This window comes from Centroberyx affinis, unplaced genomic scaffold, assembly GCF_046629955.1.
Source record: "Centroberyx affinis isolate AG114_WGS23_722 - 3 ecotype Tasmania unplaced genomic scaffold, CSIRO-AGI_Caff_v1 ptg003636l_1, whole genome shotgun sequence".
Classification (NCBI taxonomy): Eukaryota; Metazoa; Chordata; class Actinopteri; order Beryciformes; family Berycidae; genus Centroberyx; species Centroberyx affinis.
Genome location: NW_027281545.1, coordinates 23,600 through 95,688, shown reverse-complemented (window position 1 = coordinate 95,688; position 72,089 = coordinate 23,600). Strand labels below are relative to the sequence as shown.

Genomic DNA, 72,089 nt, shown 5'->3' with positions numbered 1-72,089 from the left:
ATTTGTCTGAATTTAGTTTTATTGTATTTGCATGTGAGTGTCAATAAACTGAGAAGGAATGTGTGGTTTAGGCAGTTATAGTCAAGGGAATAGGTAGATAAGTAGACTTTCAAGAGCTTCACTGACTGTTGTGCTCATGTGACAAGAATTTATGAAAGATGAGAAGTTTATTTTTTGATCTATACCAAATACATTAATAGTGAATCAATTTTCAGATGTCAGAAATGGATGTCAGATTGAGCCAGTACCAGAACTTTTCCCCCTAATGAATGATGGTGCCTACTTATTTTGTCTACGCTTAAGGCTGGCGTGTGTGTGTGTGTGTGTGTGTGTGTGTGTGTGTGTGTGTGTGTGTGTGTGTGTGTGTGTGTGTGTGTGTGTGTGTGTGCGTGTGTGTGTGTGTGTGTACTTGTGTGTGTTGCATCCCCTTCATGGTACAGCGTTTGGGAGACAGATGGAAGACAGTCTCAGCAAAGGGAATACTAAAGATCTGAAAACGTTTTAGAAACAATTAAAATCTTTGATTGTTTAATCTGTTCACATCAAAAGCAACAATCCCTCTGTTTGATTTTCTTTTGATGGCACAGTATAAAAAAAACGATTGAGCCAATTGTTAGCAAACACTGATCCAAACCACAGGATGAGAAGTGCTATACAGTCGTGAAGAGGTGCATAGATAGCAAGCACATAAGACAAAAAATTGACCTAATCCTTCATTTGAAATATAAATGAACACGCACACACATACACACACACATAGAAGAAATAAATATTTGCTGTAGAACCTATGTTGAACACCCTTTTTATATTTTAGTATGAGATTGTTTCGCTTTGTTTCAACTGTTCTTCCATTTTATAATTAGTAAAATTTCACTCCAAATAGCCCCGTCTTTTTTCAGGTAATAGCTCAAGTTAAGAGGCAGATGAGTGATTAAACCAGTTAAGGACAGAAGGCCAAGTGTTTTATTTGCCCTACTGTTTTAGTTAAATGTTTGGCTCTGGGGAGTTGCCAAATATTTTTTTTTAATCTACATAACATCAGAGGACAAAAGTCTATCAAACTGCCTAAGAAGCGTTATTCTGACCTATTTCGCTGCTGTCTTTGTGCATGTTCATTAGAAAGTTAATCACAGGAGGGACTTCTTCATAGGCGAGGGGATTAGTTGAGTCAGGAAGGCTTTTTGACATTCTGACAGTGTTCCACAGGGATCACTCCTCCTCACTTTCCTTCAGAAACTCTGCTTCACTCTGCCCTGGACTCACTCTCTCTCTCTCTCTCTCTCTCTCTCTCCGGGGAAAGAATTCATTTACTTATCTTCAAATTAAAGACACAATTCAAAGGAAAATCTGCAATGCTTCCAAAGCTCACATCAACGTGTTGATGGTCTAATAACGCACGGCTGTTTTATTGTAGCTGTATTGGTATTATCAAATTGGCTTTTTCCCACGTACATATATTTTTTTTTGGATAAAAAAAAAACATTAAACCAATAAAATGTGTTTTCACAGCAATTGTTGAGAATTTATTTTTTTATAAACATATATCTATTCCTTTCTTATTCACACATCCTTTAGTGGAAGTCAAATCACATTCTTGGCTGCTTGCGTTTGATGACCCCACACTACTGAGATTTGCACTTGCTTGTTGCGTGCAGCATGTTTACGTTTGTCTAAAAGCGGTGTAAATTGAATTCTGCTGTATGTTTCCGACAGTGACTGCAAGTGTAAAGTGGCGTGTACAGAGTTGTACATACCGCTCCTTTGGGGCCAAGCCCTCCCTTATTGTTCCATCAAGGCTCAGAATGATGGCTCTAAGAGAGGGAGGAAAATAATCAATAACTCACATGGCATCCTGCATCCAGGAAGATTCTGCTGTAAATTAACTTGACAATGGGGATGAAAAAGGAGAGAAAGCTCCTCTGGATATCTGTTTGTCTGCTCTCTTCTTCAGATGCGGAAAGGAAGAAGTACCAAATGGGGAGCAATTGAATGCAAAGTGCTCGTTTTCTCTCAGACTTTTCTGCAAGCGCAGCCTACCCCCGACCCCTTGAGGCAAGACCAGCAGAAACCCGCATCAGATCAGAAGGTGACATATCAAAAACCGTGTCACAAAAAAGGCAGTAATGGTTGCCAAAGATGTGGCAGCAGTTCTAGTTTTCTACTGGGCTCTTTCTATTGCTCCCTTGTCTATTGGGGTTGTAGGGTATCAGAGGGAAACGCACTCTCAGGCCTGCCATCTAGGAGCGGGATTTGATCTTGATGGCTTTGTGACAGTTGGGATGAGGGATAGCGGTTAGTGCTGAACAAGAGACTCGCTGCTGATCAATGGGACCTTTCAGACAGGCCTATGTGCAGAGAAGTTATGGGATGGTACCTCTGTGCTGTTCAAAAGCTCCCCTTTCCACTTTCTCACTTCTTTTAACCAATCCTCTCTTTTCCCTCCATCTCCAAAAGCGCAGGAAGACAACGTACACACCTGCATCAGAAACTGACCTGCTGTCTACATATTTCACTTTGTTCAAGAACTGACTAAATAGACGTAATATTAACTGTATTTTATGACAACTGGAATGTTGTTCCTTTGGTGGACCATATATACAGATTCATTCATTTGTTGGTTGATAAAAGACTTCATTAAATGACATTTTGATAAATCCTACTGCAGTTATAGTCTTTGTAAAAATGAGAAAAGAGAATCTTTGAATGATAGTAGCTAGGTTAGCTTTCCACATCAAGGCCACAGGCTTATGTCATGAGAGATGTGGTTGTCTTAAAGGTCCATCCTACTCACTGAGCCTAATCAAAGAGCTGCAGAAAAGGCCAGAGATGAATGCGGGAGGACCAAGGCATTCTGACCAGCTACTGTGCCGTGATGGCAGGTCCCAGAGGTGCATGGTGCATGGTCAGAGAAGAAGAAACATGTTAAGGATCAAATGCCAGCGACCAAGTGAAATCAAAGGGAAAGACATACGGTGAGGCACCTTTCACCATTTAGAGGCGGCTGTAGAGGAAGTGAAGGTTTCATTATGGATGTAATGGAGAGCCGACCGAGGTCAGGAAGCAATCATCATTCTGACATCCGGCCCAGCAGGCAGCGCTGCTCCTCAGCGCAGTGCTAGCGCTGGGAGAAGTGTCTTACACACAACAACAACAGAAGATGGGGGCCAAAGGCAATGTCACAGGCCACCCTTCTATCGATAACAGTGCAAAGGACCCGTAAGAGTCTTTCCTCATAGCAGAAAATAGGGCCTGTCAATGCGCCACATTCTAGGGCTCCATGTCAGTCTCCATGTCAGTCACAGTCCAATAAGTGATCTTGGGTGTGTGGATATACTGTATGCCGACTTGAGAAAACCCCAAAATCTGCAGAAGAAACACGATAAGAAAAGATTCAAGAATAAGCCTGTGTTTTAGGAGCGGAGCCAGCCGAGGCTCAGCATATGGCAGGGCCCATGGTGGCGTAAAGTAAAGACAGGAGGCAGAAGAGCGCGAGGCACGATCGAGGCATGAGCTGCCATCCCTGTAGAGGAGCCCTGTAATTAGCAAGGCTAATGAAGAATAGGGCTGAGACTAATGTCCCCACTGACCCCTTAGCCCTGTTGGCAGGGTGAGAGGGTGGACTTCAACAGAGCTGAACATGGTACTATGCTATAGCCATTAACCCTGACCCAGCACTCCCCTCAGGCTTACATCTGGTGCAGGACTGGACCGGTACCAAATCTCAGTGGGCAGCAAGACTGAATACCTGGGTACCTGGCTAATGAATTGTCTGATAGGCCCTATTACCTCTGATGTACTAGAATTTGGTAACACCTTATATTATAAGTTCAGCCGTCTTAGAAGTCAGTATTTTATTACTAGATTGTGTTTATCATGCTGCTCCCATTGACATCCACTGCAATTCAAAAGTGCATCAAAAACATCCTCAAGAGTCTGCATAGATATACCATCATTATAAAAACTGTTGTCGGTATGCACAGCATGGTTCCTCACACTATGATTACATATTTAAGGAAGACACCTGTCATGTGGAGCTGTTATTTGCTGTCAAGGCTTCCTTGAAATTAGTTTCTAGTCATGCGCATATGTAGAAATTACAAACCTGACCCTCCAGTATATCACCATTTAGGAGCTTTTTTTGCTTATGCCCAAATTCCAACTCCAAAAAAATTGTCACAATGATTACATGACATAAACAGGAAAAAAATTACAGACTCTGGAAAGTGATTTGGATTCACTTTGGAGGCTTTGGGAGCTACAAGGTGAGTCATTTTTATTTCAATGTTTCTGACAAAGCAAGAAGGGATGGAGCTGAACTTTTTGGAGGAAGCTGTAAAGTTACTGTGAGGCACTGGAGATGAGAGAGAGGAAAAATTATAAGGAAAAATTCCAAGTAATTTAAAATGCTGCACTTTGGATTTTGTTAGATTCTCAGAATAATAAAAATATGCAAATAGAAAGTAACACATACACTAGGCACCATACAACATAGCCCTGATGGTGATTATCACAATTCATGTATAGTAACAGTATTTAGCGAAATACATTTAAATTCTATTTAAATTATTAAGATACAAATGGAAAAACATGATGCGGAATTAATATAATATATTTTCAAATCATTGTTTGCTTATTATGCTGCTGCAATAATTTATATATAGTTTGGAAGTCTTCATTTCAGATGAGTTAGGTTCTACAAGTCATTTTAGAAAATATATGTATATCAAGATAAAACTGATATCTGGTGAAGCTTTCTGTTTTCTAGTGACATGATGTGATCATGATGAAAAAGCTGAAGTTGTTTCACACACATAAAGTCTATAGTGTCTTCCACACATTGGTATCGTGTGAGAGGAAAAAGTATTTTCATGATAGCCAATTTGAATTTTCCCTTATGAAAGGGATATATACTATTGAGTATTTAAAAAAGGAAAAGGGAAAAAAAATACTAGCCTTGTATGTATGTCTGTTTGATTAGGCCAAGTTGAAAAAAAGGACAGATAAATATTGTATAAATGAATTTATTGTGTAATGTGAGCAATCAAATTAATTAAGGGGTCCACAGCTGTTGGAGGCGAATAAGGCCATGAATTTTTCAGTGCTACCACTTCTCCCTAAGATTTTACAATAAATATTTCTGGAGGTCTTGGATGAATTTTTCATGGCTGAGTGGGGGAGATGAAAGGCGAATGAGGGATCCAGGGGACGGGCGCTCTCTGCTGCTGACACACCACAGAGAGGTGCATCGGCTCCAATCTTTATCAATGAAACCCGCCCGGCACTATTGCTTTAATTACCCTGCTTTGTCAAGCATCCCACTATCAACAGGGCCGTGCAAATGGAAACGGCTGGGCCATGTGGCTGGCCAAAGGGGGAGATCGCGTGCGTTTGGCTTGTTTTCATGCCCTCCCACTTTTAGAGAGGAAATGATGTAATAGTGATCGAACAGGGAAGAAGTCTATAACAATAACAGCACCTCTCCGTGTCACTGAAGCAAACAACTCAGGAGGCTGGCGATGTCATTCTGCATATTATGGTTTGGGAACCAAGGCCTGAGCTTTCCTGATGATCATTCAAATTCCAACTATCTTGTTGGTGTCAGCATCAGCAGCATCCATTTTTTATCAAGGGTTGTATCATATTGTTTATCTATGATCCTATTATCCTTGTAGCAAATAAATCAATAAAACATCCAACTTCTAGATCCACACTACATACCATGAAACGGTGATAAATGCCATTGATTTGCATGCCACTGTCTAAGCTTGCTGCATATAGGCCCGGATGAATAAATCAGAATTGTGCACAACTTCTATATTTCCACCCATTTGGTATTCAGGGAGGATTCTGAGGTAACTAATTCAGGAGAGACATCTGTTCTGTGGGCAATACACCAACAATATTCCACCTGGAATAGCATCCATAAACAGCATCCCAATTTTTTTTAGACTACTACAAAAATATGGGGAGTGGAGAGCAGGGGTGGCGTCAGTGGGTGGTAGGGTGTGTGTGTGTGTGTGTGTGTGTGTGTGTGTGTGTGTGGTGGTGGGGGGGGGGGAGTAAGTAACAATTTGAAATGTACAAGATCTGATGTTGTTAACACCACTTATACCAGGTTCCAAATAACATCATCATCTATCTTTCAGAGTATTTGAAATATGGAAGAATAATGGAAAAAAAGGAAAATATAGAAAGTCTAGTAAGGTGAGGAGAGTGATTGCAAGCAATAACACGTGGAAATAAACCACAGCATTTGTATTACTGAGAAGATTTTGCACCAGCAGTACGGCCGTCTTTGTTGTGCCGGTAGTGATGGTAGTCATGTTGTTTTGCGATCTATTAATTGAATGGAAAGGCAGCTTACTATAACAGACACCTCCACTCAGCACTTAGGAGGACCAATTGTTTAATTCTTTTATATTCTCACCAATCAATGCATTCACTTCAAAGCGATGGGAAACGCTTGCATCCAAAGTAGATTGATCAGTTCTAATACAAGTCATTAACATACAAGTTGTTAACAAGTGAGGCCTCTGTACTGTATCTAGGAATCAAGAGAGTCATCGATAAAGCCAATTTAGGACTTTTAATGTCTTAAAACCTTGAGCACAGACTCCTCCACTCCAGAATGGGATCAACCACTGTTAAACTGCCCTCTTTCTTTCTCTCCTTCTTTCTCTTTTTATCTCCATCTGTTTTTCAGTCTCCCTGCTCCCCTTGCTCGCTCACTCACTCTTTACTCAACATTGCCACTTAGCTTGAAGCCTGTACTAAGACATGAGACCACTGGTATACTTTACTGATGATAAATTTATAAGCCAAACTGAGGGGAAAGTATTAAACAACCTTGCGAATAGCCGGGGTTCACTTTACCAAGGCGGCATATCCTTTTCATCAACAAAAATAACTCTTCAAAGGCAGTAAAAGCATGCTTAGAAAGTAAAAGGCCATTTTAGCAGACGAGGCGAACGGTGGGAGGGGTGAAAACAGAAACAATCCAGCCTTCGACTTTGATAGCCTACAACTCCCCCCCCCCACCCCTCCCCACACTATCCCCTACCCTTGCCACACCACTACCAACACAGCACCACCCCACCCCCTAGAAAAGCTAAATCAAGGCTTTGAAAAACATACAGTGTCTTTAATAATTCAAGCTTTCGTGGGTTTGAATAGCCTCTTTAGCGTAGAAATATGCAGTCTCCTGATATAAGATCAGTCCCTAAGGGGGCTCCCTCACCATCTTCTTTATGGGCTGTACTGCAGTGTGCCCTTTCCTATCTGCAATATGGGGTGCTGCTTAAGATGCAAGTACCTGCCTGATTATATTAAATAGAAAAATGGAATGTATGGCCTATACTACTGCGCTGGGTATACCAGCATTTTTACAGAAATTATTTTCTATTGTCTGTATTAAAAAGAAGAAAAGCGCTCTGAACTTGTGTAGCACACAACGAATCTATGAATCAAGTGCAAAGTTTTGCAGTAAAGCAATTATTGCAGTTGACTAGCATCTTTACTGGGGTTGTAGACTAACACAGGTTTGTAAATATTTAACTATCTTTGCACCCAACGCACATTCATATTTCATCAGGTTTCTTGCAGTTTATTCTCAAAGCAAAGTGTTGGACTGCATAATTATTTCAGTTTAGCATTTTTTTCCCAACCTATTACTTCCATAAATACAGGAATTTGAGTTATAGCTCCTCAGAGGGCTAATTTAAGAAAAGCATGCATTAATTAATACAACCTAGATGGAAAGGAAGAAATCCCTAAGTAAGTAAGCTGTTGGCAGAAATCAAGGATGATTTTCGCCTTCAAAGGAAATGGGGACGGATTTGAGAGGATGCAGCGATTTCAGTCAATACTGTTGACTCTTGGGGCGAACAGGTACAGTTACAGCAGGAGCGTCTCCATCATTCAGGAAGAGAACCTGAACTCGGCCTCACGGAAGGGAAACTACTCTGGAAAACTACTCCCAAGTTGCCGAGGACCTCTGTGGCCATCTGAAAAAGCTTAGTAGAAGTTAACATGGTATTTTGCCATGAAGAAATATGGCAACCGTGCTGAAATATTAATCTGGGCATTTCTTTGTCTACTTCAAACCGTGCGATGCATGTGACTTTAAATCTTTTGTTTGTATTCTTCCATTTGTGGGTATGTCCATTCTCACATCCAATGTCTGGAATAATGAAATAAATATCGAACTGTTTAATATTTTAGTGCCATCTAGGAGTAAAGTGGAAGTGTTTTTCTGACAGACCTTGTTTTTTTTTTTTTGTGTTTTTTTTTTTCTCCTCTCTTCACAAATGCATTGTGTGCACTGGCCGGCCCAATCCATCACTCCACGTCTGGCGGGAGAAAAAGCACTTTCCCAGGGTGGGTGTTTTTTAGTTCTGCCAGCACTGCTGTTTCAGTGGGCACCCGTGAGACCTTGCTGATGGACACTCTGGTCATCACTGGCAGGGTGCTGGGGGACTCTTTTCAACCTCCTATCCCCTCCCCCTATCTCCACCTCAGCCTGTTCCACTCACCTCATGTTTTCACCAGCACCTTCCTTTGTCCCAGCAGTGTTGTGCACTCCTTTTTGACAATGATGACTACCGTACCTGCCTGAATTCTCCCTTGCAAAGTGGCTCGGCCATCAGAGACCAGACACGCTGCGTTCGAGGGCTCTGGCCCCTCCGGGTGTCGTGAGACTCCGACAGCAGATTACTGTGTGAAAACTAATGAGACCGTAATGAGTATAACTGCTATCGCTGACAGGTGGCGATCATGGTGGATCGCAGACTTCAGATCATAATGTTTGTAGCTCATGATCAGACGCTTGGCTATTGTTGTTTTCCCATTCAGTAGACATAAGCTTGAGCTTTCAGTGGATCCTTTTTCCATTCTCAATGGTACAGTTAGGGAGGGGCACTCTGAGAAACATACAGTAGTTCACACAGCGGTTCCCATTCAGTGCTAATTTGCATCACAACTAGGGAAAGTGAAGAAGAAGAGGGTTTTGTTCATGTATGTGCTCAGAACAATTATGTAGAAATAAATCTATTCAAATTGAAGTCTGCTCCAGTTTTACTCCGACAAACTGAGATTTGATTTCCAAAATGCTCACTCGTCTTCTCTACACAAAGAAGCCAGCGGGGAGAGGGTGCAATCGCTGGAGAGAAGTGGGCTGGAAGGCAAATCTAGGTGATGCGTATGTTCTTAGAGTGCCCCTGGGTCTTCCATGGGTAGGTAGGATCTGACAAAGAGATCTGTACAGCAAAAAAATCCTCCACTCTGCTTGAGCATGGGAAATTAAGCCCAGATAAAGATTCTCTCTTAAACATACTCCCTTCTCTCTTTTTTCCCCTCTTTTTTCTCTCTCTGCAGTGGCAGAAGAAATTACCCATTGTACCATTAGATAAACCCAAACAGCCCTCTCCATAAGACCTCCAGTTCCTTGTGCAGTCCCAGCTTGGTGTCCCTCGGGTGTTTGTTCAAAAGGAAAACTCTGTGGTGCCTCCGGGGGATGTTTAACTCATTGCAATGGCAAGTATTTAGAGAAAACTCAACAAGTTTGAGGCTGTCAAAGCTAGAATCCAACTGTCAGGCAGAATTATGTCTCAGAGGCCTCTGATGTGAGGTAATGACCAATTGCATCATTTTGACAAACCCACCATCGATGAGAACTAGGGCAGACGGCAATTGCTTTTACACAAGTGTTTCATTTGAATTTAAAACACTGATGCTAAGTGCATTAAATGATGCTGATTAACTAAGATTATAGCTGCAGCAGGAATGTGATTTCTGTTTTGATACTGAGCATAAATTGAGGCAGAGCAAACAGTTTTTTGAGTGGCTGATGAATAATTGAAAGTCAGCAGAGGATACATCAATAAAGTGGTAATGAACCATATTTGTGTGAAATTTCTAATTCTGAAACTCTGTCACTCTTCAAACAGCCTGGTACATCTGGTGTTGTGATAAAGCTTACTGTATGTCATGCTTCTTATTAGCTGAAAATGATGGCAAAATATAAAGAAAAGCCATTGATTGATGAATCATAAAGGCATCTAATCAAACAAAATAATTCAAAACAAAAAAGAATAAAACTGAATAATAACAGCACTATTAATAATACCACTGTGACTGCTTATAATAATAAAAATGAAAATAATAACACTAATATAAATGTATTATTATCATTATCTTTATCATTATTATTATTATTATTATTATTATTATTATCATTATTATTATTATTGTTATTAAAAGCAATGCATGTCATGTAACTATTCCATGCAAAATAGAATATCAATTTACTGCATTTAAGTCTGGCTACTGTAAAATTACACAAATGTTAAATGCTTCAAATCCTGTGTGTTGATGTTTTAGCAGGAGCCTTTCCAAAACTAAGGTTATGGTGCCCTCTATCTTTTAGTCAGAGTAGCAAAAATCTTTGCTGACCAAATGCAAACTGATAGACTGTTTCCTCACAATTTCAAATAGTCATTTGCTGTTTTATTTTCTGATAATTGTTCATGTCTTTGACACATATTGCCACATAATCAAACTATGATGGACAGCAGAGTAAACATGAGATGTTTCTGCCAACAGAAAAACCCTGACCTAATGCTGTGATTTTAAGTGATGTTGAATAATTCAGTTTGAAAAGTTAAAATTTAAGAAGCAATCCATCACCTTTGATTTTTTATTTACATCAGTGTCTACAGGTCACTTTCTTTTGAGTAAAACTGTTTCTTTGTTCTGCCTTTTTCCAGCACTGTTGTGGCATGTTGTGTCCACCTGGAGTACTGTTGACCTTCAGCAAGGCAGCTACCTAGTTAAAGTAGTCCATTTTCAAGGCCGTTCTTGCTCAAATCAAAACTCCATTATAGATTTTACCTCCAGGGGAACCCAGGGCTCACAAGGTCCTTGGCAATTTTACCTGAGGAAGAAGCTAAAAGGGTTTGAATCTCAGAGGATGGGTGAAGAGGGAGGGTGTGAGGACGAGAGAGGGTGGGATACACACCCCAGGACCCAAGCCCTAATCTTTCTCTGCCAAGCAGGGAGCAAAGCAGAGCAAAAATGGAGATTTAGAGATGGTTCAATGGCACTCAACCCTAAACATCAGGACCTGCAGAACTGGGAGAGGCGGTGGAGAAATCTTGAAAAATATAGATTGTTGTTAAAGGATAAGGCTGGTGTTTTTTAATGCATTGCTTACCGTCAACAAATCCTAAGAATATAACAAAATCAGCAATGATTTTGTTTTGCCAACAAGTCTCGTCCATGTAGCCGGTGCCCAATGAAGCCATGTCCCAGCAGCTATAGAACTCCATTGTATTAAAAAAACGATTAAAAACATGTCAAAGAGCCATGCCGTTGCGATCTCAGGAAAGTAGTTCCATAGCACCAAAAATAGTCCCCAGCATAATGAAGAATTTGTTCCCCTTTGAATTTGATTTGGTAATAACTACAACAGCCTGACTTTTCGTGGTAACAATTAGCGATTTTTAAAATTGAAACTATGTCTGTGAGCTGTATTTCAAGGTTTTTAGCTTACAATTGGAGCCAATGACTTCCGGGTTGACGGCTAAAAACGGTACGTGGGAAGTCAGAAAGTAACGGGAGTAGAGCAAACGCATTGTTGATTTTGTTATTTTCATAGGATTTGTTGACGGCAAGCAATGCATTAAAAAACACCAGCCTTATCCTTTAAGGGAGTGCCAGGGGAGCTAGTTTCAGCCCACATCGCCGAGGAACAGGGTTTCCAATACATTTAACATATATGAAAGAACAACAGTTCTCTCCTCACACCATCCTTAACTATGTGTACTAACAAGACAGATGGAGGCCAAAGATGCAGACAGATCACATCAGGACATCTGTCACTTCATGGCAACAGTCTCCTTAATAAGTGACAAGGCTTCCTCACCCGTGGGCACAGGATGGGGGAGGGGGGGCTAGTATCTTGGAGCAGTGGCTGTGCAAAGCAGCCATCAAAGTCATGTGGTGCCCTTTTTTAAACAACTTGTCCCAATTACAGCCAATCACTTGCGATCTGTGCCCTTGATTATCATCCTGGGCAGTAGACATCAAAGCTGCCTACTATGGGTGCTGACATGAGGCTCTGCAGTAATTAGTGGACTTCATAGAACAGAGTTTCATCACCAAATGTTTTCAAAATACTGAATGTCTTAATTTGCAGGGGGGAGGGGGCAGCGGGTTTCACATTGGGAGAGAATGATGCCCTACAGAAATAATTAAAACATAATTACAGCTCATCAGCTGTGCAAGTGCTCACAAAGTGCTGTCGCTGAGAGATCTGCTGCTTTCCTCCGGGCATCGGAGGAGTAGCAGGCCATACACCCATCCAAACTTCACTTCACAGCCGAGCCTCACACATTTCCACCAAATAACAGCTTATCTCTAATTACCAGAGCTACCAGAAGAAAATAAATGGCCATAACCTCACTCCGTGTATACCTTTCTCTTGCAGTTAACTTTACTTATTACTAGCTGGATATTGCATTAGCACTTATTATCCTCCATAAACACCTACGTGTGTTGAAAACCTGTTGTCTGCCAAGGACAAACAGGTTAGCAACCAGACAGTGCACATCAAACCGGATACCACATAGTGCTGTCTGGAAATTTCCATGCACAGCAGGTCGTTAAAGCAATAACTTGTCTCCTTGGCTGATGTGTCAAATTCTATAGTCTGTAAAATAGAGATCCACAGATTGAGAAGCCAGTCAACCTTCGAAATTGACATCGCGCTGCCTCTGTCCCCGGGTTACAATGTGGGTTGATGGCCATTGGTACTGTGATGACCACTTCATACAAATATGGCTGGCAGTAGTCCTATAAGGGGGAAAGTGCACACTAAGTGTTTGTGACGAGTGCTAAGGCACATTCCTTGATCCCAAGGAAGTAATGATGTTCACCCAACAGAGGGTGGACTCCAGGCGCTGCGTTTTCTTGATCCACCTGATGGCAGAGTTCTAACAACCACAGTGTCAGGCCAGCTTAAAGTCACGCGTCCTCTCTCCGCTGCTCCTCTGAAGTTGTCTGGGGTTTCATGACATGTGTTAAAGGGTAATTCCGGTTATTTTCAACCTGGGCCTTATTTTCAGAGGTTTTGCCATCATGGTGGTTGACGTTGAAAAATGTTGTCACTTAGTTCTCTGTAGAGCTTTGTGTAGCTTCAGTTCAGTTCAGCACTGCTCTTCAACACACACTCAAGGGCCAAGACAAGCTCCAACAGTTGAACACAAAAAGTGATTAAAACACAATAACACTCACACTGCCGTTAAACATGTCTTTAAATAACTGTGATTGAACAATTGTCACAACATTTCAGTTATAATAGCCGATTTGACACTTTTTTAGGTTTGCTCACAGAATGGATTTTTGTTCCTTCATCATTTGTATTTCTGAATTTAAAAACAACCATAAACAAACCACAACAGTTATTTCTCATTTTATGTAAGTATGGTTGATTGTAAATATATGTATATATGTTGATTTTTAATACTTTTGACTACCAACATCGGTAAATGCGCTGCTATATTTATCGCTTGTGTTGACACACTTCGGAAATTTGTGATGCCAGGTGGGAGATAACAGAGTGCACAAGAAATACCACATATGCTACATGTAATTACCACTAGGAGGTTGATGTGAATTGGGTTGATATTAGATATGCTAGTTAAAATAACATATCTAATCTCCTTTAACCTTTAGCCTAGCAGTGAGAAGCCAAATAGCACAGAATCTCTGTGCTGTTGTTCATGGGTTTTGATGATGTATGCCCCATTCATAACTCAGAAAATAACTGGAGAGTGTGTTTGTTTGTGTGTACACATAGCAGAACCTAAGCCCAAAGCATGCCAGGCTAAAAGAACATGCTCTAAATCGGTAAAATCAACAATGTACAGAGCACTGGTGGTGACCATAATCAGATGAGATGGAAACACTGTATACATATCCTTTGACCTAGCCAGTTTCCCTGTTGCAATTAGTGAATGTTAGAGGTGGAAACAAATTAGTTGTTGTTGAAAAGCAATGCAGCTTAAATGCGCTTTAAAGTGACTCCACACTCCAATATATGGGGAGAGAAAAGAGGCTTCCATCCACTTATGGTAAAAATGAAAATAGTGGCTGCAGTGGTTTACTTCAAAGAGCAGAAATGTTACCCTGTATGAAATGATGTGCCTACGTGAAGTTAAAAGCATAAACTAAGTGTAACATTTCTAAACAACTTAATAACAACAAAAAAAGCAACAAAAGAGTTGCCACAGTGGATTGTAGCTATTCTGATTTTTAAAAAATGATTTAACTGAGAATAGGAAGGGCATTAGCCTATTGGTGCATGCAAGGAAGGTCTATTGTTCTATGATTTGAGTAGTTACACCAATTTAGAGGGTGTTTAGTTCATTTTCGTAAATCATCATTAGGACAATGTAAACAAAGGCCACAAACATGCTAAAAGCTGATGTAACTCCTGTATCCCCACCTTTAATTTCAGTGGCCACAGGTTTTGCTGTTGTGCAAGAGTCTGATATTAATATAGGGCAGCACACAAACACAGAGACAGGGTTTAATAATTTAGTGTGTAATGAGGATATTGTACCATTAAGTGACTACTGTCTTGTGCTGTGTCCTTTGTGTCCTGTCCTGTCCGTTTCTGTGTCTTGTCCTGTGTAATGTATAATGTGCCCCGTATCATTAAGTGGCTATTGTCTTGTCATGACAGATCTTTGTATGCATGTAGCACAAGCATTACTTACACATCTGGAAAAAAAACTGCAGCTTTGTAAGATTTTTCCAAGGTTATAAAGGAGAGGTACAAACATAGCCCAGTCTGCAGCAAATATAGCGACATGTAATTTTTCAAAATGTGCATGTGGCCTGACAGAACAATGCACATTTCACAGTCTGAATTTCAATGACTGATCACCATTTATCATATTATTTTGCAGTATTTATTCATAGAATAATCAACTAATCCAATATTGGGTATTTTGAAAATGTCATAAACTTGGATTTATACTGAGAAACACTTGTGTCCTGTCCTGTGCCTCCTGTATCCTGTCCCGTGCCACACTTGTGTCCCATCCTTATCCATAGATAAATAATCAAATGACTATAAGATGTTCCAACTTTTAAAAAAGGTTCTTTGAAGTTTATTTGCTACATTATGTTGACCAAATTACATTACCATAGAGGTGATTATGCAGTTGTTCTCAGTATAAATCCCAGAAAAAAATACTAGCAGTGCTTAAGGTCCCTGCTAAGTCCACCCATACACACAATCACAGATATCTTTCTACAGCCAATTGCTATTGCCATTAATTGTAACAATATTTGCCTGTTACTATGTGATGTGTTTGTTTATAATGAGATCAGTGCCCTCTGCTGGTCACAGCAGAAACGCCTTAAACATTTCTAATGCCTAGAGATGATGCCAAAAATATTTGACAGATTAATTATTTTCACAAATCAATTTTATCAGGAGTATTGTAAAAAAAAAAAAAAAAAAAAAGTCAGCTTGTTTAACTGCACAGCCATATTAACTTCTTATTTTCTTCTGTATGTAACTTCTTTTCAGGTGTATTACTCCTGACAAATCTTAAGTCTTTACAGATTCCCATATATCCTGTTGAGAATTATGCTGTGGACAATATCCTGCTTTATTACTGTAAAACATTATCAAATAGGCCTATACAGTACAGGGTTGGTTGGCTTTCAGTAAACAAGGGTCTGTGGTATCAAATCAGTGTTGTATTCAAGTATCTGTAGCCATGAGCATTTCTAGATACTGCATTTTTTTACTTTTCTTTTTTTTTTTTTTTTACTTTGCATAGATTAAAATACCCACGAAGCTAACTTGTTTCCACCCAGTTAAAGGAATAGTTCACCCAAAAATGGAAATTCTGTCATCATCTACTCACCCTCATGCCAGTTGAAACACAGATGAAGTTTGTCCATATAACACACAGGGAGGTTGCCAGCACAACTCCATAGCAGCCTTCTCCCAAACAACTGAAGTCAGTGGGGACCAGTTCTTCAGAGTTCCAAAAAGACCTACAGTATATTTACACCATAATTTAGTGCAAATCTTAACTACAGCTGATTGATTTGCAACAAATCATGGTGTATAGGTCTTTCTATTCACAGTGTGATTGTTTGGCTGTTTTTGTTTTGGAACTCTAAAGAACAGGTCCCCATTGACTTCAGTTGTTTTGGAGAAGGCTGCTAAGGCTGCTATAAAAAGACGAATTAACTCCAGTCTGTGATACTGTGAAACAAATAAAACAAATCAGTAAGGATCAAAACCTAACAGCACGGTGCAGAGCCTTATTAACACTTACAGAAAATAAGACGGTTAAGTAATAACTGAAGTGTATGAAGCCAAGATTATTATCTGATAAGCAGCTGCAAGACCCTCAACCCAAATGATCTGATTTTCAACATGCTGCACAGCTACAGGAAAAATAATATCTTTAGTGCTGTAATATGTAGTAACAATATACTTCCACATGAGGGCAATACCATCCAAGAAAAATATTCAAGTTGACACCTAGCTGCTCTACTGCCACAGTCTACAGAATGTGTCAAGAAACATAGAAACATGCTGTATTTGTGAATTATCTTCCTTGATGATTTTAAGATGCATGTAGTCCTTTAGATGTTGGGTACCAATTACAGTTTAAACTACAATTATTTTAAGAATTTGCTGTAATTTGGTATCAAGGGTTAATTATTCATGTGGTTTTCAGTACTGGATGTAGCATCTGTCCATATTGTGTCCATATTTCCACAACATCAACCTGGGTAGGCCTTCTTTCACTCTATCTGCCAGTGGAGCATCTCCAGGATTTTTTCCTCATGACATCATCAACAGTTTTGGATCTTGTTTCTAGCTTTGGGAGAGACTACTTCAGAGTCACAAATCTGGACTGAACTGTCCCAGATCATAGGAATAATGTTTTTTGGGGTGCATTTTTACTTGATGCAGAAAATCTTGATGCAGAAAACTTTGTGTCTTTGCAAGATATTAACCACCGAGACACTGTGCTTGTTGCAGCATTATGTGTTTTTAATATAATTAGGACATCCATATATCCATATCCATATCTTATATAATTAAGTATAATTTCAATTTGTTATATTGACTTTTCATTGTCAAGTCACCTGAGTATCCTAGTTGTAACCTGTGTACCATTGTATCATTCAATGAATATATAATAATATAACTAAATAAATTGGTGGTATATCTGATAAAATGTGTGCCATCCATCACAAACATTTCAAATCAAGATGTAAAAACTGTAAAATACTGCAAGTTTAATATTGAGTTTAATCTCCCTCTACAGATACACATAACCAAGCTCATGTTCACATGCACACAGCTCTTTCTCTCATTCTGTCCCTAAAACACACACACAAACACACAGATTGTCACACATTATTGGTCAGAAACTGAATTTTATATAGTTGGTGCAATACAACACAGTACCTGTGCCCTAATCATCATATGCATACTGTTCATAGCTTTCTAAACATTTTATTGAGCATGGGATCCTTTTTTTTTATTCTGGAAAAATGATCAGTCACTCAAAGGCATTCATGTTGAATTAATACTCAGTGCAGTTTTTCATCTGTGGTTTATCACTTCTTGTATTTTTCAAAGACTAAACAGCAAGAGACTATTTTGTGTTTGGCAAGTTAAGCTATACCCAAAATGAGTGAAATGGACTACCTGAAATAAAAAATAAAATAAAAATAGACATAAACTTTTTTTTACTATGGACAAACCATTTTCTGACTACTAGTTTGAATAAAATTACAATTGTGTCAAAAATAATGACACAATGGAAGACCTTAAGAAATACAGAAAAAGATCAGATGGGACCCTTTGTTATTTTGGTGTGTTACAGGAGAATGTGTTGAATGTATATTAAATGGGAATGCATACGGTAATAAGAATGCTTATAAATTATACCTGCACAGTTCTGCAATTTTTTGTGCTCTTTAATGTAGTGATTGTATACATAACGTACGCAATGGACCAGTTGCAAAAAAGATGGTGTTTTTATGTTAGTACCTCTCCCAAAATGTAAAACGTCACAATGCCAACATCCAGTTTGATTTAATCTTGCTAGTTTGCTGCAGGGACCATGGGATTGGCTGGGAGGACACCAAGAGGTTCACAGTTTTTAAGCACATACTCCATTGAGCACAATTATCTATATCTAGTAAACCTGAAGAAAACCAAATGTAACCACAGAGATTAAAAAAAGAGGACTGTTTCGATATAATAAAGATTTCCAACAATCCTTTACAGATATGGCATGAAGATTGCATACAAAAAGTGAAAAAAATGAGGAGTCACTTAGCTAAGTTTGCACTCACAGAATTAACTACTAAAAATAGAATGATTAAAATAAAAAACAGAGACAGATGTTACACAAGCTGTCACATGGATGGCATGTAGCAATGTACCTTGGGCTCATCTAATACTTCACCAGTGGTAACTACCTTCTGTCCACTGTGCGGTGTCAACTCCATGGGTTGCAGAACCATCCTGAAGCATACCAATACTAGCAAAACCTTTCTTTCTAATGGCAGGATTTAAAATGACTTCCTTTATACATGAAATGCTCAACATTTGATGTCATGTAAGATGTGACTACCATTGATCACTTACACCCCATTTGCAAAAGAAACATTGGATTCCTGATTGATGCTCTCTTTGGCCTCCAAGGGGAGTGAGTCAAAGAGGTGGTCCTCCACAATTAGGCAGTTTCTGCGGAGGAGGCAACACTGACCAAGCTGAGCTGGGAGGCGATCCAGACAATTTCCTTTAAGTTCAAGATGTGTCAGCTGCACTAGTTGGCTAATTTTCTCTGGAAGGGAAGAGATGCAGTTGTGGCCAAGACATAATGTCCTCAGTTTGGTGCACTTGAACAATTGCTTGGGCACCACCTCAACTTTGTTACCTGTAATGGCAAAATGTTGGAGGTTCTGCAGAAAACCCACTTCCAGTGGTATTATCACTATTGAGTTATGGCTAACATCAAGGTACCTCAACTTGAGGAGGGTGAACAACGATGAGGGCAAAGACTCAAGCTTGTTGTGCGAGAGATAGAGTGACTCAAGGTTTTTGACGTGGCTTATTGACAGTGGAATGGAGATTATCTTATTGTGCCAAAGTTTGAGGCAGGTCAGTCTCTTGAGATGCTGAAAGCTAATGACCTCCTCAATGGTACGAATGTTATTGGATTTTAGGTCAAGCTCCTGCAAGTTGGTCAAACTGAAGATAGCATGAGGGATTCGCTCCAGTTCACAATTATGAAGCTCCAACTCTGCAAGATTCATCATTTTCTTCAAACTATTCAGTACCAAGAGTTTTGTACCATCGTTATGAACAACCAACTTGATCAGATGTGGAGAGAGATCAGTTATGTTTGTAGGCATTTTTGTTAGGTTGCTTTTGAGATGTAAAATCTTTAGGTGTCTGAGGTCTCTCAGAGACTCCAGTCCAATCATTTTGTTGTTCTCAGAGTTCAGATTACCAACCAAGTAGAGTTCCCTTAAACTTTTCAACAAGTATACCCAGGTAGGGATCTCAGCAACATCAGTGAATTTAACATGAAGGCACCGGAGGTGGTCACGAAGAAAAATGAAAGCAGTCTGCTCAACTTTGGCCGGACAGTGATAGAAGTGCAGCTCCTGGAGGTTTATCATTTGTGAAATCTTAGCTGTTATCCTGGCCTCGGGAATCAATTCTAGTTTAAGGATTTCCAAATCAGTGAGGTCAAACACAGCATCCGGCACTCCAGACAGCATAAAAAGGTGAAGTTCCAACTTGTCTTGAGGATTGCGCGTTACATGCTGCCGCAGCTTCTCAAAGGTCCACTCATGGTTCAGGCTGATCTCCCGTAGTTTGTTTTCACTAACCTCAGAGAGAAAAACACCAAAACGCTTTGAATACAGCTGGTCATACTGATCAACCATATGTAGGAGGAAAGCAAAGTCATTCTTAACATCAGGAATGTCACTGAAGCTACTCTCCTCTCTGACTTTTTCAAAGGAATACTCCTTAAGCGGTCGCCGAAAAAGCCAGAAGAGTGTGTATATACAGACTATGCCATAAACGCATATGATAGCAATATAACTGACGAGGAGTTTCTTTAACATGAATGCCATGTTATGTGTACAATGGAACTTGGCATACCCAGTCAAGTGTTTTATTTCAGGCTCACACACATGGTCAAAATCTATAGCAGCAACAAATGTCATTGTGTAGCACAGGATTAAAATGAATTTCACGGTTTTGATTACTGTTTGAGCGACATAGAGCTTGTAAATCAAGTCACTGTCTTCCACATGGGCACGGAATTTCCTTACTTTTTCAAACAGGGCCTTTGCTTGCTCACCATCTTTCTTGTCCAATATGGTCATGGATGGAACTTCAATCACAAGCTTTTCAGCAGAAAACTTGACCCCAGATTTTGCGAGCATTGGGGCGGACTGGTTTGGACTCCCCTCTTCGCTGCTTGTTGAGAAATGCTTTGGGAGGGAGGAGGCGCCAGTCAGCCTCTGCTTGTTCTCCTCTGAGTCCTCACATGCAGTCTCGGACAATGCCTTTGTTGTCCAAGGTGATTCAAAACACTTTCCAAGTATTGAAACAAAATGTTCTATTTTGGAACTTGTCTTTGGGTATTTGAACCAGAAGTTGCTACTGACCATTAATACAATAGTGTGGATTAGAGCCAGGTATGGAAAATATTTGGAATACCAAGGAAGGGCAACATGGTAGCACATCTGGTTGACAAAAACGTACTGCTGAAAATCCAACTTGGTCCTGACACCTGTTGGGTAAGGCTGCCCATAGGTACCCGACTGCGTGAAGTGAATTTTATGGGCCATACTGTCAGGTAGCCCTTTTGCCATTAGGGGAGCAGCGTCCATCGTGCTTTCACCATTCCATGAGTCAGCAGCTGCCTCTGCTGGTCGGTGTCCCGAGAAGCCCCCTTGCTCCTCTGGAGGCTGTTCCAGGACGGGAAGACAAACCACTTGGTCTTTAGTTAATTGCATTGTTCCAGCAAATATCGCCAACATCAGCATAACAACACCAAGGTAATCCATGAAGACATCCCACCATGGTTTCAGTATTCGATAAGTTGGCTGGATGTCATTCAGGGAGGCTACTTCCGTGAGAGTGAACATTCCTGCAACAGAAAATCAGAAATAAAATGCTTGATATATAATATATATATATAAGGATCTTATCCCAATACTTTTTTTGTTTTGTTAATGAGGACTGCATTGCTTTGACAATGACCAAAGTACTTTATTGATTGATTGATTTTTTTTTTTTCTTCTTTGTGTTGCAGCGATGCAACTTGCCAATCACAGCCCAACCTGAAACAAAATAGCAAAACTATGGGAGATGTGGAAGGTGGAGCTACAATATAGTTATTACAATACGGGCAAGCTCCATAGACTTCTGCTAGCACACCGCTAAAATCAGTCTCTTGCTCTGTTCTCGATCGAAGCGGGAAATCAAATGACAGCTTTGAAGACAACTGTATTGTACCTCCTGCCTCCCACATTTCCCGTAGGTTCGCCAGGTTGGACTGATTGGCATGTCTCATCGCTGCAAGTAGCACAATACAACATGAAGCGGCTGAGCTTCTCTAGGCAAAGTTGTGCGAAAGTAGCCTAAATGATGGTTAACACTTTTAACACGTTTGCGGATACTGCGTGCCGTCCGCCATGAACAGGTGACAACATAGGCTGTAGTGGGCTGTACAACTTCTAGTGACATTTTGCCACTTGATTTTAAGCTAGTTTTCCTTGCCACTGCATCAGTAGCTGAGACAGAAGTTAACAAAATTAAATAGGCAAAGCTACTCAAGTTTTTATATATAGAAAGGATGGATTAAATCGCAAGAGAGTTGGATTCAGGGGGCCCCAAGCTTGCCTTTGCCTAGGGCCCCCAAATCACTAAGTCTGCACCTGCATATCAATCTCCATCATGACTTTTTCTCTCCAATATGCACTGCCATTTCTGTGCATATTATGCTACTGGTGGCCTTTGTTTGAATTGACACATGCAATACCCTATATAATCTCAGTGAATGGAGTTTATTTCCATGGAGTTTACATTAAGGTGCCCCCCCACACACACACACACACAAACACACAAACACACACACTGCCACCACTTGACTAAGGCTGTGAAAACCCTGAAATTTGAACGTTTTAATTAAGGTTTTGTTGACGTTTTCATTGATGCACTCACTCAAAGAGAGCCGAGTATTAAGGTTAAATGGAATGAGAAAAAAATGTCAAATAATATGTGATCCCTCTGCGGCTGTAGCGTGGGCACATTCCTTATCTATGGCATGAGAGGAGGTTAAAAGAATGAAGATAATAGATTTTCACTGAGGCTGCAAAGCAGGTTGAGACCGGCTACAGCAAGACTCATCCACGGACAGACAACAAGAGGTGGATATGTCCGTGCAGCCTTTTAACGCAGCACTGAAACCTGGGCGAAATCATGACCAATTCACATCACACTAGAGCAGTTTATTCACTCTTTTGGTAAATATGACTATGTGTCTGCCCATCCCCACTCTTTGACATTTAAACAACACTTAACGTTTCCGCGACGCTGTGTAGCTTGCTAACGCATATGAACAGTTTTGGGCCAGAGTGTTGCAGGATTTGTAGACCTTGTCTAGCCTAGAAGATGACGACGTGCACAAACCAAACGCACTCATACGCACCTTCTGATGGTTTGATCCAGCTATGTTGATGCCGGTACCGAACAGCGCGTCTTCTTACATCCCATGTCCCGACACTGCAACAAAGCCGTTCATTCTTTGCCTCAGCTCAACCGTAGGCCTAATGGCCGGGCTGGTAAGCAGCTTAGCTGACTTCCCCCACTTCTCTTCAGATGGTCGGGTCCTCTGCCTCTGACTGGCGACACAGCCGGCACGCTGCACCAGCTGTTGTACATTGTATTGTAGAAACGGAGTATAATCTGAGTATATTCATTCAGGTTTCATGGTCTGATTCGAGACAGCATATTGCCTACATAATAGCATTAAAGGCCATGGTTTCATTAGACTATAAAATGAATGAATATAATAACAACAGACCTAACATAATAATATAATATAATAATAATAACAATAATAATAATAATAATAATAATAATACATAATTAAATGATACAGTAACCTATCTCAGACCAAGAGGAATTAAGAATTGTAAGACTGACAAATTATTTAATTAGGCCACTTTTTCAGGGATCAGGCTACAATAACATATTGGATGACGTAATGGATTATTAATATAGGCTACATAGGTTGATATACTGTGATATTATGAATTTTAGTTTATTTGTTCTTACCATTTTTAGTGAATGTAGAATCTCCTTCGTGATACAACGTGGTTGATCACAAAAAACATATGTTTGTCAAAATGTGCCTGTCATTTTTGCCAATACAAGGTTTTGTTAGGAGGCTTTAGGCAATTCCAACCTAAAAACTACCTACTCAAAATGTATATATAAAAAAGTAAGACAACACTGACATAGACATTTTAACTACAAATAAATCAGCTGTTTTTATTGTTCATCAATATGAAAAAACTGCTTATAAAAATACATTTTTGTAATACACACTTTTTATGTACATTTCAAGAACTGATGAATAACAGCAGCATGATATAATCTTTTAATGTACTGCCCCATAAATAGAATCTTTCTATAACGTAGAATTGTTTAACCAACATACTGTATGTATTTATATATATCCTATATAATGTTTTGTGTTCCCCCTGCTGCTATCCATGATGAATATGAACTGCAGGTCTCTAATATCCCTGTTATATCTGAGCAAAACAAAAGGTTCTGGAAGTGCAACACAATATCTGTCCCATACAGCATTGGCATTGGGGTTCTCATTTTAGATTTCCACTCAAAAATCAAATCATCCTATTTATCGGTGAGAGTAAAAGTGTTTCAGAAAAACTTGTGCCCAGATAAAAAAAAGTTAATTACAATCAATGAACAAGAGCACACACCCTTGTAGATGACATTCTTAAGATAAAGCCACACTGGATGTGATAACTATACAAATGAGGAATTTTCTCCTTCATCAAGGAAACATGAACAAACTCACAACTTTCTTAACAGCAGTCCAAAAACAAGAGGGTAGTGTAATACATGATTATGATAATCAGCTAATATAAAGGAAAAGCTATGATTTAGTAGACAAAACGAACAGTTGGCACTTTGGCTACAATAAGGCATCTCACTCAGCCTTCATTTGGTCCCTGATATCTGAAGGCAATGTTTCAAACAGTGCATCTTCCACTATAAGGCCACTGCGCTTCAAGGCCCGACAGCAACCAAGCTCTGGTGGCAGGACCTCAAAATGGTTGCCTTTGAGATCCAGGTGTGTCAGTAGAAGCAGATAGGAAATTTTTGGTGAGAGTAAGGACAGTGTATTCTTGCCAAGCTTTAGCGTTTTGAGCTTTTTGCAAAAGAAGAGCTCATCCGGTAGATATTCAATTTTGTTGCAGGTGACAGAGAAGTACTGCAGACTCTGAAGGACTCCAATTTCTGGAGGGATGAAGCGGATGTCATTGTTGGACAGGTCCAGGTATCGCAGCTTGTTGCATAAGAATAGGTGTGAGGGCAATATCTCAATCTTGTTGTGGCTGAAGTAGAGACGCTCCAGGCTGCCAAGCTTTTTGATATGCTCTGGGATATACATGATGCTGTTGTACCAAAGTTTTAGGCAAGTGAGTTTCCGGAGATGCTGGAAGCTAAGGATCTCCTCTATGGAGCGGAGGTTATTCTCTTTCAGGTCAAGCTCCTGCAGGTTTGTGAGGCTGAAGACTGCATGTGGAATGCGCTCCAGATCGCAGCGCACTATCTCCAGCTCTGTCAGATTGGTCATCTTTTTCAGGTTGTTGAGCATAACTAGTTTAGTGCCGTCATTGTATATGTAGAGCCGCTGCAAGTGGCTTGAAACATCCACAATAGACTGCGGGATCTTGGTCAGATTGCTCTTGAGGGAGAGAGATTTCAAACACTTCAGCTCACGCAGCGACTCAAGAACTACGTTCTTGGAGGCGTCAGGACTTAGTGATCCAATGAGATAGAGCTCCTCTAAGTTCCTCAGGCCATACAGCCAGTTTGGAAGCTCCCTGCTATCATCAAACTTGACACGAAGCACTTTCAGGTTCTCTTTGAGGAAGGAGGTAGCTGTTGTGTGCAACTTTAGAGAGCATTGGTAAAGAGACAGCTCCTGAAGGTCTTCCAGCTGAGAGATGGAGGCAGGGATGGTGACATTGTTGATGATCTCTAACTTTAGTGACTGTAGCTCTGTCACCTCAAAGATGGTGTCTGGTAGACCTGAGAGCATGAACAGCTGAAGCTCTAGTCTGTTGTTGGCATTAGTCTGCAGTCTCTGACGCAGTTTCTCTGCAGTCCACTCATGGTTGAGGTTCAGCTGTTTCAGTTTGTTCTCACTGACCTCCGATAGAAAAACTGCAAATCTTTTAGAATACAATGGGTCGTACTGATCAATCATGTGCAGCATGAAAGCAAAGTCATTCTTGACATCCGGGATGTCATTGATGCCCGTTTCCTGCCGCACATACTCAAAGGAGTATTCTTTCAGTGAGCGGTAAAACAGCCAGTAGGAGGTGTAAAGGCTTGTTAATCCGTAGACGGCCACAAAACACAGATAACAGTAAGAGAGCTTAGAGAACAGATGAGCCATGGTGTGATTACATGAGAAGTGTTTATAGCCTGTCATGTCCTGTATGTCAACATTGCACTTTACTGTAATCTGCACTTCAGACACTAAAACACTGTTGTATGCAATGATCAGGAGAAATTTAAGCACCTTGAACACAGTCTGGCGAACATACATAATATAGAGGATATCCCCCTCCTCGACGTGCAGACGGAACTTCTTTACCTTTTCAAAAAGAGCTTTAGCTTGTTCTCCCTCTTTTTTGTCAAGAGCGCTTGCTGTGGGCTTGTCAACTACAATCTTTTCTGGGATGGACCGGAGGGACTGTGTCTTCTCCAGATTGCCCTCTCCAGGAGGTACATTAATGTTGGACCTGTTGGTGCTGTTCTTTTTATGGTCCTTTTCTTCAGGATTTTCTCCGGACACCTCTGACAAGGCTCGCGTGGTCCATGGAGAGTCAAAGCACTTGCCGAGGATGGAAATAAAATGCTCTATTTTAGAACTAGAGCCGGGAAATTTGAACCAGAAGTTGCTACACACCATGAAAATTAGAGTGTGTATAAGAACCAGATAGGGAAAGTACTTTGCGTACCAGTGCAGCGCCTTCTCATAACACATTTGATTGATGAAGCTGTACTGTTGAAGATCCAGATCGGTCTTTAAGCCCTTCATTTCTTTTGGCGGAGCTGAAATATGGGACTGAAAGTGTAACAATGGCTCCACTTCAGCTTTACTTCTGTTGTCCGAAGGCATGTTTTGGTCTGGTGATGACATTCTCTGAGGAAGGCATATGATTTTGTCTTGCATCACCTAAAATGAAATTAAAAGACAAAGAAAGTAAGATTAAAATACTTAAAAACAAAGACATGCAGACACTGGGAGACAATAGTTTTGGCCACAAGATGGCATCAGTAAACAACAAATGCCTTCTGTGTTTACTGGTAATATACACACAAAGAGAAACAGCTGATTCAGTATGCTATGCTATGTCTTAACAGGAAATGGCTAGTTTAATTTAACTGTGTCAGGCTCGAGGGGGAGACATTTTATGTCCTCTATTTTGCAATAGTATGCTCACCTCTGCACATTGTGTCTTGACCATTTAACAGTAATTTTGAGTCATGCCTATAATGCAAAATGTGACTGAATCAATCTTTTTTTTTCTGGCAAATGGCATAATATACTGAGGGAGGGGTAATGCAGTTCTGCTGCAGCACATCACAGATGAAAATGCAAAGTCAGGTTGCTGAGGTCTCTGAAGAGCAGATCAGCAGAATTTTACTAACTGTGGCTCTCTGTGTCTCTGTTGCTAACTCCAAATGCAGGAATGTCAAACTGTTGAAAAAACACTACACTTGGTACAGTCCAAAATCGCTGTATTTGTAATGAGACACTCCAGTTCTTTAATTCCAGGAAATGCAGTAATTAAACAAAAATATATGTTGATAGTGCTCCCACTCGTGAAGTAAACTAGTCAGAATTATCCGATGGCTAACATCATTAATTGTCCACTGTATTTACTAACTGTTAGATCATTTCCACACATTGGTATGGTGAGAGTAAACCCTCAGAGGAAACAAAGGATATTTGCACCCAGATAAAATATCCTGTTAATCTTTTGGTATAATTTCCAGTTTTTACACTACAGAGCCAAAAACCTTCCTTTTCTACACAGTGAAGGAAGTGAAGTGACATGCTACTGGTGTTTGGAATCTTATGTTTACTAAAAGGGGGCTGGGTGGGTGAAAGTTTCCACTGGTAAACTCTTCGGCTACACTGAATGCTTCCTTTGCTCCACACAGTCCTTGTTCTGTGTGCAGGGACTGAGGCTGTAAGTGGATCTGAGCTGGCGTCGACGCAGGGGACACAGCAGTAATTACAATAACAAAGCTGATGTTCCTTCAATGAACTTTCCCTAGGTTGAGAGAAACTAATTTTTGAATAGTAGGGAAAAGCTTTACTAGCAGCTTTACTCCCTTCACCCCAGAGGCATGTTACAGTTGACATTTCTTTTAAATTAGCATGGGTATATTTACTTAACATTTCTGCTTCTCTTCATATGAGGTGGTTGGAGTGAAAATACACACCAAAAGTGGAAAAGAGAAGAAGTAATTGGAGAATTCTTTATATCACAAGCCATTACAAATGGTATGCTACATCAATGAACTGTTAAGAGAGTGTGTTCAAACATCAAATTTCTACTGTGGTTGACTAAATGTTTTATAGTTGTGGCTCCATTCATTAGGAATAAGAGTAACATATATTTTCAAGAATTCTTCATTTCAACAGCCATACTGGAGAAAACTCTATACCTCTCTTGTTAAAAGTTAATACAGAACCTGATACCAGAACCAGGCAATGGGCGTCTTGACTCACTTTCTCTCTGACTCAGATTGTGTTGTACGTGCTTATCTAGAAACAAAGAGTAGCCTATTCACTTGATTCCCCTTTCAAAGTAGAGGCAGCATGGATGGGGCAGCACTACTGACCTGGAGGGTGCATCCAAACACACCAATCATGAGCATGACGACGGAGAGATAGTCGGTGAACACATCCCACCATGGCTTCAGCACCCGCAACGCTGGCTGCTGCTCAGAGAACTGTCGGAACTCTGTCACAGGAATCATGGTGCCTGTTGGGACAAAGATTGGAAAATCAGGCCACAAGATGGTGAAACTGGTTCGGTCATAGAGGGGTGAAATACAGGCATCACCATTTAATTCACAGTCTAAAAAAGGTATGAAAGAGACTGGTTTGTCTTATGTTTTCAAAACCAGTATTTACTCTGGGCAGCAGGGTGAAGGAGAGTCCTGGTGGTTGGAGAGTCTGTCCTCAGGACCACAGGACCGGGGTTCAAGCCCCCCGTGTCTACGCACATCTGTCCTGATGAAGTGTCCTTCACCAAGACGCAAAATCCCTACCAGCTGCTGGGTGGGTTTAGTTTGTACCTCTGCTCTCACTTAGGGACACAAGCGAAAAGAGAGTTTTCTCTTGAGGATCAATAAAGTACTACTACTGCTATCACAAAACACAAGGCTGTCTTATATGTCTCATATACTAATTCTTAGTATATCGGGTTTTGAACATGATAGTGAAATCATGATGCAAATTGTGCCATTGAGGTCGTTTTTGTTTCAGTATTGTCAGGTGCACAGAGACTGGACATTATGCCTATAACTACACATAATTACACGCCTGCTGACATTGATTCTAATAGATTATTAAATTTGGAAGATAAAATAAATTTTTATGGCACCCTAGTTACCCTAAAAACTGATTGTTAAGCAAAACTCATTTGTAAAAAACAAACTGTTTGTTATACTGAAGTACTCAAAAAAAATTTCAATTTAATTTCAATTTATCTTTTTGAAAAGGGACAATGTCAAAACAAGGCTCAAAAGTAACAATTTCTTCAATTCAAAACTGCTAATTATCATGATGTTGCTCCAAACTGAGGTGAAGCACCAGACAAAAATAGAATAAATCATGGTCTGATTATAATTACAATCACCAGATCCTACCTGGTATTATTAATGTTGTCTGGAAAAGTCTTTTGACTGGAGTTTCCTTTTCTTTTTAGCGTACTTGAAAAATATGTTATTCAAGGGTTTGGAAGAATTCCCAGACCCTACCTCTTTAAATAGATTAATGTTCATTATCTATTATTTATCTCTAAATTAATACACCATGATGACAAAGAATATGAATGCACCTTTATTCTTACTATTACTACTCTTACCTATTTCTCAAAATTGACTGAGGACAACAGATACAACCACAAATTTTTGTTGTTGAGACAGTAGTCTATTACAGAATCGTTCACACTATAAACAAAATACTCTCCAATCTGTAGTAATGATTTCATGACCTTTTTCAGGATTACATCCTACTACACTATCTCAATAACCTCTTTGTTGACATTCCAGAAGGATACCAGGTCAAATAACTGATTCAAGGATTTTTTCTTGTCCTCAGCCTCAAAACTTAACCTTGATCCTACTAACCTGAAGGAAAAATAAAGGCCCATATCAAATCTTCAATGACTATGGCCTACATAGTCAAGCCTTTTCATGGTTTGTTATCCAACACACAATAATTTGTAGTACAGTAAACAATGGTAAATGTGAACCACCCACAGTTACAGGGCTACAGGGTTCAGTCCTTGGCAGATTACTAGTGTAACTTATCATTACACATACTAGCTCCTACCAAATATCATCAGAAAACATCCCATAGATTATCACTCCTATGCAGATGAAACACTGTTATACAACTCCATTCATGTTTCCTATCCAGGGCATCATGTCTCAGAAATGAAAAACAAAACTGTGTAGCGGACTCTATGGACATTATTCACCATAATCTGTGGTTTGGGTATGTTTAACACACGCAGTTATATTGTGTGCTTTTCAGGATTAGGGAGACACGGTCCCTTTAAGAAAGTCTGTTTTTTCTGAGGAACATCAGCTCGACGTCAGTTTGCTGTGTTTTGGCCAACACCGCCATTACTGACTTCCGTGCTCTAGGCAAAGAGGCTGATAAAATTTTCCTGGCTGGTCAACAAGACTGCACGGCTGCACTGTTTCCTGCCCAAGCTCTTTCATCACTGCCTGGAGACACAATGGTCACCGCCATAGCAACAGCTCCTTGGCAGCGGCGGGACCCTGGCCTGTGTTTTTACCACGCAAAGTTTGGGCCCAAAGCCAAGCGGTGCCGATCGGCATGCAGCTTTAATGTGGCGGGAAACGCTGGGGCTGGCGCTCAGTAGTGGCCCTGAGCGTCGGCCGAGCAGGCAGGCTGCTGTTCATCCAAGACACCATCTCCGGACGGCGTTTCCTGTGCGACACGGGCGCGCAGAGGAGTGTCCTGCCCACATCGAGAGTGGACATCCTGGCCAGCGGACACGGCCTCCTATGCACCTATAGACTGCTGGTGGATGTCAAAAACCGCCGCTTGATCGATGCTGACTGTCTAGCATGCTCTCCGCCGCAGACGAATTTCGCCGTCTTCTTGTCGAGTTCCCGGACCTCACACAGCCCACCTTCTCGTCATCCACCGCCAAGCACGGGGTGGAACACCACATCGCCACCACTGGCCCCCCGGTCTATGCCCGGACCCGGCGCCTCGACCCGGCCAAGCTCACCATTGCCAGGACAGAGTTTGAGACTATGGAGCACCTCTGCATCATTCCAACAGCCCGTGGGCTTCACCCCTCCACATCGCCCTGAAGCCCAACAGCGGGTGGCGCCTGTGCGACGATTACCGCCGTCTCAAAACGTGTCAACTACCTGGTCCCGCACATCAAGGACTTTTCCACCCACCTGGCTGGGAAAGTCATCTTTTCCAAAGTGGACCTCGTTCGTGGATACCACCAGGTGCCGGTCCACCCGCTGGATGTCCCCAAAACGGCGGTGATCACCCCAGTCGGACTGTTCAAGTTCCTGCGCATGCTGTTCGGCCTTAAGAACGCCGCACAGACCTTCCAGTGCCTCATGGACTCAGTGCTACGGGACCTGCCTTTTGTCTTCATCTATCTGGACGACATCCTCGTTGCCAGCACCTCCGGAACATCTGTCGGAACATCTGTCCCACCTCCGGACTCTCTTCAAGTGGCTCAGCCAGCACGGGCTGATCATCAACCCAGCCAAGTGCCAGTTCGGGCTGGCCACCATCGACTTCCTCGGTCACCGCATCATATAAGACAGGGTGGTCCCCCTCCCGTTGAAGGTGGACGCCATCACAAACTTCTTGCGCCCGCTCACGGTCAAGTCCCTGCAGGAGTTCCTTGGCATGGTAAACTTTTACCACCGTGTTATCCCCCAAGCTGCTCGGCTCATGCGACCCCTGTACGAGGCTCTGAAAGGCAAGGCCCCCAAACACACGATGGACTGGTCCGCGGAGAGGGACAAGGCGTTTGTGGATGCTAAGACTGCTCTGGCTAACACCGCAATGCTGGCGCACCCGTCATCCAAGGCCCCGATCACCATCACCATGGACACTTCGGATTATGCCATTGGCGCGGTGCACGAGCAGTGGATGGGCGGTGCCTGGCGACCGCTCACTTTCTTCAGCCGCCAGTTACGCCCCAGTGAACGGAAGTACAGCACCTTCGATCGGGAGCTCCTCTGCCTCTACCTCGCCATTCGACATTTCCGTTTCCTGCTGGAGGGCCGCCAGTTCACAGCGTTTGTGGACCACAAACCGCTGACGTTCGCCATGGCTAAGGTGGCCAAACCGTGGTCCGCCCGCCAACAGTGACAGCTCTCCTACATTTCGGACTTTACCACAGACATCCGGCATGTCGCTGGCAAAACCAACCTTGTCGCCGACTGCCTCTCCCGGGCCATTGCGGGGGCCGTCCACTTGGGACTTGACTACGCTCGCATGGCAGCTGATCAGGCCGACGTCTCCATGGGTCAGCCCCGGCCCGTCGTTCCCTCTGGGTGGAGGCGGCGTGTGTTCAACGCCGTCCATGGCCTCTCCCACCCGGGAAAGAAGCCATCTCTAAGGCTGGTGGTGGCCAGGTTTGTCTGGCACGGGCTCAAAAAAGATATGAGAGACTGGGCTGGCACCTGCGTGATGTGCCAGCGCTCTAAAGTGCACCGCCACACCAAAGCCCCCCTGGCGCAGTTCCCGGTGCCCGAAAGGAGGTTCGACCACGTCAACGTGGACCTGGTGAGCCCCCTCCCACGGTTTCACTTACCTCCTCACCATGGTGGACAGGTCCACTCGGTTTGGCACCCCATCTGACCTCTCCTCTGACTGAGGCCCACAGTTTACGTCCGAGCTCTGGAACGCAGTCGCAGAGGGCCTGGGGGTGAAGCTCCACCGCACCACCGCGTACCACCCACAGGCCAACGGGTTGTGCGAGCGGTTTCATCACTCCATGAAGGCCGCTCTTCGGGCCAGCCTCAAGGACAGCAGCTGGTTCGACAGGCTCCCGTGGGTCATGCTGGGACTCAGGACCGCCCCTAAAGAGGACCTCCAGTCCTCGTCTGCCGAACTGGTTTACGGCCAGCCGCTGCGGGTCCCAGGAGATTGCGTCCCTAACACCACTGCTCCCTGGTCTGCAGCCCGCCAACGGACCACACTCTGGGATAACTGGTAACCGGTACCCACTTCGCATCACAGCCTCCCACAGTCTCACCTCCCCACCAGTCTGCAGTCGGCAGGGTACGTTTTCATCCGCCACGACGCCCACCGTGGGCCCCTGCAACCTCCCTATGACGGCCCGTTCCACGTCCTGGAGACCGGGGACAAGCAATTTGTTGTAGACTTCGGTGGCAAGCCAGAGCACGTTTCTGTGGACCGCCTCAAGCCAGCTCACCTGGACTTGGACTGAGCCATTGGTCTGGCCCAACCCCCACGGCGGGGGTGCCCTCCTACCCTGCCTCCACCCCCTACCCTACTCCCACACCGCCACAGGGTCCCCAAGGCCCCTCCTGCGTGCGCCCCAGCCCCCGCTCCCGTGCTGCGGAGCCGTTGCAGCCAGGCCATCCGTCCCCTTCCGCGTTGACTTTGTCTGTTATGATAAATTCTGGGGGTACTTATGTGGCGGACTCTATGGACATTATTCACCATAATCTGTGGTTTGGGTATGTTTAACACACACAGTTATATTGTGTGCTTTTCAGGGTTAGGGAGACACGGTCCCTTTAAGAAAGTCTGGTTTTTCTGAGCAACGTCAGCTCGACGTAGGTTTTTTGTGTTTTGGGCAGCGCCATGTAAATTGTCTGGCTCTCTGTTGGTTTGAAAAAAATGACACACGAGTTGGTGTAGTCAACGAGAGAAGTTGTCCGTCTCTACATTCCTGCCACTTCTACAACTGCATAAATATAAACTAGCTCCATGTGAACTCAGACACGAGAGAAGTTATGGCATTAGCATCAAGAGAGGTTATTAAAGACATCAGACTTAGTTTAAATCCAGACCTACCATATAATATCTACTTCAAATACATCACCAAGACAGCTTTAGAGTCCTTTTGATTATCGGTTGATTATTTCTACAGTAAGTTCATACAGCATGACTATAAATATAGACATGCCCTTATCCGTGCTCAATCAACCTTTCTCTTAGTCTTTGTCTCATTTAATTATGCTGAGTAGGTTGTCCATGCCTTCATCACTTCATCACTATCCAGGCTACTCACTCATTCTGTAATCCCTATATTAGCTCCCAATCCAATGCCGCTTTAACTTCAAAGTACTTCTCATCACATACAAAACTCCATGACTTTCACTAGTTTATATTCAGGAAACATTACACCTCTACCAGCCTACATACAGTACATTCAGACCACGAGACGGGGCACTATTCACTATTCACCATTCCCTGTATCAAAAAACGCTCTGCTTGCAGTAGAACATTTTAATTTAGCCTGTGGAGTAGTGATCCTTTATTGGTCCTTTATTATCCTTTATTTAAAAAATGAAGGCCCACAAAAGGAGAAATTGACTCATTTTACGGTGCTTGTGAGAGCCATTTGGACATTAACGTCACATAGACCAAGGGGCCCACCCCACACACACACACACACACACCAGACAATTGTTTGTAATGTGGCTCCACGCCTTGTTGTTGACTGAAAAAAATCTTTCTATTACTTGCACACACTACAGTCTTAGAGCTACTGATCTCTTAAGTGAAACAGGTAACAGTTCAACATCACAGCCATAGCATGAACAGCAGCAGTGTATCGCTGCCATGTGCAATGACTCATCACTTAAGTTTACTGATGCTGCTCTATATTGTTCGTAGTCACCTTTTGCAATTTGCTTACTGAAGCTGCAGGTATCTTGTTTCCAATATCTGTCACCGATCCAGGCAGGGGGTTGATTGCAATGTCATTCAAACTCAAAAGGCCTAACGAACATGCTGCATAAGCATTAATGATTTGGGTAAAATATCTCATTATAAAATATATTTAGCATGAATTGATCCAAACCGTTATGACAGTATAATGTGTAGTATTTAATGTGTAGTATACATAAACATGGGGCGGTGGGGATAAGCAAAAAAATAACTTGGCAGAGTATGCATTTAACACGAGCCAACTTCACCCTCCAAGTACAAATATGGGCTTTGTGTACAAGGCAGAGCAGGGAAATGTATACACCATTCACATATACCAGGTTCATTCTCTTAATACCATCCATACCATGTTATACATTCAGTGTTCAGCTCCAGTGTCATTAGATTACCATGGATTCATCTACACTCACAATTTTGTGCATTATATTGACGTTTTTGGTCATTTTATAATGAAATATTCTGTTATTCTGATGAAGCATTTTGTGTCAAAGTGGAGACGGATCATATTTTAGTTATTTCCTAAAAGTTTGTCACAAAAATGCCTAAAGTGATCCTACCGTTTCAGTGTCATTACACTACAACTCTGACAGGAAGAATGGAGAACAGTCATTCATTTTTTACACAAATTGCCTACTGATGGCTAACGTAAACATTTTAAATAGTTCATGCTATGGCCTAAAGCAAACTAAACAGTGGACTAGTTATGGAGGGATTCATAAAAAATAAAGAACACAGTTAAAGACCCTCAATTGTCTTTGCTGTTGAAGAAAACGATTTATTTCCACTGGATGAGTCAGCCCCCATTGAGCCGACCAGACCGTGTCTCTTCCTGACAGGAAATTTGGCAAATCTCAGATATCCAAAAACAGACTATTCATGTTTGGAACACACCCAACCCGAGGGATACAGATCCTGTCTAAAACCCGGGCTCCTTAAAGGTTATGGAAGAACAAACTAACAGCACTGTAAGAGATTATTAAAAAATGGGTTATACTTTCGTAGCCTTTTTGAGAAACAGAAACTACAGGAAAAACTACAAAACAGATATAAGATTTGTGTTTTATCCTATGATTAGCATAGCCGACTTCACATCGCCTATCCCATCAATACGCTATCCGGTAGATCCTGGAGTTTCCCCTGAAAACAGTGAGGATAAATTTAAGGTGCACTCTGCCAGCGAGCTAAACGCTGTAACAGTCAGAGGGCAACTTACAAGCAAATAAACCCGTATTCACAATTATTCTAGCAACCTACAGATAACCTGCCGTACCAATTACACTAACGTCAGTTATCTGCTCAGCCTGGAAGAGAGTAGTTACATTTCAGATCCGCCGAGTGTAGCCTATCTATGTCGGACCAATGAACATAATGCTCTCTACGATGAGGTCAGTGTCATAATGCTGGTATACTAATGATTTACCTTACACTAGATATCAGTCTGAGTCGGGAATCTGAGCGGTCGGTTTTCAGGCGGCGGGGTTTTAGATCATGATGTCCTTGCGGTCCCTTTCTTTTCCGTTATGTCCGTCCGCCTTCCCGGATCCCTGCTCGGACTGTGCTGGCTTGTACGCCACTAGGGCGTGGACTTCAGCTGTGGACCAGAGGAGAAACTTTTCTGTCTGTGATGGTAGAAAGTTGTTTATGAGAGGTCTGTTTTTTTTTTGTTTTGTTTTTTTAACAAATTAACCCACGCCGTTGTATTGTCGCGTCCGTATAGAAGAGTAGCCTAACAGACCACCCCAGCTTGCAGCAGTTCCCTTGACTGTGTAAACTACAAAAAATAAAATAATTTAATAAGCTAACAACAACAACAATAATAGCCTAATAATAATATTCATCATTATCATCATCATAATCATGTTTATCACCATCATTGCCATGTAGGCCTAGAGGTGATGTGCTATAGTCTAACGTCACTCTGATCAATCAACTTTATGGAGTATTGTTTGGATTTTTAACAAGTGAATATAGTTTCATAAAATAATTGAATTCAGTTCAATTCAGTTCAGTTCAATTCAATTCAATTCAATTCAACTTTATTTATCCCACAAGCAAGTTTGCTATTTCCATCTCCCCTGTATTACAAATCATGTGGTAAAATTCAGGGAATTGCAGACTCCCTCACCCTCCAATTTGCCTGTGTTGTCCTGTTCTCTCTGAAATCCTAACTTTTAGGGGAAAGAGTTAAGAGGATTGTCCTCTATCAGTAGTCCATTGGGCAGGAAGGCATTTGAAGCTGGTTTGAGTGTCCAGTTAGTCAGCCCCTATGGTCAGCACCCTCAACTGTTTGGACATCGCTATTAAACTGTTATGACTTAGGAAATAGCAACTGCAATGTCTTGCATTTGAATATTTCCTCTGGCAGCTTCTTGATCTTAAATAGAGAGAAAAGGCTTTTCTGTAGGGAAATTGTCTTTTGCTTGCCCCGTCCACAAGGAAATCAGAGCGTATCGTCATTACTGGAGCTGGTAGGGACTCAGTGTCTTGCTCAGGGACACTTCAGCAGGGCAGATGCTTGCTGACTTGAGCCTGGATCCTCCTGTTGAAAGCCGGTCTAGCTGACCCTGAGTGTTGCGCACTAACTTCTGCATAAGCTTTTCCAACAACCACAGATAATTTAGATAGAATAGCCTCAGTTTCATTTTACTGGCCTCAGACCAGAACACATCAAAATGTCTTGAGAAGAGGAGGTGTAGGAGGTGGAGGATGAAGGCAAAGTCAAGATGGGACAAAGGTCCACAGTGAATCACAGCATTCACATAGAATAGAATCAAAGTGCGTCAGTCTGGAGCTATGCTTATGTACTTGGACCAAAAGTTATTAATAATTACAGTAGCATCACAACTTAGAGGAAGTATGTGGCAAACCATAAGTGTTGTTCATATTTGAAGTGAAACCAAAACTGTAGAAGTTGCGACAAAAGTCATTTGAAATAGTTATGTTAATAGACATGAGACAGATACAGTCTTACGATGGGTAACCTGTAAAGTATCTTCAAAGGTCCCAATTATGATCCCCATCATGATCACCATATTGGAGAGTTAATAACATACAATGGTGTAATGACTGCAAAATCATTATCTGTCCCTCAGGGAAGATTCTATCTGCTCACACAGAACACAGATTCATGGCCTGAAATCAGATAGAGCAATCAGTTTGTGAAATTTAAATAGTTCAGTGCAGTCCTAGGGACTAAGGAATCAATTTCTCTTGCCTTATTTGCTTAGTTAAGGCCAAGACCTCATGGTTTAACTCTGTTAACCTACTCTGGGTTATACCTAGCTAGATAGATTAATCATGCCTAGCCAGCATTATTATTATCACAAGATATTTGGCCAGACAGCCTGCCCGTTTCAATTACTGTAATCAACAAAAGCATGACAAACTAACATTATTAATCAACGCCACAAAGATGCTCAACCTTATTCGAATTTTGTCATATTCTATTCAAGGAGCTACTTGGTTATCTGTCAGTCCTTTTTTATATTGACACTATACAGTATTTAAATCTCTTTAAATTAATGTTCACCATCAAAACATTTGGCATGTTATTCAACACTAATATCTTTAGAATTTATAAATAATGAGATTTGGTCCTCTCTGACAAGCTCAGGCTAGTAGAATCTGTGTCATCTTCTAAAGTCATCTTTTTCTACATATGCACATTTATGTAATGATGTTTCTCTCTCCACTATTGTTTCTTTGTCTTGCTGCTGTCCTTGCCTTTTCTTCGGTAACCTCGTTTCTGTGTCTTTTGTTTGTCCGCATTGTGAATGTCTGTGTAGACTTTGATAGAGCCGTCCTCCTCCACTGCTCCACCTGCTGCTTCACCCTGCTCACAGTTACCAACAGAATCAAACTCCTCAAAATCACACACACAGCCTGTAATATCATTGGACTTTCCACTCCCAGCTTCACAGACCTCAACACCAATGCTGTTGAGTGTAAAGCACTCACTATAACACAAGACCCCTGAGTACCCCCTCAATCCATGTTGCCTCTTGGAAGGCAATAAAGTATCTAAAGTATTTGATAAATTTGTTATATTTGGTCAGTTACAGTTGCATTAGCATGCTCCCCATCTTTGTTAGAAGCATCCATGCTTCTTTCACACTGGCTGCATCGTTATGGAATAGTCCACTCAGTTGGTGTTAAGCTGTGGTATTCTTTCTGTGTAGACATAGGCTACGGTCTAACTAAAATGTATTAGCTTTATATCTGATAAAAGGACATTTAAAAAACAACAACACAATGTATTTTGATATTTTTGATTGTAGGTAAGGTGGCCTAACCAAAGAACAAAAGTACCAAGATTATGATTTAATATTTCAAATTTCAAAAGTATTGAAGGATCAAGGTTATTATTTTAGTATTTGTATGTTCTTTCACCCAACGGTTCACTACTTGACAAACAGAATTTGTAATGTTCTTAACATCCACAACACTAATGTTAATACCATACTGTAAAGAGGGTTGCAGGCTGCAGCTGCATGGTGATGTGTATGAGTGATTGGTTGAGAGGCATCCAAGCAATGAAACTGCTGAGAGACACGTGTGAAATGTAAACAAACAGTGAGACTGACTTCCACAGCTGAAGGAATCCTTTCCATTCTGTTAGCAACTTTGTAAACACCACTTCTTAAAAAAAACAATGTTTTCTCTGTTTCTCACTTAAAAGGACATGTGACAAATCGTAATGCTTTGACAGTTAGCATGAGAGAACAGGTCTCCAGCAGCAATACTATGTTCAGAAAATATGCCAGCAAGTTATATGAGGAAGGCTATTGGTTTTTGTTGCTTACTTAGCCTACTGTGTGCACTTACTGTATGCAATTATACTGTAAACTACATTTTAAATGATTGACACTTTAATTTTTCAATTTGGCTATAAAACAGGTCACCATTTTTAAAACTGCAGCATTTTAGCTGCAAAACATACGTCATGCAGGTGCACAATTTCATTAGACAATTTTCTCAGATTTTACGTTAGTTTATGTACCAATAGCTGGCAAAGACGCCGCACAATCGGGCTACCACAGTTTCAAATCATGCGTATCCCTGTCTGCTTGACCTGGTTGGACAGGACTGGAGGTGGGGCTATTTAGGTGAGTTCGATTTAAATGTGGGTCAGTGCGGTAATGCCCCGAATCAGACTGAATTTTGCCCGTTTGACATACAAAATGGCACCATTTTACAAGGAGAGCATGGCGTAAAAAAAACCTACGAAGTAAACAAGGCGGTTTTTAAGTAACGCGATGGATTGTCGAATCTAACTCTTGCTTTCTAAAACCGCTGACCTTCCTCCTCGAAAAATACAGGAGAGGACATTACGTCACAGCTACTCAGGCCCCACTGGTTAGGCCAGCTGCCTTCACGAGCTCCTCGTCAATTTCCTTTTCCCAGATTGATCGTCATTAATACCCATCGTCCAAGTCTTCATTTACTGTATTTGATTGGAAAATACAAAAATACAGAAATAAATCATGGAATCTAACAAAAGTATTTTCGTGGTGGCTCTTATTTTATTTTATAAATCAAGGCCCAGAGAGCTAGAGTGTGCTGCAGTGGCAGTAGGGAGAAGAAAATGCACATCAGGCATCGAAAAGTTAAAAAGGGAAATAGATACATAGAATAGTTACAACAATACTATTTGAATGCCAAACAATAACCCATAATAATAAAATAGACAGCTTTACCATAAGTTGTTGATACGGCGTCCATGCTCCATTTTTACCTCAAGACGCGCATGCATCGCCATACTTGCCAACTCTGATATCACAGAAACTTCCAATAATATTTACTTATCACTTTGCTGGGTCGGGCATGTGTGTACACTTCATAATAACGATATTTCCGACGGCACTTGAAGGCAGCATCACTTTTAGTAGCAGGCTTTGATTACGCTGTTGTCTTCTCCTGCATTTCACCGGAGATCTCTCTGCAGCGAGAAGTAAGTTGAGTGTGCAGACCTGCTGGTGCCTTAACATCTGTCAGTACATGGTATGTGTTCGTAAAATAACGTACTGGTGGCGACTGTCATCACTGTGGTCCGTAGAAAAAGAAAGCTGACAAGACAGCGAGCAGTTGGCAACGTTACAACGCTATGACTAGATGTTTATACTGGCTAACTTTAGCTAGAGAGTGCTAACCTGGTGGGTAACGTTAGTGGGATAACACATGCATTACTAAGAGATGTGTGTGTTGCAGTTGAGCAGTAAGTTAGTGCTGAGGTCGTTTAGCAGGGTGTGAAGTATTTTTGCGATTAACAAATATCTAACTGTATCCATGCGGCCATCATTTCGGGACCCTGTTGCTAGCTCACTACCGCCATCTAGTGTTTTAGGCAGTGAACACTACAAATTCAATTTGAGAAGTAGTAAGCCCTTGGACGACACAACATACAAATCTTTAATAATGATTTTTTTTAATAATGATGCTTGAATACTTTTGAAATGATTAATAGTTAAGCATTATCACAATAATTGCTTTTATACAACAGTTCTATAAACAAAGTGATATGTATAAACACAATTCATGGACCGCCCCCATGTGAGTTGCTTAACTTTCTCTGCTGTAGGTTTGGAGGTAATTGTGGTTATAGTCCAAATGGTCAACCTGATACATTCTGTCATTGTCTAGTTAATGAAATAATAGTGAAATTAAGCTGTTCTTCATAATGCTGGGGACCTTCTACAATCCTCTCATGGACATCTGGAGGTCCCTGCACCCCACTTTGAGAACCACTGACCTAGCCATTTCTTTTTTTTAAACTCAGTACATAGGCTGAGGACTGGGGCAACTTGAATGTTAGCAAGTTGGTTTAAGGCTGGGGTAACCTTTTATTGAACCAGCATTCAATTCTCATACTGTTTCCAGATGCAGTAAAATCACAAATTAGAATAGTAGATCATTATAAAGAAAAATAATATTGTTTTATTCTATTCCTGATCTATCTGTTTCTGTGCAGCATGAACGCAACACGGCACATCCTGAATTCCTGCAAGTTTCTCTGTGAATTGGTTCAGGTGAACTGCACAAGAAGGTTTTGTACCTCACAGGTAAGTCTGTGAGACCTATAAGTTCAGCTCCAGCACTCTGCTTAACATTTGGGCGGTGATACACTTGGTGATTTTTGGGGGGCATTGTAGATTGCAACATTCCTAGCAACAGGCAAAAAAGAGACCTACAGGGTCAAACATACATTTTTTATCCCTTTGTCTGTGTTGCCTATCTACATTGCCTAAACATTGTCTTGTTTATCACCACCCTAACAACATGCTAGGAATATGTAGTCAATTGGAGAGACTTGCTACAAATTACATAACTGTGATCATAGGAAGTGTGTTTGAATGCGGCTGTTATTTTTAATGCTTAAAGCACAGCTGGTAATGGCACAAAATGCTTATCTCACAATTAGATACGTCATATGGGGTTCATTATTCGATACAAGCACGATAAATAAAAGTTCAACGACAACAAAGTCTGACTGTGCTGAATTATGTTTTTTTCTGAACCACAAATCTTTCTAGCAATGGCATTGGCTCGCTAGAATGTAAACAACAATTTAAAAATGCCATTACAAAGTGCAAATAATCTAATTTGGGTGGAGAGCTTATGAAATTGTGATGGGCAAGCTGTGCATAGCAATGAGAATTCTTAGTTATTCTTAGTAATGCTCCTTTCACCCTTTGAGCTCTTGCTCTGTTACTAGCAACGCTCACAGCTGTGCTTTGTGTTTGAGCAGGAGAAAATGTGTCCTATGTGATCACAGTCTTAAACAAATGTGCTAGTGCTTTCTAAGTGCTCGGGTGGGTGGAGGAGTGGGGGGATAAACGATTGGAGTGAGTGAAACTATGTTGACTTTAAAAACTCCACCTGTTAACACCTGTTAGCTGTGGTTGCATAGGAAGTAAGAATCGCTGAACAAAATAGTTATCCACTACAGTTATAAAGTTACTGAGCTGCTTCCTGGTATGTGGATGCACACTAGCCTCCAGTAGGTTGATGCTTGTTTGACTTCTACTGTACTGCCTGGTGTACGAGTGCACACTGCGTTTCCCTTATGCAGGGCTCTTAGGGCTTTCCGCTGCCTAAACAGTGCATACTGTAATTTCCCTAAGCACTGCACATGGCAAAAAGTGCTACACATGAATGAATGAACACACAGAGCCCGGCTCTCATTGAGGCGCTCCTGAGCACCTAATAAGATGCTCAATGAGGTGTAATGCTTGTTTCTTTTGATGTTGCAGTGTATAATGGCGTCACGGCATAAACACTCCAAAAGAATTGAAGGACTGGACAAGAATGTCTGGTAAGCGCAAGGTTAAAAGTTAAAATATTTACATATAAGACAACAGGACAGAAGTATTGATCACAGACCATTTTCCCCTTTTCCATCATCCTCTCCATGATATGAAAGACAGGGGCAAAGTAAGGCTGGCAAGCTGGGTGTAGTCCTTCAGCCTCGATACTATACTATTGAATTTTAGTTTTAGGTTTTTAGTTTTTTTTTTTTTCCAGTAGACACATGCCACATTGTGGGAAAAACACATTATGCCTTGTCTCTTTCATTATAATGCATTAAGGGCAGGAGAGGAAAGCATGCAGTGGATGTTTGGTGACGCTGAAATATTGTGAATTAAAAAAATAGTAATTTGCTCTGGTGCTCAGATCCATAAAGGCAGGCATTTTTCCAGTATCTGTGGCTGGCCAGATTGTAACAGAAAATTGCCTGTGCTTTAAACAGAACGAATAGCCATCAGTTGAAGTTTCTCAAGACATAGCCTAGTAATAGGCTAGGTTGAGTGATCACAAGGGGAAAATATCATGTCGTTATTCTCTATTTTCTGTAATCTTACTCTGTTATCTAGTCCCAATTATGGTACAATATGGAGGCCACAGCCTGTGTGGACCTCTATCTAGTTTTCAAAACCAGATGTGGCTCTTTTGCTAAAATTTTGCCCTCCTCTGTGCTAGATAAAAACTCCATTGTCTGAGATGTTTCATACAGTAAATATTGATAATTTGATCAGAAACACAGGTCTGTGAACACAATGGTTTATTTCATTGTCATTACAGGGTGGCGTTCACTTCAGTGGCAGCAGACCCATCCATTGTCAACCTGGGCCAAGGCTTTCCAGACATCCCTCCTCCTTCTTATGTCAAGGAAGCATTGGCGAAGGCTGCAACAGTGGACAGGATGAATCAGTACACTAGAGGCTTTGTAAGATATTTGTGCCACTCACTCATGATAAGATACTATTAAAAAAAAAAAAAGTTTCGAGAGTGGGATGCCCAGTCTTTCAGCATTTCTTTTAAATCCACTTGAAAAGGAAAAAATCACTAACCCCATAGGTTTAGCCCAAACAGATTACTGCGATTGAATTAGGGCAATGGTTTTGATGAAACTGTTACATAGTGCAGTTTTAATACGTAGCATGGGACAGTATGCCATTACCCGTTATATTGAAACACAACAATGTTGCGATGTTCACTGTAGAGCTGGAAAATGTAATGTGAATGTGATAACAGTTATTGCCATAATCACCTCAAAGGAATTCAACAATTACAATTTTATTTAAACATGTTTTTTTAAGCAAATTATGAGTTTATTGGGCAAAATGGAACCTGGTCAGAGTTTTCCTAGTGATATATTTCCTTCTCATTTAAAAGGGTCATCCAACTTTGGTGAAGGCCCTCTCTCAGGTTTATGGGAAGGTCCATGGACACCAGATTGATCCCTTCAAAGAAATACTGGTCACAGTAGGGGGTTATGGTTCCTTATTCAGCACCATGCAAGGACTGGTGGAAGAGGGAGATGAGGTAAGGAGATTTCCTTCACTTACTGGGTCATGCAAAGGTGTTTCTCTCCATTTGCTAATGTTACTGATGTGGGTGTTTTTTTACTGTTGGGTTCACTGCACTATTCAGGACTTGTTCATACGCATATTGATTTACTGTATACTGTCAATGCCTTCCTCAAGGTCATCATCATTGAACCTTTCTTCGATTGCTATGTACCTATGGTACGAATGGCGGGGGCCAAGCCTGTGTTGATACCACTTCGCCTTGTAAGTTTTACCCAAAGCTATTGGTTTTTGTCAAATTTATTCCATATATATTTCCTTTTCCTACTGCACTGACAGAAGTTGTTAGTAGTTGCTGGGAACCATAAGAAAAAATATGTTCTAAAATATTTCCTTTGCTATATTTTAGAAGTCTGAAAAGAAGAAAAACATTACAAGTGCCGACTGGGTGCTTGACCCAGATGAGCTTGCCAGTAAATTCAACTCTAAGACAAAGGCCATCATCATCAACACCCCCAACAACCCAATTGGGAAGGTATGTGCATATATTTATTAGAGGTGTGAATGTTCACTGGCCTTTCGAATCGATTACAATTCAGAGGGCTACGATGCGATTATAAAACGATTATCGATGCATCTTGATACATACAAATTTTTGATTTCTATACATGATATATATTTTCTCACTGTGACAACTTGCTACTTTTAAAACAGCGTATTTTTAATGATCCATAATTAAAATAAACAGATGAATTTGATGCAAACTCCTCACCTTTCAGCGAAATTCACCGTTTTGAGATCAAAATAGGTCACCTACGAGATTCGTGTTTTTTTGGGGGGGGGGGGTTCGGTTATTAACATTAGTTAAGTAGAAAAGTTTACAATATACTTCACGTTCGTCTCGCAAAGGTAATTATTGAGTCATTAAATCAAAAAATGCTTGCAACCGCTGCCTTTTTAGAAGATGAACTACAAGATACATGGATGTATTGACAAGATAACTCTAGCGTGTGCGCGCTGTAGACTGTCCGGGTGCTGCACTGCCCTCGCAGTTGAGTTCCGCGTTTTTTGTTCTGTCAACATCATGTTATTAACTAACATTTAGAAAATCGATTTTTGACATTTGTGAATCGATTCAGAATTGTCCACGTCTGCATCACGATGCATCTTAGAATCGAGAAATTTCCACACCTCTAATATTTACAGTCCTAATGAAGCACAGAAATGTAAATAATTGCTGTCTCGGCATCGCAGGGAGAAACACTAGGTGTCTCATAACCTTTCTGTACAATTGAAGGTACTAATTAAGTGCTTCTAATAGTCCCTGTCATCTTCCTCCAGATATTCACCAAAGACGAGCTGCAGATGATTGCTGACCTCTGTATAAAACATGACACTCTGTGCTTCAGTGATGAGGTGTATGAGTGGCTCATCTACAAGGGCCACCAACATATCAAAATAGGTACATTTTTGTTTCTCACATAGACCGATGAAAAATCGGGTATTTGCCTGTCAGTGTTAGCCACCTCTGATATGATGGAGGTTCCACTCATATTTTACTCAACAGTTTCAGGGGTGGCAATCTCTAAAACCTGTAGTGACACCTGCCTTAGCCTGCCTCGCTCTGCCTCACCCTGCCCCAAGGAGCTTCCAACCCACAAAGGAATTTAACTTGGGTGTTTCAATGGAGAGTTTCAATGTCGCTTGGTCTAAAGAAGTCCAGAAATGGACTCCACAGGTACTCTTGAAGTGAAAAAGAGGAGGGCTAAGGAGTGCTTCATAATTAAAAAAGCCTTTATTAGCATGGCCAAATAATTGTACCATGTGATCCACCCTGAATTTTCCTATTGGTCACAATAGCTACCTGATGCCCTGATGAAGACAGTGCTGGCTGAAACATGTTGGCTTTTTTAATTTTCCTGTTGGTTTAGCCATGCTAGTAGAGGCTTTTTAAATTATTGAACTCTCCTTAGGTCTCCTCTTTTTCACTAGAATGCCAGTGGAATCCCTTTATGGACTTCTTTTTTTCTACATAATAATAACTTTATTTGTATAGCACTTTTCTAAAAGCAAAGTTTACAAAGTGCTTTACATACAATAAAAACCCCCAAAAATAATGATGCAGAATTCACCACAATCAAATAAATAAAACAGTTTAATAATAAACATAAATAAATAAAAAATAACAAAAAAGGAATAAAAGGTAATACAGGGGATAAATGGATACTAACTAGAAAACGAACAGACATGCAACTAAACACAGATGCAAACAGATAAAAGTGAACGTGAAGAAGAGACACAATTACAAAATAAATGATAAAAAGGAGATACACTGCCATTCAAAAGTTCAAAAGCTTAAAAGTTTAAAAGTTTGGAGCCCCTGAGAAAACCAATAACTCCACCCGCCAAGGCAGCACCAAACCAATCAAAAAAGGCACAGCCAAGACACGGACAATGCCACAAACCACTGCCTCCACTCCAAACAACTGCTCCAGTCCCCAAACCCCCTGCCCATCAAGAATACCCCACGCACAGCAATGACAGCCCCGCAGACCCCAGGCACTCCAGCCGCCAAGCCCCCCGAGACATCCAGGGGAAGCCCCATCCCATGTCCCCTGCAGCACCCGAAACAGGCACAACCGGCCTGCAGGGCACCCCCCACGGGCCCCACAATCAAGCCGCCCCCACAAAAGCCTGACAGGACCCAGACCAGGCAACCGCGCTGGCCAATCCACCAGAGACAGCACCCACCCCCGCAAAACCCGCCGGTCAACTGCCGCCCCAAGAAGCAAAGGCCACCCCCCGCGCAACACCGCCATGAAGCCGAAGACCCCACACAAAGACAGCAGCGCACACCGCCGCAAGAAAACCCCAGCCTCCTTCCAAATCCACGCATTGAACAGCCCCCGTCCCCCAAGACAACAACCGACCAACGAGTCCGCAGAGACGAGCACCGCCTCCGACAGACCAGCCAGCCCAACCGCCCGATCCAAACCCCATCGAGCACCCGCGGGAACAGCCTGACCGCAAGGCCCATGAGAAACGCTCCACAAGCCAACCGCACCCACGACAAGCACCACAGGAAGCACGGGGAAAGCCCCACCCGAACATCCCAAGAACCCGACAGCCAGAACGCCCAAGGTCCGCAAAGCCACCACCACCGCACACGGAGGACTCCCCAATGAACAGAAAGACCGAAGAACAGAACAGCTACCCGAGACAGAGACAGCAGTCCGCAACACCATCAATGCCCCAGCTGCACCTCCCGACCAATTCAATGCCACCCTGGCGGACAAAAGCACAAAAACAAAATAAATAATTGTATATGACCGGGATAAAAGGGAAAATAAAATGATAAAAACAAGATATAAAATAGTAAAAAAAAAAAGGGATAACAGCCTCACTAAGAAAAAGCCTTTACATAAAAGTAGGTTTTAAGGAGAGATTTAAAAGATGATACTGACTACTGACTAGCCTGAGATCCTCAGGCAGGGAATTCCACAATCGAGGGGCCCTGGCAGCAAAAGCTGGGCCACCTTTCGTAATGAGGCGTTACTTTGGAACACTGAGGAGGGCCATACCTGAGGATCGCAGACTGCGTTCGGGCAGATAGGGGGATAACAAGTCAGAGATGTAGCTTGGAGCCAGGCCCCGTAATGCTTTAAAAGTTATCAGCATAATCTTAAAATCAATTCTAAAACTCCCAGGCAACCAGTGAAGCGAGGCAAGGATGGAAGTAATATGGTCTCGTCTTTTGGAATTGGTTAAAAGTCTTGCAGCTGCATTCTGTATTAGCTGGAGGCGAGAGATGGTTTTCTGGGTAATCCCGGAGTAAAGGGCGTTACAGTAGTCAAGCCAAGAAGAAATAAAAGCATGGATGACCTTTTCAAGGTCTGAGTATGATAAAAATGATCTAATTTTAGTGATGTTTCTCAGCTGAATGAAACATGATAGCACAACTCTCGTCACTTGACCATCAAAGGAAAGGTCAGAATCCAAAAGCACTCCCAAATTACTGCCGGTATGTTTATTGTTGGCAGATAAGCTTCCAAGATGACTCAAGATGAAAAAAACTGATGGAATTTGGGGGGCCGATTTAAAATGATCTCAGATTTAGCATCATTTAGCTGGAGGGAACTCTGTGTCATCCAGCATTTAATGTCATTGAGACAAGCCATAATTTGGGGTAAATTACCTGCTTCACCGGGTTAAGTGGTACATAGAGCTGGGTATCATCTGCATAGCAATGGAAGTGGATATTATGATGACGAATAATTTTACCAAGAGGGAGCGTGTACATAGAAAACAATAGAGGACCTAAGATTGACCCTTGAGGAACACCACAAGTGAAAGGGGCAACAGAGGAAGAGGCCTCTCCAACTACAACCAGAAAGTTCTGTCAGAAAGGTATGAGCGAAGCCAATCCAGAGCCAAGTCCCTAATGCCAACCCATTTTTCTAAACAGTTGAGTAAGATGTTATGGTCAACCGTATCAAACAGCGGATCAAATCAAGGAGGATTAAAACTGAACAGGCACCTGAATCAGCAGCAAGCAATAGGTCATTAGTGACCTTTACAAGAGCTGTTTCTGTGCTGTGCAGGGCCCGGAAGCCTGATTGAAATTCCTCAAATATGTTATTTCTATTCATAAAAGTAATCAATTGTGAGGAAACAATCTTTTCAATAATTTTTGATAGAAAGGATAACTTAGAAATTGGTCTGAATTTTTTTTAAAACAAGAGGGTCCAAGGATGATTTCTTTAGTAAGGGTTGAACTATTGCATGTTTCAGGCTGGAGGGGAAAGAGCCAGTGGATAGTGAGCTGTTGACAATCGAAAGAATATTAGGGCTGACAGTCTGGAAAACCTCTTTCAAGAACCTAGTAGGGATAATGTCGAGTGAGCAGGACGAGGATTTCATGCACACAATGGTTTCCTCTAAGGTCAGCAGAGAGATTTGATTAAAATGGGTCAACAAGGCAGGGGGTTCAAAACAGATACAGAGGTCTCTAGTAATAGGGGAAATCCAGATTTCCTCTATTTTATTAATAAAATGGAGAAGAAACTCTTAACAGTGAGTGGCGGGGTGAGGGGGGAGGGGTCACTGAATTAATGGTCTGAAATAGGACCCTGGGATTGTGCCCGTTTCTCACAATAAGGTTGGCGAAATAAGAAGTTCTTGCTTCCTTTTTCTGCACTTTGATACGCGGACAATGCACCTTTAAGAGCGTCAAAAGACACCTTAAGGTTATCTTTTACGTTCTGGTTTCCTGCATTGCATTTTGATGTCTCATTAAGCCAGGGCAAGGCATTGGGTTTGACAAGTTTTTCTTTAAAAGGGGCAATGTCATCCAGAATATTCAGACAAATTTTGTTAAAATCAGAGACTAAGGCGTCAGCAGTAGACTGATGCTGCTTAGAGGTATGGGGAGAGGATGCAGTTAAAAAAGCCCTACAGAATTGGTTGGTAGAGTTGGAATTGAGGAAGCAAGAGCGGATGCAAGTAAGAGGTTTGGGAGCAGGAGGAGGGAGCAAGGTATTAAAAATGAGAGCTTTATGATCGGATGCAAGAAAATCTAAAATCTCCACATCGTCCAGTGAGACACCATAGCTGAGCACGAGATCAAGGGTATGACCCTTATTGTGAGTGGGACCTCTAATATGCTGCACAAGGTTAAAAGATTCAAAAAGTTGTATAAAATCAGTGATAAAAGAGGTAGCAGGACAGCACACATGGCTGTTAAAATCACCAAGAATAAGAACTCTATCATGTCGGGGCATAATAATAGATAGGAGTTCAGAGAATTCTTGAATAAAACCAGTATTAAAATTTGGAGCTCTGTACAGTAAAACACATAGTAAAGGGGATTTGCCAGTTAGCATAAAACTCAGAATCTCAAAAGTAGAGAAACTGCCATGGGAGATCGTGGAGCATTTAAAGTTGTCCCTATAAATGACTGCAAGGCCACCTCCATGACCTGACAGTCTAGCCTGCTGAAAGCACAGGTTTGGGGGGCAGGCCTGTTAATGGGACACAATCTCAGCCATGATTCAGTGATCAAGAAAAAGTCAACATTATTTGAGCTTATGAATTCTTGGCATATAAACAAACGTCTTGTTTGCAAGTGATCTCACATTGAGCAGGCTAAACACAACTGGGCTAATGGGAGAGGACCCTGGGAAGGATTACATTTTGACTGCAGTGGTGAAACATCCTTTTCGATGCAAGCAAGGCTATCAGTAACAGGTATTGCAGATAAAACAGAGATGGAGGGCTGGAGGCGAACAGAAGACAATAGAGAGGCCACAGCAGAATGTTTAGAATACCGATTATTGGGTCTGGTAGTAATTCTGACTGGGATGTTAGATAATTTAACAGGGCTAGCTATATGAACACGTTGGTTAGAGGACTCTAATCCCTTGAATACATCAATTTCATCTATTACAGTTGCATCTATTTCATGATCCCATTTGCATATAGGCGATAAACTATGATAGACAGAAGAGCTTGATTAAATGGAGCCATGCTGAGGTGCCTGTCAAAGTGGGTTGAAGGCTATATGCCTTACTAGGTTTAAAATTAGTAGATTAGTCCCTTTGTTGTTCAGATGCAGACCATCCTTACGGAAAAGGTCAACCTCAGTCCAGAAGGAGTTAAAGTGATTGATAAAACCATATCCAGTGGCCGTGCAGAAATTATTTAGCCACACATTTAAACTAAAAAGGCAACTGAAACATTCAGAGCTTTTTAGCAGAGTCGGGATGGGGCCAGACAGCAGACAGTTTTTACCCAGGCTCTCAATGGTGTAAGCCAGAGACTCAAGCTCGTACTGGACTTTAATTGATTGTCTGTACATTACGTCATTGGTTCCCACGTGTGCAATCACAGTGTGCACCGTGGGATGGAGATCAACGAGAGCGGGGATGAGTTTGATAAGTTCCAAAACTTTGCCACCAGATAAACAGTAAGTGATAGCCCCGGGGAGCTCTACAATCTAACAATTGAGTCGCCAACAACCAGAATCTCCGGTTGGTCGCTGTTGGAGCCGCCGCTGTACACGGCGAGATGATGGTTAAATAGCTGGCTAGCGGTGGCCCCGCTGGCTAAGCTAGCAGCCCTCTTACCAACCGGGAGAGTAATGGAATTAGCCAGCAACTTTTCGCTGCTGGTGAAAACGAGATGGATGCGGCTGAAGTGACCACCAGATGGCCCAGAGTGCTGGACACTGTCTCGGAGGTCCGTTGAGGATTAGAGTCGGGAGCCGCGGAAGGACCAGAAACCTGCTTCTTCACTGGGGAGCCCATTGGGGAGCTGGATCTGCTAGATGGAGGAGTTATAACTGCCTCTTTCCTGATTGATGCTTTTTGACGATCGGCTACATCCACGGTCTGCCATGGTGGAAAGTCATCATCGGCCAGGTCGGCGAGAGGGGCAAAGTGGTTTGACAGCTGCAGAACCATATCTTCCTGTGGGTCAAAATATGGGAGAGAGACCCTTCGGCCCTTCACTACCTCAGCCCAAGAGGCTGAACAGCCGGGACTAGTAGGATCAAGTCTTGTCACGTTCTTATCAGACAACTGCTGAAGATAGCCGGTTGCTAGGCTGCTCAAAACAGGCTAACCAAGAATGGAGTTCTGCCTGCCGCTGAAGAAGGTCCCCGATGAGAAATTTCACATGGATTGCAGATCGGACATAATCCCGGAAATCTCAGTTGCAGTAACCATCATTTAACGCTCAGATGAACGCTCAGTCTCTCAAGTGGAGAACCACGACTGAGGTAAGTCTTCAAACTTGTACAGCAACCTGGCACTGTAGTTTTGTGTCGGTAGTGTCTCTGGTTAGCCTTCTGCTGGATTAGAGCTCCAAGTTGGGAGAAAATAGTAAATCCGTCCCTGGGTATCTTTGAACTCGTTGGTAGGGCAAAACCAGCTAAAAGACTTGTATAACCTGGACGATCGGTAAAAACAATAAAAAGATAAAATCATAAAATGCTAAAATAGTGCAGAGGATTTCAGTAACCAAATCAGGCGGTCGCCATCTTGCGCATGGTCATACCGGTGAGCACAGGACTTGCTCCTCTAGCAAATACCCGATGAGACCCGATGATATAGGTATCGGTAACGCCCTTCAAAAACCCATATCAGTCTAACCTTATTCCCAAGTATATTTTAATTCCCTTGTCTTGGTATCATTTTTTTTTTACTTATCAATAGCCACTCTGCCTGGAATGTGGGACAGAACAATCACCATTGGCAGTGCAGGGAAAACATTTAGCGTTACTGGCTGGAAGGTAAGAAATCTGTGGATATAAAGCAATATTCATGATTTTGTTATTATTCTTGTAAATCACAGCAAATAATTGAAATTTGTGTCTTTTAGCTTGGTTGGTCCATAGGGCCTGAGCACTTGATAAAGCATCTCCAGACTGTCATGCAGAATACTCTGTACACCTGCCCGACACCTTTACAGGCAAGTCAGCAAAGCTCCTGCATTTTCTCTTTAAAAGAAACACTAACACTAACATCTACAAACAGTATATTCTGTGAAGCTTCTCGCTGTCTGGCTCCCTGGAGAGGCTGTGGACTTGTCTCAGTCAGTGCGTCTTGTATGTCTGCAGGAGGCTGTGGCACAAGGATTGCTCCGGGACTATGAGCTGATGGGGCAGCCAGAGTGCTACTTCTCCTCTCTGGCAGCAGAACTGGAGGGCAAGAGAGACCGCATGGCTGCCATCCTGCAGGAGGCTGGTATGTCTCCCATCATCCCAGAGGGAGGCTACTTCATGCTGGTGGATGTCACATCTCTCAGTGAGTTATTGCACATTCAGACTGGCATCATTTAAGACTCCTTGCAAGTGGTGCTTGTGGACATCTGTAGCTATAGCTAGCTAGTTCTGACTCAGGTTAGTTAACAGTTTCCAGTTTATGTTCTTTTTATATGCTTAATTTATTGTCATCATGCAATAAATAGTTGGTTCAAGAATTTCTACGCAAGCGGAGCTCGTAGTCACTAGCAGAAGAAATAAACTTCTCAAACTAAGATGTCAGAATGCAAAGTTACCAGACATGTAAGACATATACCAGTATATGCAAACAAAGGCTAGATAATGCCTGCTCCGGCCTTAAGTGCCTCTGTCTTATGGCCTCTTGTGACCCAGATGAGGTTTATGCAGTAAGATGCAGATAGATTTTTTATTTTTTTGCATACAGTGGTATATATCTTATGGATGCATGGTCAGTTGATTATTCTTGTCTTCCATTCCCTGTGGCAATTGTCTCAAGCTGTTTTGGCCCATGTGATGTGACGTTTTTGGTGTAACTCAAAAACATTTTGCACTTTTCCACTTGAGCCGATACCATTTTTTTGGTCAGATGCAGAATAAAAAAGCAACTTTGCACTCTAACTTCCATTTGTGAGTCCAAGGTCACCTGGGCTCTGGTCTTAATTTGATTTTTGGGCCTGTACGCACCCCTGCTTGTGCATGTCCAGCCAGTATAATACACAGATTCGGTTAATGCTGCTGTTTCAAGAATTTATAGAAATTGGAAAGAAGTTAGGAAAAGTATTCCCCTATGACAACTGGTTAAACACACTCTTGTGTCATCGCAACATGAAAGATGTACCTGTATTTTGAACGCCAGTTAGTTGCCTTGCACAACTGTGTGGGGCGCTTGCTGCAACATGTTAGCGATATGGCTTTATGTTAATGATTTCCACTGAAAATAACTGACTTCTGATTGCTTTGTAGCTTATGAAGCATGCTTTTGTGAACAAACAGCTTTATGTCCTCCAGGGTTTCAACGTTCAAGTAATACGTTTCAGCACTGTGCATCATTCAATACAGAAATATTATAAAGGAGTTGGAGTTACTCCAATTCGTAGCCTATATCAACCTTCAAATTTACCTCCTCTGTGTTTTGATTGTAGATCAGGATCTGTCACACATGACCGATGATGAGGCTTATGACTACAAGTTTGTGAAGTGGATGATTAAAGAAAAGGTGAGTAATTTTAGTTTATACCCTTTTTGGACACAACCATCTCGTCCATATAAGTTGCTCCTTAAACCTAAATTATTGTACTGACTTTGTAATTATTCTGCTTTTGTTTTGTTTTTTTGTGTTACTTTTTTTTAATATGCATTTGGTATAGAAACTGGCAGCCATTCCAGTCACAGCATTCTGTGGAGAAGCGTCTCAGAAGCAGTTTGAGAAATACATTCGCCTGTGCTTCATCAAGGTAAATAGAAAACTGCCTCATTGTTACAAGGCAAAAACACATCATCTAATGAAGATTAACATTACTGAGGTGTCAAATTTATTTGAATACAGGTTGTATTTACTTTTCTCTGTCTTTCTCTTAACAGCAAGATAGCACTCTTGATGCAGCAGAGAACATCTTGAAAAACTGGAATAAGATTTAATGGGATGCACTGTTTACAAAGGCCTTGGCACAATTTCAAGGACTTGTGTTTGTGTGAAACACTAAAGGAATGGGATTAAAGTGCAACACACTGTACAAATTGGAAATTGGGAAGGAAACTTTTTTTTAATATTAAGAGTTTTATTGTTCATTTTCACCATTATACAAAACACACAATAGACAAGGAAATTCAAAAGACAACACTGCATAACAAAACAAAACAGAAAGAAAGTTAACAGCCTTCTCAAGCGGAGGCAGGTACCTGAGAAATAGAAAGTGGTCAGAGAATAAGCAAAGGTATTACCACAGGCCACGCAAAGCAAGAGAAGAAAACAAATGAGAGGAGGAGGGAAAGAAGGGTTGTGTTACTTAACAAGACTTAATTGCTAGGGCAAATGTAATCAGTTACTGTTTACTATATGGTCAGACAAGGAACTTGCGGACTGTGTCCCAGTGGTCCTCCAGGCCCTTATCAAAGTCTTTTAACAGCCAGGCTGCCCGTTCCATATTCAGCAAGTCCAGGTATTCCTCCAGCCACGAATCCCTAGAGAAGCAGGCTGGCTTACATTCCTTCCAGTTTAAAAGAATTAGTCTTTTAGTAGACAAGCAACCCAATGTCCAGAGCCGGTCAACAGTAACTCCAACACTATTAGGGATATTACTTCTAACCAGAGTGTTTTAACAGCTGGACAGTCCCAAAGCAGGTGGAGTAATGAACCTCGATTGCCACAATTGCGCCAGCATAAATCTTGGTGTTTGTCGTCCATCTTGGATAATCTAACAGGGGTAATATATGCACTACTCAGAATCTTGTATTGTATAATCCTAAATCTCACACATTTAGAAGAGCTCAAAGCCGACCTCCAAATTGTATTCCATTGAGAAGCAGTCAAGCATATATTAAGGTCATGCTCCCAAGCCAGCTGGACAGAAGAATATGCATTAGGGGCAGCCCTAAACATTAAGCTATAAATATTTGAGACCACAGCTCTTGACAAGGTTGCCTTCTTAAAAAGCTGATCCCACTCCAAGCTTGAGGCAGGCAGAGCTCCCTCTTTACATTTCCTATTTATAACAGACGATAGTTGTGCATATGTTAAAAAGGAAGAATCCAAAAGGCCAAACTGATTTTTAAGTTGTTGAAATGGTAAGATTTTATCGCTAAAAATCTGTCCAACTGTTGTAATGCCAAGCCTCTGCCAAGTTTTGTTACGTAAAGTGCATCCTCCAGCTGAAAGGATGGGATTACACCAGATTGGACAGGATGGAAGAGAAAGCCCCTTGATGCTAAATCTCCTGTGCAGCTGCTTCACAATAGAGCATGAAAACCTAATAATAGTGTTATCCAATAGAGGTGGTGGTCTTGGACAGTACCACAATGATGCTGAGGATATGATGCTCTTCTCCAGCCATTCCCAGCTACCTACCAGAGAGTCGGGTTTGTAGGCTCAGGTCAATAGATACTTTGCATTGTATGAATGATAATACTGAAATACATCTGGAACTCCTAGACCACCCCTGGACCTGAGTATAATTCATTTCTTGTGCGATTCTGGGCTTTTTGTTGTTCCAAAGGAATCGAATAAAAAGGGATTTGATGTCTCTGAATCAGTTTTGAGGAAATTTAAGAGGAATAGATGCAATGATATGAGCAAGTCTTGGTAGAACATTCATTTTCAATATTTCTGCTCTACCCCATAGAGACAGTGGTAAGGCTATCCATTTGTTGATGTCATCCTTGATGGACTGGAGGATACCAGGGCCATTAAGTCTGATGATTTTAGTAATAGGAGATATGATGTTGATTCCCAAATACTTCATTCCATTTGTTTTCCAAATAAAAGGGGTGCCCATTAGATCAGATTTAAATGAGTGAGAGTTAAGAGGCATTGCTTCGCTCTTGTTCCAATTGATCTTGTATCCAGAAAAACTGCCAAAAAAAATAACCAAATTAAGAACTGCGGGTATAGAGGATGCTGGCTTGCTTGAGGTGAGCAAAATATCATCAGCATACATATTCAATTTAAAATTGTGTCCATGGAAGTTCACATTGTGTATGTCACCACTAGAGTGGATTGCACATGCTAATGGTTCGAGGGCGACAATGAAGAGTAGGGGGCTGACCGGACAACCCTGCCTAACGCCTCGTATAGAAAAGGGTTTTGAGACTAATCCATTAGTTCTAACAGAGGAAAATGGGGCAATATAAAGAGCTTTTACCCAGCTAATGAACTTGGGACCAAAACCAAATTTTTTAATTGTATAAAATAAATAGGGCCTGGGCTCTATCTGGTCAAAGGCTTTTTCAGCATCTAATGGTGCTGCAATGACTGGAGACTTACTGGAACTAGCTTCTAGCATAATCTGGAAAACCCTCCGCATATTATTCGAGGACAGACGACCTGGGATGAAACCTACTTGGTCTAGATGCACTATAGATGGGACTACCTTCTCCAAACGGAGTGCCAGGATCTTAGCCAGGATTTTATAATCACAATTTAACAAACTTAAAGGACGGTGATTACCCATCAGGACTGGATCTTTACCTGGTTTTGGCAACAAAGAGATAAGGCCCTGCACATAGAGGGAGGCATGGATTCAGATTCCAATATTTCATTAAATAACAATAGTAAATATGGAGAAAGCTGCTCTTTAAAACACTTGTAGAATTCGATTCCCAGGCCGTCGTCCCCTGGAGTTTTTCCCGAAGCCATCTTCATGATTGCAATCTCAATCTCAGCCCGTGTAACAGGGGCATCAAGTACATCCCTATCAACCAAACTGACTCTAGGAAGGCTGAAGCCTTCAAAGAAACTGTCCAATTCAGCTTCATTTGCATTATTTACTGTACCATAGAGTTTGGAGTAATAATTTTTAAAAGATTGATTAATTATAGCTGCATCACATTGTAACATACCATTCTCATCTCTAATTGCTGGAATTGCCTGTCTATTTTCTATTTGCTTTAATCTATGAGCTAGCATCCTCCCTGCCTTGTCTCCAGTTTCAAAATACGATCTACGCAAACGGAAAAGAGCAAATGCTGAAATGCTCCTCATGTATATGCCTCTGCAAGTCTGCCCTAGTGGTGAGGTGGTTGGATGGATCCAGCATGTGCTGCTCTCTTGTGTTTAATGTTTAATTTGGATTTTACCTCACCACGCTTTCTTTTCTCCGCTGAGGAGAAGCTGATAAACCAGCCCCTGCAGGTAGCCTTGAAGGACTCCAAGACTGTAGCCACACATAATACAGAATTTAAATTTAACACAAAAAATTCCAAAATTTGATTTCTTATGAGGGAGATAAATTTTTCATTTTTAATAAGTGATGTATTGAGTCGCCACTGTCTAGATTTGCAGGGGTTGGCCAAGGGGAAAAATGTGACAGAAACTGCAGCGTGGTCACTTACAGCAATGCTATTCATCTTGATCTCAAGAACATTTTGAACCAAGTATGATTACATCATAATGTAATCTATCCTAGAATAGGAGTTATGTGCCCCAGAATAAAAAGAGTACTCTCGAGCATCTGAGTTGACCAAGCGCCACACATCAGAGAGGGTGTCACCCTTGCATCAGGGGAAGGAGGGGGAAACATATAAACACTATTTAACAAAGGGTGAAAAAAGTTAAAGAACAAAGACAGAAACATAAACACAACGGCCGACTGGCCTAATCTGGCAAAAAAAGACAGTTACCGGGATAGAAATTCCCATATCCGCGATACTGCGGCGAAAAACTAGAACCCGGCTTCCCCTAGTTATATGAATCCAGTAGAACTCAAGTGAGATTCCCCTCAATGATTATAAATAAATTGTCTCCCTCTATAGGCAATAAATGGGGAAGGAAACTAGACAGTTTGTAGTGAAATTACATGCTCACTGATTAATTGAGTGCCCTTTAATTTTTTTCTCTCTGCCTTTGATATTTGTACTATACTTTTCTCATCCATCAAAGTCTTTGGGAATAAGCATGCCCTCAACTCATTACAATCACAATTTTCCCCCACATATTGACTGTAATGAAACACCAAGGGTCCTGCTCCCAGTTTTCTTTCACTTACAAAAGCCTGAATAAAAACCTGTTAAGCCCGACAGACCTGATATAACATGCTTGGTATCGCTGGAAACCAGAAATTCCGAGCTTTCCAATGACCCTAAACGCACCACGATTGGAACGACACAACTTCCGCTATGTCCGGGGAAACGTCAAGGAAACTTGACGTTTCTACCGTAACTTTGGACCAACGGGGGTCACAGCGATCGTCAGGGGGGTTTCACCAGCCATTTTAGTCCAGCCAGACTGAATCCCTATGGTGGGAGCTCTGGCTCTTCGTCGCCATCTGTTGGCTGTATCGAAGTACTGACACCAATGAGCCTTATACCATTCTCTTCCCCTGACTCTGAAACTGAAGATACCTCACACAGCACTGAGGACCCTTGCATTCTCCTTTAATCTGCCTGTATAGCATGGAGCTCTTCAGTCATACATGAATATTGATCAATATTCATTGTATTATTACTATTTCAATGTTTTTGGGAGATTTATGTTATTTGTAACATGGCTATATGGAAATAAATAGTGTTTTGAAGTAAAACTCCAAATAAACAGTCAACATGTAGACCGCCTGAGTATATTTTTATAAATTGTATCATAAATGTTGTATTTTAGTGTATTTTCATCAAATTTACAGTTACATAGTCAAGGAGTAGGAGAACACATTCAGTTGCATCATTATCCATGGGATCTTGGTTATAATGGTGATATTGCCTTTGAAATTTAGATTATATACTAGGCGAGGATGAAAATCTTATTTTTCTTATATATCTTATTATATTTCTTATTCCTTTATTGCATCTCCATTTACTCTGGAATGGTAATAGATATATGTTTACTTACAATGGATACATATTCCTTAGCTTCTTACCTATCAAATGAGACCTATATGCATATAAATATGTATATAAGCCTTATGGTTGAGGAGCTATTCCTGATTCATTTTGGGTATATTATTTTAGGCGTTTTTTCCTAGAAGATTGGACATTTTTGCCAATAGCTGACTTGAGAGTGGATATTATTTGTGCATGTCTCTGCAGGCATTGAGGTGGAAAGGTGTGTGGGTGGGTGTGTGTGACCTCTACTGACCAGGTCAGTGTTAGCTTTGATATATCTAAGAGATGGGTTCCCAAATAATAGTACCATTGTGAGTGAGTGTTTTATAGATGTACCATTGTGGAAGTCTGTGCAAGGCCCCCTGTCCAGTCTCTCCAATACAGAGCTGTATAGCTCACATGACTGTAGGCCATAGCTGTGACTAACTTGTGTATTGAGTAATATGACTGGAGAATGGAAAATTTGGAAGTGTAGCTATTTTTAATGAGTTTGTGCATAGTATCTCAAAACATTTTGAAATGTGAAATATTTTCATAAATGCGCATATGCAACAAGGGAATTTTAATACATTCATTTTGAGACAATCTTTAAAGGCAAAACTTGAAATTGTGCATGATTGCAATTTTGGCACTGTCACTTAAGATAAAAATCCTTATGTTCTGTAAGCAATTTGAAGAGGATGTTAATATATGTTGACCACATCAAACAACACTGTATATCTTTATTTTTAATAGCACAGGACATGTTTCCACCAAAAATCCATGATAAGTTTGATGACATATGTAAGTCGTTTGCAAAAAAATAATTAATCTAGCTAATGTCTTCTAACATTGTGTGTATGTGTGCGTGTGTGTGTGTTCGCTGGTTTTAAATAATAGCATTGAACATGTACTGTAATGATGTCGTCTTCTCACATTGGAGACACAGTAGTGATGCAGTGATGAATTGTTTGGATATGCCCCAATCTACCAATCTGTTATCTCACAGTGCGTATCAACAATCCCATATTCATTCCTGTGTTTGTATGCATTCATTTCCATATTCATATATTCACACTTTTATTCAAGTAATAATGTACGTTATGTATCTTCACTCCTGAATATGACTCAATATGTTGAAGAATGTGTAGGGGTTTCACATTAGGGACGTGTGGTTTCCAGACGTAGATTCACTGACCAATGTAATTTACACAATTGGTGGACAGTGTGGGTATATAGGTGAGCAAGGAAATGCTTTGACTGTGCCAACTCGTGAGTTGTCAATAAACCAGTGGACTAACACAGATGCTGTGCTGGGCTGCTTTGTGAAAAACCCATGTGTCAAGTTATTCTTTTAATTTTAACAATAGCAAGGTCTCTGATATTGTATTGAGCCTCTTTGGTCTGCGGAAATACTGATCAATATTAATGTTTTTGGTAAGACCTCAACTTTGATGTCACAAATTTGTTAGCCTCCATCACTGTCAAGATCAATAAAAATACATATAGCCTTTCATTTTGATTAGTAATCAGGAATTTATTTTTCATTTTAAAGTGAACAATACAACACAACTGTTTTATTTGAAATTCTACATCTTATCACAGAGGCTGCTGTTCTCAGTACTTTGATTATTGTTGATACTCCTTACATGACTTTTGTGTTTCTGAAATGTGTTATTAATCATGTCAGTAATCATTAAAACAATGGTTCATCTTTGCTCGAGTCTATAGCGATTGGGAAATTAATTGGTGGCTACGGAAGAAGATTTGTTTGGGTTCACAGCTTTACAATATATGAAATGTACAGCAAAATGAAACTTATTTAATCAGATGTTACTAGGAGCTGTAATCATAACCAACACATGGAAAGGTTTCTCTGTAACATCTTGTATATCCCTTCATGCTTGTAGAGGGATGTAGGGAAAGTAAACTATAGTTCAAAAACATGCGTGGAATGTTTTAGTCAACATATTGTCTTCTCTACTTTGATGGAAGTGTGAGATGCCCAACACCACACTCCTATAACTTCACCAGGTATGTTCAGTGCGGTTTGTTCTTGCTCTGTCAGACGCTCTCCACAGCAGTCTGTCAAAGAGGCTGACACACGTCTCCCCTTCAGCAGCCGCACCAGTGTGATACTGTCACGTTTTGTCTTAGTGGTTGTTGTATATCATAGTAAGCATCGTTGCAGTTGCTGATGTGTAGCTTTCTTGTTGTAGCCAAGAAGCGTTATAATGGTTTGTGCTTCCTGTTCTTATAATATGTTATACATGTAGACAGCTTGAAGCCTAGGAAGTCAGCTGGGTTTGTCAGGTTTCTCCAGTGACTGACTGCTATCAGGTGAACCCAAGACAGCTCAATTCCCTCAATGGTCACAGTAGCCAACATACCGTAACCAAACTTCAAATTTACTATCATTTAAGTTGCAGCCTTCTAGAAAATGTCATCCATAACACAGGTACAACTTCACCTAATGAAAAGTAGATTCTGACATTTAAAAAATATCTGACGAGTTGCGCGGCGGTACACAAGGCAAATGAAGAAATAATTGCCCCAATTGTTATCCAGCACTGTCAAATGATGACATTATTTTTACTGTAGCTGACCGAAAATGACTAAGCTTGAGAACATCTAAAATCTGCAAAAGTCTGTTTATTTCATTTTTATTTCTTTGTTGTTTTTGTTTTTGTTTCTCTCCTCCTGTACACCCAACTCCATTCAATTTTGTGTAATTGAGCATATTTATTTTTATCTAATAGTTCTATTGAAACTCAATGTATATGTCACTATATTGTTATGCTTGTAGTTACTTTAATTTGAATTTTTTATACATGTAGCTTGGGTTATGGGTGGCAAACCTGATGTGAGGGGAGGGGGAAAAAATGAGAGACGAAACATCTGTAACTACATCTGTCCATTGTCATGTTGGTCTCTAATAAATATAATTATTAAAAAAAAAATCTGCAAAAGTCTGGATGAAAAATGGAATGATTAGTTGGCCCAAAAAGGAAAAAAAAAATAGCTTGTTGTCTTGAAAACACTTAATTGCCCACCCTGTCAGAGTTTGTATCTTTTTGGTAGGATATTAAATTGTGAGTCAAATTGCTGAAATATGGACCATATCTACAGTAGTAGCAATATGTGGACACATACTTTGAGCATACTGGAACAGTGTGAAATGATAACAGACTAACAGCAGTGCAGTCTAGTTGAAGTCGCCAAACATTTCCTGCTCTCTTGCTCCCGTCAGGATGGGTGCTCCTCATCAAAGATGCTGACATCCTCTTTGGCTTTGATGACTGGAACAAAAGAACACTGCACTTTTTTTGGAAAGCAGACCACCTCAGCCCAAGATCCAGTAACAGTAACAATAAAAACCATGATGCTAGAGACTAATGTTGTTATTTCAAACTAGTATTACATGAATGATATTAAACTACTAAAAACAGAACAGATTGGATTGTCTAACACGTCTTATAAATGTACACACTTCCCTTCTCCGTAGCTTCAAAATGTTGCTTGTGCATCTTGGACTTAAAGCTTGTGATACAACAAGCAACATTTTGGAGAAGATGACAAGACAACGTGTCAGTCAACAGGAATTGAAGTCAGAATTGCAGCATAATACCATAGCATTAGAAGTTGCATGTAGACAATGTGAGAGTGTTTATCCATCTACTTGGGCTGTGTAATCGTGCAATGTTGACCAAAATGTTACACAGTGTGCGTATCAAGGATATAAAAGTGCTGATACACCTGGCAGTTTTTTAGGGCAATGTAGGCTACACTCCCAATTGCACATACAAGGAAAGTGACTTGGTGTGGTTCGTGCATAAGGTACATAAGCAATATATTAACAAAATATAGCGAAATACAAAAAATAGCAAAATATTAACAAAATATATACAAAATACAAAAAATAGCAAAATATTAATAAAATATATATGATGTATTGCACATGTTAATTGTAAATTGTATGGTGAGGTAGGAGATGTTGGTGTTGCAGGAACAACAGTGCATTTGTGTGTGTGTGTGTGTGTGTGTGTGTGTGTGTGTGAGTGTTTGTGTATGTGTGCAATGTTGTTTGGGTTGGCTATTCTGTGGGTGAGTATGGGGGAGGAGGACGGGAATTAACTTCCCGTCTGCAGCTTGTTCTTGGCGTGAGGTTTTGGTCCTGATGGACCTCAGCCTCCTGCCAGAGGGGAATGTTTCAAAAAGTTGTGTCCACGGTGGGAGGGGTCGTCGTCCACAATCTTTCCTGCTTGCCTCAGGGTCCTGGAGGCGTACAGGTCCTGGAGAGATGGCAGATTGCAGCCAATCACCTTCTCAGTGGAGCGAATGATACGCTGCAGTCTGCCCTGGAGGAGGTGAGGATGGACTCAATGATGGAGGTGTAGAAGTGCACCATCATCGTCTTTGGCAGGTTGAACTTCCTCAGCTGCCGCAGGAAGTACATCCTCTGTTGTGCTTTTTTTGGTGAGGGAGCTGATGTTCAGCTCCCACTTGAGGTCCTGGGTAATGATGGAGCCCAGGAAGCGGAAGGAATCCACAGTGTCGAGTCTCTCAGGGTGATGGGGGTGAGTGGGGCTGGGTTCTTCCTGAAGTCCACAACCATCTCCACTGTCTTTACAGCGTTGAGCTCTAGGTTGTTGAGTCTGCACCAGGACACCAGGCGTCGATCTCCCGCCTGTAGGCTGACTCATCCCCACCAGAGATGAGCCCAATGAGGGTGGTGTTGTCCGTGAACTTCAAGAGCTTGACAGACTGATGACTAGAGGTGCAGCTGTTGGTGTACAGGGGATGTGATGTTTGGGAGAAGAGTAGAGGGGAAAGAACGCAGCCTTGAGGGGAACCGGTGCTGATGGTCCAGGAGTCAGAGACATGTTTTCCCAGCTTCACGTGCTGCTTCCTGTCCGACAGGAAGTCTGTGATCCACCTGCAGGTGGAGTCAGGTACACTCAGCTTGGAGAGCTTGTCCTGTAGCAGTGCCAGGATGATCGTGTTAAAGGCAGAGCTGAAGTCCACAAACAGAATCCTGGCGTAGGGTCCTGAGGAGTCCAGGTGCTGGAGCATGAAGTGGAGGGCCATGTTTACTGCATTGTCTACAGACCTGTTGGCTCTGTAGGCAAACTGTAGGGGGTCCAGGAGTGGGTCAGTGATGTTTTTGAGGTGTGACAGCACAAGGCGCTCAAATGACTTCATCACCACAGAGGTCAGGGTGACGGGTCTGTAGTCGTTAAGTCCTGTGGTCCTTGGCTTTTTGGGGACAGGGATGATGGTGGAGGTCTTGAAGCAGGCTGGTACGTGGCATGTCTCCAGTGAGGTGCTGAAAATAAAAAAAGACATTCCTGTGTGATTAAATAAAAAATGTAAAGGCAACTTATTAATTGATCTTGATCATCATATTTGCCCAGACATGTATTTTCCCTGGTCATTTCTGCCTGAACAGCTGAACCAAAACATAATCTGTCTGTCATAAAGAGCTGACTTCTACTCCCAGTGACTCAATAAGTCCATTCCGTCTCCCACAGAAACTTTCTCCCTGAACACCATCAGTTCATTTCAGCCACCAGTATCAACTGTGTTTGAGTGCTTTTACATCTGTTCTGTAGTTGTGAGTTTGGTAGTAGGTTTGATTGTGTAGTTGTTTCTGCACTGTTGATTTGTCATCCAGTAACAAAACATCCATGGACTGGATTGAAGGAGAAAGGGTCATCTATAGACCCATCAAGGTATGTGAGCATTGTTTATTGCAGTTAAATTGTAAAGATTTTGAGCTGATGTATGCATGTAGCATAAGAGGCTTTTGAGTGACATTATCTGTACCCCCGCTGCAGCTCAGTGACCTGGCCGATCTCCCTACTGAAGCTCCTCCAGTTCCTCTGAGCCTCCCAACTGAAGCTCTTCCGGTTCCTCTGAGCCTCCCTACTGAAGCTCTTCCGGTTCCTCTGAGCCTCCCTACTGAAGCTCCTCCGGTTCCTCTGAGCCTCCCTACTGAAGCTCCTGTGGTTCTTCTGACCCTCCCTACTGAAGCTCCTGTGGTTCCTCTGAGCCTCCCTACTGAAGCTCCTCTGGTTCCTCTGAGCCTCCCTACTGAAGCTCCTCCGGTTCCTCTGAGCCTCCCTACTGAAGCTCCTGTGGTTCCTGTGAGCCTCCCAACTGAAGCTACTCTGGTTCCTCTGAGCCTCCAAACTGAAGCTCCTGTGGTTCCTCTGACCTTTGCTACTGAAGCTCCTCTGGTTCCTGTGAGCCTCCCCACTGAAGCTCCTCTAGTTCATCTGAGCCTCCCTACTGAAGCTCCTCTGGTTCCTCTGAGCCTCCCTACTAAAGCTCCTCCGGTTCCTCTGAGCCTCCCTACTGAAGCCCTTGTGGTTCTTCTGAGCCTCGCTACTGAAGCACCTGTGGTTCCTCTGCGCCTCACTACTGAAGCACCTGTGGTTCCTCTGCGCCCCCCTACTGAAGCTCCTGTGGTTCCTGTGAGCCTCCCTACTGAAGCTCCTGTGGTTCCTCTGAGCCTCCCTACTGAAGCCCTTGTGGTTCCTCTGAGCCTCGCTACTGAAGCCCCTCCGGTTCCTCTGAGCCTCCCTACTGAAACTCCTATGGTTCCTGTGAGCCTCCCTACTGAAGCTCCTGTGGTTCCTCTGAGCCTCCCTACTGAAGCTCCTGTGGTTCCTGTGAGCCTCCCTACTGAAGCTCCTCTGGTTCCTCTGAGCCTCCAAACTGAAGCTCCTGGGTTCCTCTGACCCTCGCTACTGAAGCTCCTGTGGTTCCTCTGACCTTCGTTACTGAAGCTCCTGTGGTTCCTCTGAGCCTCCCTATTGAAGCTCCTGTGGTTCCTCTGAGCCTCCCAACTGAAGCTCCTCTGGTTCTTCTGACCATCCCTACTGAAGCTCCTACCATTACTCCAGCTCAGGAAGGCTTGACCAGTAGCCTGGTTGGCACTGAGGAGAAGGAGATGCAACAATCCTCTGACACCACATCAGGTAGGAGTTCTTCATCAGGTCCGCTCACACTGTAGCTCATGTCAAGATGAACTGAGGCATTGATTGTCCTCTTTTATTTTTCAGAGATCAAAAAGATCAAGAAGAGGAAGAACAGAGTCGGATGATTCTTCCGTCGACTGTTCCAAACACTGAGGAAAACAGCCAAGGAAACAGAGAGGGACTGAAATCCCACTGCAAAAAATAAATTCAGTGTTGCACTGCAATCAGTCCATGTCAGTCAATTTTTTTTCATTTACTGTGAATTGATGCATTGTAAAATTCAGAAATTATCATACAGGAATTGCATGATACATATTCATATACAGTCAACTCCAGAATTACTGTCACCCTTCATGAAAATGAGCAACATTTATTGTATAAAATAAATAAAATTCTATTTTTTTTTATTGATCTCAGACTCCAGAAACTGTATTGCTTTCATCATTTCCTGTTTCACTGGGGTCAAAATATGAGGTTGCACACATGTAAAATCCATTTGTCATCCATCAAAAAATGAAAGTGCTTTCAACTCAGAGGAGACAGATAGTAAAATACCACTAAGCACAGTCACGGCAATAATCAAAAAGTTTTAGAAATCTGGAACAGTTGCAAATTCACCAGGAAGAGGACGCATGTGCATATTGTCCCCATGAACAGGAAGGAAGACGGTGAGGGAGGCAAAGAGGAACCCAAGGATCACAGTTTCACAACTGCACAGTTGAGTGGAATGCTGAGGTTATTAAGTGTCAAAATCAACAGTTAGATGCTTCCTCCATGTCAACAAGCTTTTTGGAAGGGTTGCAGGAAAGAAGCCTTTACTGAGTGCAACCCATAAACCGAAGCGCCTGAACTTTGCCAAGCAATAATAATAGCATTGTATTTGGTACAAATCACTCCTTGAGTTCTAGACCCCAGCTGAATCTGATGCTGAACAATGTAGCTGTTTAGCAAGTAGACGAAACAAAGCTTCTTGGTGTTATTTTAGATTGTAAACTGTCGTGGACAAGGCATATAGATTCTCTTGTTGTAAAGATGGGGAGGAATATATCTGTTATAAAGAGGTGCTCTGCTTTTCTAACACCACACTTGACCAAACAAGTCCTGCAGACTCTAGTTTTATCACATCTAGACTATTGCCCAATGATATGGTCACGTGCTGCAAAGAAGGATCTAGGAAAACTTCAGCTGGCTCAGAACAAAGCAGCTGGTCTTGCCCTTCGATGCACACTAAGGTCTAATGTAAACAACATGCATGTCAATCTCTCCTGGTTGAAAGTTGAGGAGAGGCTGACAGCATCACTCCTTGTTTTTGTTAGAAACATTAATGTATTGAAAATTCCTAATTGTTTGTATAGTCAACTCACATTCAGCTCTAACATACATACCTACCCCACCAGACATGCCACCAGAGGTCTCTACACAGTTCCTAAATCTAGAACACAATCAAAGCAACGCACAGTATTGTATCGAGCCATGGTTGCATGGAACTCACTTCCAGCTCAGATTGCTTAAGCACACAATAAAGCAAGCTTTAAAAATCAAGTGAAGCAACACCTAATTGCCCTACACCTGTAACCACATTTTGTACATTTTTTTTTCTTTTGGATAGGAATATCAATATGTATATAAATATGTTGTAAGATTTCACTTTGTATGTATACTCAGTGCTTATGAATTTAGTGCATATTAATATATATATATATAAGTGTATATGAAGAAGAATATGCATAGTAATATGTTTGTGAGAAAGAATATTGTTAGTTATACTTTTATGATTTTAATATCATTTGGTTGTTTTGTCTGTAAGTGTCTTATCTGTTGTCATGCTTTTATGTTTTGTGTGGACCCCAGGAAGAGTAGCTGATGTTCTGCATCAGCTAATGGGAATCCTAATAAAATCCTAAATCCTAAGCATCAGTGGAACTACAATTGAAACTGTGTGTTGTGGTCAGATGAGAATGAGACCAAAATGGAACTTTTTGGCCATGCACACCATCAGCATGTTTGGCAACAAAAGATGAATGCATACAAGGAAAAGCACCGGATGCCCACGTTGAAATATGGTGGAGGATCTTTGATGCTTTGGGGCTGTTTTACTGCTCGTGGTCCAGATCTTGTTAAGATCGACGGCATAATGAATTCCACTAAGTATCAGGATATTTTAGCCCAAAACCTGGTAGCCTCTGCCAAAAATGTACTGAAAATAATTTAAAAAACATACTGTATGCTAAAGCGTTGGCAAGCGCACAAAGTAGATTTATGCACCAGAGACACAGATGATTTTCATATAGTGGCTCCCAAAAAATTGTGTAGTATTTAATGTGTTAATTACAGTAACCTGATCCCAGTGTTTTGCTACAAAAATGAAGCTCTTCTCCCAGTCTGCACATGAAAGCTAAGAAAGGTAATGAATCCCAGGCAGTTCTAAAAAGATCCTGAGCCAAAGGTGGCACACTAAAGTAACAGTAAATTTTAACATCCTCTCATTCCAAGGCAGCACATATAGCACAGGTAGTTAAGAGTTTAATATGGAAGATGGTTTATTAGAAAATCCACTAGCTCCGTGGATCCAAGTGGACTCATGTCAGAGGCAGCCGAGCTGTTTGTGCCCAGTCCGCACTGTGGTGCCTAATTACGGTATGCGCTCTTTACGCCTATAGACTATAGAAACATGTGCATTTGTACTAGGCTACATAAAAATTACTAGTTATGAATGTACTTCGGTGAGACCTGTGCGTTGCTGGATGGCATGGATTGATAGAGATCAGTGTGTGAAAATATCAGTCTGTTAAAAAAGTTGAAACTAGCTGGACTTTTGACAGAGGCCAGGTAAACAAACTAGCAATCAGGTAAACTGCTTCAAAATGTTTTGAGACTCAGCAACCCACAGCAACTAGCTTAAACCTAGGTGGTTTCAGCTGAATTTGACAGATGCCAAATGTCCCATGATTGGCTTGTACACCAGGCAGTAGGCTAGAAGTCACACACATGGACAGGATCCTTGCTGCAGCCAGTGGACATTCACTTACCGGGAGATCAATGATTGTACCTAAGTTAATGCATGAATTAAATGTTTTGTTTTGATTGTGATTTTTATTCATCGGTTTGAGATGGTAAAGAAGGTAAAACAGAGAGGCAACTCAGTTGACTAAATGTCAAACGAAGGCTTAAGCAGGTAGTTTAATCAAGAGTAGTCTTGAGAACTTCACAGAGAGGGATGCCATGGTCACATTGAAACAAGACTAGGTCAAAACTTAGTATATGGCTGGACCATGTATGAGTGTGCCACGTGCCACGGCCGACCAATGGTGTAACTAACTCCGCTGTAGACTGCTAATACAGAATAATAGTCCATACATCCATACTGATTGTTCCAGCGCGTCCCATCTCTCCACGGCTGTCGTCTCCACGGCCCACGGCCCACGGCCCGCATTGATCCTGCCGATCCAAGCGCCAGGCGCTCTGTTACCCGTCGGTGCCGAAAATGCTGTTTGTCGGGACCCCGGCCGAAATCTCGGCTGGATCATCGGGAACAAATCGGCGGCCAGCTAGTGGCACTGGCCGGAACCGTGGCCCCGGGAAACTTTGGGAAGGCCGGAAATAAGCCCTCGGCGTGATGAAACCTCCATGCTTGTTTGTGTCTCTCTCAGAACAGAGGGGCTTCAGGTGGACTGAGCTCGCGCATATACATCAACATAAACGGTGATATGATATAATTGTATAGATTCTACTTTAGCTTCAGCTTACATGCATGATATTGGTCAGCCTGCTTACTGTGTGGGAGAAACGGGCTCCTGATCTCAGCGGAGAAACTAGACGGCGGAGAAAACGAAACTGAAATTTCTGGCTCTGTGATCCTATGATGTGCCACGTGCCACGGCCGACCAATGGTGTAACTTGATCACTCAGTCACTCAGTCAGTCACTCAGTCAGTCACTCAGTCAGTCAGTGACAGACATTCGCGTTTGTAGGGCTGGCCCCGCTGTTGCGGTCCAGCCAAAAACTGAGGATTACAATGAAAATCCTGACTAGAGTTAGCCTAACAAATCAGTGTTGAATTAATCGGTTCCACAAAGCCTACAGGGCTCTGGTCCCTCTTCCTACCTGCTCCAGCAGGTTCTGCTGGAAAGAACAGGAGCTCCCAGCACTCTGCTCAGACTGGGGGCTTCGGTCCGGGTCTGAGCTCCTCAGCCAGACAGGACAGAGGGGACAGATCTCCAGGAGGTTTCACAAAAAACCTCTAGCTCACTGCACACACACACACATACACACATAAGAAACCAAGTCAACATCAGTGGGGTTAAGTCATACTATATGATAGTAGAGCTACAGTAAAAATACTAGAGTTGTAGTAGAATAGAATGGAATCGTAGTAGAAGACAGTAACATCTACCATGGTAGAAGGTATTAATCATACAAGAATCACTGCACTCAATAGAGCCAGGAAGTAGCCTAATAATCTCCCTAGTTAACTGTTAATAATGAGGGTCGATGACAGATGTTGGGCCAAGAAAAATTACCCAAAATTGACATCCATAATAGGAATCATAGGTAGGAATGCATGCTAAACATAGCTAGAGTTAGCAAACAATTTCCCTAGAATTACCTGTTAGCTGTTAGCTGTTTGAGTGTAGCTGAAGGGCTGGATGCAATTGGCAACTGTTGGGATTCTATGGGGAAGTGAAATGCTCCTCTTAACTCCCACGGTGTCAGGTCCTTATCCAGGTGCTGATAATAGTATAAGTATAACAAATGAGTATAACAAATTATATTTAGACTTTTTCTCAAAATTACCACTTTATTCTCGTAATATTATGACTTTTTAACGTCATTTGGCCCATGGGGCAAGACCAGCCTTAGAGCCAGGAAAAATAATCGATTGCAAAGGATTACCCAATCAGCAAATAGATCCCGCCCCATTCAGTTTGATTGACTAATTGATTAATTAATTTATGTAATTATTTATTTCACTGACATATATTTATTTATTTAATTGTGACTATTTTGGCCCTCCATAGCTCCCATGTCACGTTATCAATAAAACCCAAATTTCCGAGCGAATGCAGCATACTGTATAAATCTCCGCAAAGCAAAATTTCCGAGTTTCACTGAATGCAACATCAGTCTCCCCTCAGTAACAAACGCGCGGATTCTTGACGTGTGCAAATAACTTTAGTAACTAACGTTAGCTACTTACGTTACTACTAAAATACTAACTCACTACTAGAAATTCCCACTTTGTACTGGTCTCTTCAACGATTTACATATTTAACTTCTAAGCTGAACAGTAGCTGGCTAGCTACGTAATTTAGGCCTAACTGCTATAACATTACAACAGCTGGGTTACGCTAGCCACCGTTTGCTAGGTTTAGCCAGCTAGCTAAGTTAACTAACAACTGTAGGCTGAATTTGAAAGGCT

The 72,089-nt window shown here is 41.7% G+C and overlaps 3 protein-coding genes across 5 annotated transcripts; 1 reads left to right on the top strand and 2 right to left on the bottom strand.

Annotated features, from left to right (window-relative positions):
* Nucleotides 1-18,696: 18,696 nt before the first annotated feature.
* On the bottom strand, nucleotides 18,697-21,225 carry lrrc8db (leucine rich repeat containing 8 VRAC subunit Db). The gene has a single exon (XM_071540455.1). It carries the CDS (start codon nucleotides 21,223-21,225, stop codon nucleotides 18,697-18,699), a length of 2,529 nt encoding a protein of 842 aa, XP_071396556.1.
* Nucleotides 21,226-23,639: 2,414 nt separating this feature from the next.
* lrrc8c (leucine rich repeat containing 8 VRAC subunit C) lies at nucleotides 23,640-36,136 on the bottom strand. 3 transcript variants are annotated; one of them, XM_071540453.1, is made up of 4 exons: nucleotides 36,013-36,136; nucleotides 28,268-28,410; nucleotides 26,513-26,588; nucleotides 23,640-26,464 (listed from the first exon to the last, which is right to left on the bottom strand). In XM_071540453.1, exons 2-4 carry the CDS (start codon nucleotides 28,403-28,405, stop codon nucleotides 24,324-24,326), a joined length of 2,355 nt encoding a protein of 784 aa, XP_071396554.1. In that variant the 5' UTR covers nucleotides 28,406-28,410; nucleotides 36,013-36,136; the 3' UTR covers nucleotides 23,640-24,323. The 3 variants fall into 3 exon arrangements, with proteins under 3 accessions (XP_071396554.1, XP_071396552.1, XP_071396553.1); XM_071540451.1 differs by having other exon boundaries at nucleotides 23,640-26,588; XM_071540452.1 differs by having other exon boundaries at nucleotides 23,640-26,588; nucleotides 36,018-36,135.
* A 4,390-nt stretch (nucleotides 36,137-40,526) lies between these two features.
* LOC139661884 (kynurenine--oxoglutarate transaminase 3-like) lies at nucleotides 40,527-55,113 on the top strand. Its single transcript, XM_071540454.1, has 14 exons — nucleotides 40,527-40,542; nucleotides 41,560-41,650; nucleotides 42,842-42,903; nucleotides 43,671-43,815; nucleotides 44,265-44,414; nucleotides 44,576-44,662; nucleotides 44,808-44,933; nucleotides 45,740-45,860; nucleotides 52,612-52,688; nucleotides 52,778-52,867; nucleotides 53,016-53,202; nucleotides 54,323-54,396; nucleotides 54,548-54,634; nucleotides 54,762-55,113. The coding sequence occupies exons 2-14, from the start codon at nucleotides 41,561-41,563 to the stop codon at nucleotides 54,816-54,818; spliced, it is 1,353 nt and encodes a 450-aa protein (XP_071396555.1). The 5' UTR covers nucleotides 40,527-40,542; nucleotide 41,560; the 3' UTR covers nucleotides 54,819-55,113.
* Nucleotides 55,114-72,089: the final 16,976 nt, after the last annotated feature.

What these genes read in the sequence shown, in the direction of transcription:
- lrrc8c (XM_071540451.1), bottom strand. Translation starts at nt 28,405, where the DNA reads ATGATTCCTGTGACAGAGTTCCGACAGTTCTCTGAGCAGCAGCCAGCG. An exon ending in TGTTTGGATGCACCCTCCAG is followed by an intron (nt 26,589 to 28,267) that starts GTCAGTAGTGCT and finishes ATTTCATTTTAG; the next exon opens with GTGATGCAAGACAAAATCAT.
- lrrc8db (XM_071540455.1), bottom strand. Translation starts at nt 21,225, where the DNA reads ATGTTCACTCTCACGGAAGTAGCCTCCCTGAATGACATCCAGCCAACT.
- LOC139661884 (XM_071540454.1), top strand. Translation starts at nt 41,561, where the DNA reads ATGAACGCAACACGGCACATCCTGAATTCCTGCAAGTTTCTCTGTGAA. An exon ending in GGACTGGACAAGAATGTCTG is followed by an intron (nt 42,904 to 43,670) that starts GTAAGCGCAAGG and finishes TTGTCATTACAG; the next exon opens with GGTGGCGTTCACTTCAGTGG. An exon ending in CCTGCCCGACACCTTTACAG is followed by an intron (nt 52,868 to 53,015) that starts GCAAGTCAGCAA and finishes GTATGTCTGCAG; the next exon opens with GAGGCTGTGGCACAAGGATT.